Source organism: Bubalus kerabau, chromosome 17 (assembly GCF_029407905.1).
Source record: "Bubalus kerabau isolate K-KA32 ecotype Philippines breed swamp buffalo chromosome 17, PCC_UOA_SB_1v2, whole genome shotgun sequence".
Taxonomy (NCBI): domain Eukaryota; kingdom Metazoa; phylum Chordata; class Mammalia; order Artiodactyla; family Bovidae; genus Bubalus; species Bubalus kerabau.
The window spans coordinates 20,173,617-20,245,705 of NC_073640.1; the positions used below are offsets into that span (position 1 = coordinate 20,173,617).

The 72,089-nt window shown below is 41.9% G+C and overlaps 1 pseudogene; it reads left to right on the forward strand.

Annotated features, from left to right (window-relative positions):
• The first annotated feature begins 913 nt into the window (after positions 1-913).
• LOC129630597 (ubiquitin-conjugating enzyme E2 variant 1-like) lies at positions 914-33,740 on the forward strand (annotated as a pseudogene).
• The last annotated feature ends 38,349 nt before the right edge of the window (positions 33,741-72,089 follow it).

Genomic DNA, 72,089 nt, shown 5'->3' on the forward strand with positions numbered 1-72,089 from the left:
AGGCCCTCCTGCGCCCATGCAGCCATGGCTCCTGAGACGTAGGGTTGGTCTTCCCTGCCGCCACCCCTGGCCTCGGACGTGTTGGGCTCCAAAATCACTGCAGATGGTGACTTCAGCCACGAAATTAAGATGCTTACTCCTTGGAAGGAAAGTTATGACCAACCTAGATAGCATATTCAAAAGCAGAGACATTACTTTGCCAAAAAAGGTTCGTCTAGTCAAGGCTATGGTTTTTCCTGTGGTCATGTATGGATGTGCGAGTTTACCTCCAGGAGAACCACCAGGTTCTTACAGTAAATAATGGACAGAAATTCTTTCATGCTTCCAGCAGGGGATGCCTTAATAAAACCTACCCTCAGGAGAAACAAGTTAGCAGGAGTTGAACCTGCTGGGGTTTAGCAGAGCTCAAGGGACCTGGAGGAAGAGAAACACCCAACTCCAGACCATTTGAGCCATTCTTTCCCAAATAAGGGGTGAGGATGGTGAGGAGAATTCAGAAACATTTGTGAATTCATAGTCCAGGTACATAGTCTCACTAAAACACTGAACATAATTGTAGGACTACAGAATGTTTTCCCTCCTCCTCGCATACCTTACCACCATATTATTAAAGACCTACCACAGCAGTTTTTTATCCAGTACATCATGTCTGGCCATCAAGAAAAGGTTAAGGTATACTTAAAGGTAAAAAACACGATTTGAAGAGGCAATGCAAGTATGATAACCAGACATAACAGGGATGTCAGAATTACAGACTGGAAATTTTAATCAACTATGACTAATATGCTAAGGGCTATAATTGATAAAGTAGACAGCATGCAAGAAAAGATGGTCATGTAAACAAAAAGATGAAAATCCTAAGAAAAAAATTAAAAATGCTAGATATTAAAAACACTAACAGAAACTAACAAAAATGCCTTTGGTGGGCTTACCTATACTGGATCCAGATGAGGTAAGAACCTCTGAGCTTGAGGATACAGCAATAGAAATCCTCAAAACTGAAAAGTAAGGAGAACAAAGACTGAAAAGAACAGAATATCCAGGGTCTGTGGGACAACTACAAAAGTTGAAGCATGACCTGTAATGAGAATACCAGAAGAAGGAGAAAGAGAAAAAAAGAACCAAAGAAATATTTGAAAGAACAGTAATTGAGACTTTCTTAAAATTAGTGTCAGACAGCAAACCATAGATCCAGAGAGCTCTGAGAACACCAAACAGGGTACATGCCCAAAACAAAAACAACAAACAAAAAACTATACATGAGTATATCATTTTCAAACTACAGAAAATCAAAGAAAGAACCTGGGGGTGAGGGGCAATCTTACCTTATGAAGATAATCATTACATCCAACTTCTCCTCCGAAAGCAGGCAACCAAGAAAAGAGTGAAGTGAAATACCAATGTTGACAGAAAAAAAAAAAAATCTAGACCTAGAATTTTGTACACTGCAAAACTATTCTTCAAAAGTGAAGAGAAAATAAAGACTTTCTCAGACAAACAAAAATTAAGAGGATTTGTTGACAGTCGACATGCTTTGCAAGAAATATTAAAAGAAATTCTTTTGAGAAAAGGGAAATACTATATGTCAGAAACTCAAATCTGCATAAAGTAAGAAAGAGCATCAAAGAAGGGATTCAGTTCAGTTCAGTTCAGTCGCTCAGTCGTGTCCGACTCTTTGCGACCCCATGAACTGCAGCACGCCAGGCCTCCCTGTCCATCACCAACTCCCGGAGTTCACGCAGACTCACGTCGGCATCCCTGTCCATCACCAACTCCCACTCGCAAGTGTGGGAGCCCCCTTATGACTGGATCCCCCTGAAGTTTTTAACTCTAGAGTTGTCCTCACCAAGTCTCTAGTAATTAACTAATTATAGCAAAGGTTTTTGTTCCTGTCCCTGCACTTCTTCACACTGGTTCTCACCACAGTTTCCGTTTGTGAGTTTCTGCTGCAGTTCACCTTGATTCTTTTTATCTGCCTATCTCTCTAATTTTTGGGACAGAGTTTAGCTTTGAACCCACCTCTCTTATGGATCCAAAGAGAGATGCTAATTTTTCAATTAGCACTGAAATTAATTGAAGTTTTTCAGTGAACACTGGAAGTCTCCTTTCTCCAATTTTTAGTGGGATATTTTGTGGTTGTTTTTGAGTTGTACTTCTTTATGTGTTCTGGGTTCTAACCTCTTTTAAGGTATATGATTTGCAAATATTTCCTCTTATTCTATGAGTTGCTTTTCCACTCTGTGGGTAGTGCCCTCTGATGCACAAAGTTTTTAATTTTGATGAAGTCCACCATATGTATTTTTTCTTTTGTTGTCAGTGCTTATAGCCAAGAAATCATTGCCAAATGTCATGACACTTTACTCTTATGTAAAAACTCTAATAGGGGTTTTATAGTTTTAGCTCTTATATTAAAGTTTGATTCACGTTGAGTTCATTTTTGTCTATTGTGTAAGGTATGGACGTGTCCATCGTTGTTCTTTTGCATGTGGATATTCGGATTTCCCAGGACCATTTATTGAAGATGCAGTTATTTCCCCATTGTGTAGTCCTGGCTCCCTTTTTGAAATTAATCTGACCCCACATATGAGGGTTTATTTCTGGGATCTCTGTTATATTCCGTTGGTCTGCTTTTACGCCAGTACTACAGTTTTGAATACTATAGTTGTAATACATATTGCAATCAGGAAGTGTGAGGTTTATAACTTTATTCTTTTTTAAAAGATTTTAAAAAAGATTGTTTTGACTACTTGGGGTTCCTCGAGATTTTGGATAGACATTTCCATTTTTGCAAAAAAAATTGTTAGGATTTTGATAGACTTTGCATTGAATTTATAGATTTCTTTGGGTGGTAAGGATATTTAAACAATATTAAGTTTTCCAGACTATGAACGTGCATTTTCATTTGTTTATATATTTAATTTCTTTTTTAAAATATTTTATTTTATTTTTAAACTTTACATAATTGTATTAGTTTTGCCAAATATCAAAATGAATCCGCCACAGGTATACATATATTTAATTTCTTTCAGCAGTGTTTTGTAGTTTTCAGTGTGTAAATCATTCACCTTTTTTGTTAAGTTTATTCCTAGTTATTTTATTCTTTTTGGTGCTATTTTAAATGAGATTGTTTTATTAATTTTCCTTTCATATTGCCCATTGTTAGTGTATACAAATGCAACTGATTTTGTATATTGATTTTGTGTCCTGCAGCTCTGCTGAATCTGTGTATAATAAGTTCAAACAGCGTAATATTAAGTATTACGTATTAGTAATATTTAGTAGTAGTATTAGTGTGTAATATTTAGAATTTTCTAGAAAAAGCAAGAGAGTTCCAGAAAAACATCTATTTCTGCTTTATTGACTATGCCAAAGCCTTTGACTGTGTGGATCACAATAAACTATGGAAAATTCTTCAAGAGATGGGAATACCAGACCACCTGACCTGCCCCTTCAGAAATTTGTATGCAGGTCAAGAAGCAACAGTTAGAACTGGACATGGAACAACAGACTGGTTCCAAATAGGAAAAGGAGTCCGTCAAGGCTGTATACTGTCACCCTGCTTATATAACTTATATGCAGAGTACATCATGAGAAACGCTAGGCTGGAAGAAGCACAAGCTGGAATCAAGATTGCCGGGAGAAATATAAATAACCTCAGATACGCAGATGACACCACCCTTATGGCAGAAAGTGAAGAGGAACTAAAAAGCCTCTTGATGAAAGTGAAAGAGGAGAGTGAAAAAGTTGGCTTAAAGCTCAACATTCAGAAAACGAAGATCATGGGATCTGGTCCCATCACTTCATGGGAAATAGATGGGGAAACAGTGGAAACAGTGTCAGACTTTATTTTTCTGGGCTCCAAAATCACTGCAGATGGTGACTGCAGCCATGAAATTAAAAGACAATTACTCCTTGAAAGGAAAGTTATGACCAACCTAGATAGCATATTCAAAAGCAGAGATATTACTTTGCCAACAAAGGTCCATCTAGTCAAGGCTATGGTTTTTCCAGTGGTCATGTTGAATTGTGAAGAAAGCTGAGCGCTGAAGAATTGATGCTTTTGAATTGTGGTATTGGAGAAGACTCTTGAGCGTCCCTTGGACTGCAAGGAGATCCAACCAGTCCATTCTGAAGGAGATCAGCCTTGGGTGTTCTTTGGAAGGAATGATGCTAAAGCTGAAACTCCAGGACTTTGGCCACCTCATGTGAAGAGTTGTCTCATTGGAAAAGACTCCGATGCTGGGAGGGATTGGGGGCAGGAGGAGAAGGGGACGACAGAGGATGAGATGGCTGGATGGCATCACTGACTCGATGGACGTGAGTCTGAGTGAACTCCGGGAGTTGGTGATGGACAGGGAGGCCTGGCGTGCTGCGATTCATGGGGTCACAAAGAGTCAGACATGACTGAGCGACTGATCTGAACTGAACTGAACTATAAGATTATGTCATCTGTAAACAAAGATGATTGTACTTTTCCCCTACTTCCTTTAGATGCCTTGTATTTCATTTCCTTATGTGATTGCTCTGGTTAATATTTCCAATATTTCTATAGTATTTCCAATACTATGTTGAATAGAAGTTATGAAAGTGGAAATCTTTGCTTTGTTTCTGTGTCTTAGAGGAAAATCTTTTCATCCTTCACCATTGAATATGACATTCAGTTCAGTTCAGTTGCTCAGTTGTGTCCGACTCTCTGCGACCTCATGAATCGCAGCACGCCAGGCCTCCCTGTCCATCACCAACTCCCAGAGTTTACTCAAACTCACGTTCATCAAGTCGGTGATGCCATCCAGCCATCTCATCCTGTCATCCCCTTCTCCTCTTGCCCCCAATCCCTCCCAGCATCGGAGTCTTTTCCAATGAGTCAACTCTTTGCATGAGGTGGCCAAAGTACTGGAGTTTCAGCTTTAGCATCATTCCTTCCAAAGAACACCCAAGGCTGATCTCCTTCACAATGGACTGGTTGGATCTCCTTGCAGTCCAAGGGACTCTCAAGAGTCTTCTCCAATACCACAGTTCAAAAGCATCAATTCTTCGGTGCTCAGTTTTCTTCACAGTCCAACTCGCACATCCATACACGACCACTGGAAAAACCATAGCCTTGACTAAACGGACCTTTGTTGGCAAAGTAATGTCTCTGCTTTTGAATATGCTATCTAGGTTGGTCATAACTTTCCTTCCAAGGAGTAAACGTCTTTTAATTTCATGGCTGCAGTCACCATCTGCAGTGATTCTGGGGCCCAAAAAAATAAAGTCTGACACTGTTTCCACTGTTTCCCCATCTATTTCCCATGAAGTGATGGGACCAGATCCCATGATCTTCGTTTTCTGAATGTTGAGCTTTCAGCCAACTTTTTCACTCTCCTCTTTCACTTTCATCAAGAGGCTTTTTAGTTCCTCTTCACTTTCTGCCATAATAGTAGTATCATCTGCATATCTGAGGTTATTGATATTTCTCTCAGCAATCTTGATTCCAGCTTGTGCTTCTTCCAGCCCAGCGTTTCTCATGATGTACTCTGCATATGACATTAGCTGTATGTATATGACCTTTTGGATACTGAGGTAATTTTCTTCTATTCTGAGTTTGCTGAATTATTTATTTTTCCATACAAGGGTACTGGATTTGCCAAATGTTTTATCTGTCACTATTGAGAGGATTGTTGTGTGATATTTTCCCCACTTCATTCATTGTTTTTCATATGTTAAACCATCTTTGCATTTCAGGAATAAATCCCACTTGGTCATGTTTTATAATTTTTTCTAATCATTTTAACATGTTGATGAATTTGGTTTGCTAGTGTTTTATTGAGGATTTTTCAGTTCAGTTCAGTTCAGTCACTCAGTTGTGTCCAACTCTTTGCGACCCCATGAATCGCAGCACGCCAGGCCTCCCTGTCCATCACCAACTCCCGGAGTTCACTCAGACTCACGTCCATCGAGTCGGTGATGCCATCAGCCATCTCATCCTCTGTCATCCCCTTCTCCTCTTGCCCCCAATCCCTCCCAGCATTGGAGTCTTTTCCAATGAGTCAACTCTTTGCATGAGGTGGCCAAAGTACTGGAGTTTCAGCTTTAGCATCATTCCTTCCAAAGAACACCCAAGGCTGATCTCCTTCACAATGGACAGGATGGATCTCCTTGCAGTCCAAGGGACTCTCAAGAGTCTTCTCCAACACCACACTTCAAAAGCATCAATTCTTCGGCGCTCAGCTTTCTTCACAGTCCAACTCCGCACATCCATACATGACCACTGGAAAAACCATAGCCTTGACTAGATGGACCTTTGTTGGCAAAGTAATGTCTCTGCTTTTGAATATGCTATCTAGGTTGGTCATAACTTTCCTTCCAAGGGGTAATTGTCTTTTAATTTCATAGCTGCAGTCACCATCTGCAGTGATTTTGGAGCCCAGAAAAATAAAGTCTGACACTGTTTCCACTGTTTCCCCATCTATTTCCCATGAAGTGATGGGACCAGATCCCATGATCTTCGTTTTCTGAATGTTGAGTTTTAAGCCAACTTTTTCACTCTCTTCTTTCACTTTCATCAAGAGGCTTTTTAGTTCCTCTTCACTTTCTGCCATAAGGGTGGTGTCATCTGCATATCTGAGGGTATTGATATTTCTCCCAGCAATCTTGATTCCAGCTTGTGCTTCTTCCAGCCCAGCATTTCACATAATGTACTCTGCATATAAGTTAAATAAGCAGGGAGACAATATACAGCCTTGACGGACTCCTTTTCCTATTTGGAACCAGTCTGTTGTTCCATGTCCAGTTCTAACTGTTGCTTCCTGACCTGCATACAAATTTCTCAAGAGGTAGGTCAGGTGGTCTGGTATTCCCATCTCTTTCGGAATTTTTCACAGTTTATTGTGATCCACACAGTCACAAGCTTTGGCATAATCAATAAAGCAGAAATGTTTTTCTTGAACTCTCTTGCTTTTTCGATGATCCAGCTGATGTTGGCAATTTGGTCTCTGGTTCCTCTTCGTTTTCTAAAACCAGCTTGAACAACTGGAAGTTCACGGTTCACGTATTGCGGAGGATTTTTATATCAGTATTTATAAAAGATACTGTTTATTTATTTTTTTCTGGTAGTGTCTTTGGCTTTGGTATCATGGTAATGCTGGCCTCATAGAATGATTGAGGAAGTGTTCCCTTCTGTTAAATTTTTGGGTAGAATTTGAAAACAGTTGTTAGTTCTTTAAATATTTCATAGAACTCACCATTAAAGCCACTTGGCTCAGGGGTTTTATTTGCTGCTTCTGCTGCTGCTAAGTTGCTTCAGTCGTGTCCAATTCTGTGCGACCCCATAGACGGCAGCCCACCAGGCTCCCCTGTCCCTGGGATTCTCCAGGCAGGAACACTGGAGTGGGTTGCCATTTCCTTCTCCAATGCATGAAAATGAAAAAATAAAGTGAAGTCTCTCAGTCGTGTCCGACTCCTAGCCACCCCATGGACTGCAGCCCACCAGGACCCTCCGTCCATGGGATTTTCCAGGCAAGAGTACTGGAGTGGGGTGCCATCGCTTTCAAGTTTTAAATTATACATTCAAGTTCCTTAGTAGGTGTAGATCTGTTTAGATTTTCTTGTTCTTTAATATTCAGCTTTGGTAGGTTGTGTGTTGCTAGGCCTTTGTCCTTTACATTGAGATTATTCATTTCTTTGGTATACAGTTTTTTGCTTTTTCATCATACTGTGTGGTGTGTGGGATCTTAGTTCCCTGATTAGGGATCAAACCCAAGCCCTCTGCAGTAAGAGCATGGAGTCTGAACTACTGGTGTATGAGTGTACTAAGTTGCTTCAGTCGTGTCTGACTCTGTGCAACCCTATGGGTGTAGCCTGCCAGGCTCCCCTAACTACTGGACCACCCAGGGAATTCCCTGGTATACAATTTTTCATGTTACTCTTTTATAGTCCTTTTTGTTTCTGTAGAATTGATAGTAATGACTCCATTTTTACTTATGATTTTAGTAATTTGAGACCTCTCTCTTTGTTTCTGTTTAATCTAGCTAAAGAGTTGTCAATTTTGTTGATATTTTTGAAGAACCAGCTCTTGGTACCATTAATTTTCTTGTTGTTTTCCTGTTCTCTATTTTATTTATCTCGATTTTGTTTATCCTTATTATTTCCTTTCTGCTTCTTTTGGCTTAATTTGCTCTTTTCTTTATTCATTCCTCAAGGTATAACTTGTATTCTTGATTTGAGATCCTCTTGTCTTCTGTGCAGCCATAAAGATTCCCCTTAGCAATGCTTTCATCACATCCTGTGTTTTGGTATGTTGTGTTTTCACTTTCATTTGAATCGAGATATTTTCTAATTTGCCTTTTGATTTCCTCTTTAGGCCATTGGTTGTTTGCTACTGCTAAGTCGTTTCAGTCATGTCCGATTCTGTGTGATCCCATAGAAAGCAGCCCACCAGGCTCCCCCATCCCTGGGATTCTCCAGGCAAGAACACTGGAGTGGGTTGCCGTTTCCTTCTCCAATGCATGAAAGTGAAAAGTGAAAGGGAAGTCGCTCAGTCGTGTCCGACTCTTGGTGACCCCATGGACTGCAGCCTTCCAGGCTCCTCCGTCCATGGGATTTTCCAGGCAAGAGTACTGGAGTGGGGTGCCATCAAGAATGTGTTATTTAATTTCCACATATTTGTGAATTGGTTTTCCTGTTGCTATTGATTTCTAGATTCATTCCTCTGTAATCAGTAAAAATATCTGGTAGTATTTCAATCTTTTAAATTTTAAGACTTTTTGGCCATAATATATTATCTATTGTGGAGAATGTTCCATGTGTACTTGAGAAAAATATATATTCTTCTACTATTGGGTGGAGTATCCTGTATATGTCTATTAGGTTCAGTTGGTTTATAGTGTTGATTAAGTCCTCTATTTCTTTTTTCATTTTCTGTCAGCTGTTATATCCATCATTAAAAGTGGGGGTATTGAAATCTCTTATATTGTAGAATGTCTATTTCTCCTTTCAGTTCTTAATGTTTGCTTCATATATTTTTGAGCTCTCATGTTTGGTAATTGTTATATCTTCTTGGGAAATTGACCCTTTTATCTGTAAATGATGTCCTTCCTTGATTCTTGTAACAATATTTTGACTTAAAGTCTATTTTGTCGGATATTAATGTGGTCATCACTACTCTCCTTTAGTTATTATTTATATGAATTATCTGTTTCTATCTTTTTTACCTTCAGTCTATGTATTAATTATGTATAAAGTGAGTCTCTTGTAGATATCATGTACTTGGATCATTTTTCAATCAGTTATTCATTCTATGACTTTTGGTTGAAGAGTGTAATTCATCTCATTTAAAGTAATTGCTGATAGGAAAGGACTTACTTTTGCCACTTTGTTACGCTTTCTGTATGTCTTATGACTTTCCATCCCTCTTTTTTTCATTATTGTTTTCTTTTGTGTTTAGTTTATTTATTTATTTATTTTTCTATTTTCTGGCCACAGTGCATGGCATGTGGGATCTTAATTCCCTGACAAGGGATCAAACTTGTGCCCCTGTAGTGGAAGCATGTTGTGTTAACCACTGAACCACCAAGGAAGCCCTTAGTTTATTTTTTTTAATAATGAAACATTTGATTTTCTTATTTCCTTTGTGTATATTCTATAGATACATTCTTTGAATTACTGTGGCGATTACAAATAACATCCTAAATTTATAACAATCGATTTTAAATTGGTACAAATTTAATTTCAGTTGCATACAAAGACTGCTCCCTTACAGTTTTTCCTGCTACTTTATATATTATTGATGTCACAGATTATATCTTTGTATATTGTGTACCCATCACATATATTTATAATTTTTAATGCATTTGTCTTTTAAGTCCTGTAGCAAATAAGAAGTGGGGTTCCAAATTCTTAAAGTAGAATCTTAGATCGTTAACTTTAAAACATTTAAAACCGTAAATTTCCTTCTCAGTATTGTCTTAGCTGTACCCTCAACATTTTCATATGTTTTGGTTTTATTTTCATTAGATCCAAATTTTATTACTATTTTTATTTCTTTTTTTACTCATATGTTATTGAGAAATCTGTTCTTTAATTTTAAAACATTCTGGGAATTTTCCACATATTGTTATTGATTTCTGATTTAATTTCATTGTGATTAGAGAACATATTTTGTATAATGTCAATACATTTAAACTTAATGAAATTTGTTTTATGACCTAGTACATGTTGCTTCTGTGCTGTGCTTAGTTGCTCAGTCATGTCCAACTCTTTGTGACCTCATGGGCTGTAACCCACCAGGCTTCTCTGTCCATGGGGATTCTCCAGGCAGAAATACTGGAGTGGGTTGCCATGCCCTCCTTCAGGGGATCTGCCAAACCCAGGAATCAAAACCAGGTCTCCCTCATTGCAGGTGGATTCTTCACTATCTGAGCCAACAGGAAAGCCCAAGAATACTGGAGTGGGTAGCCTATCCCTTCTCCAGAAGATCTTCCCAACCCAGGAATTGAACCAGAGTCTCTTGCACTGCAGATGTATTCTTTACCGGCTGAGCTACCAGGAAAGCCCCTAGTACATGTTATCTTGTTGCAAATTCCATATGCCCTTGAAAAGACTGTATTCCACAGCTGTTGGATGACTGTTGTTCAGTCACTCAGTCCTGACTCTTTATGACCCAATGGATTGCAGCATGCCATGCTTTCCTGTCCTTCACTATCTCTCAGAGTTTGCTCAAATTCATGTCCACGGAGTCACTGATGCTATTTAACCATCTCATCCTCTGCCACTCTCTTCTCCTTTCCCTTCAGTCTTTCCCAGCATTAGTGTCTTTTCCAGTCATTTGGCTCTTCACATCAGGTGGCCAAAGTATTGGCACTTCAGCTTCAACATCAGTCCTTCCAATGAATAATCAGGGTTGATTTCCTTTAGGATTGACTGGTTTGATGTCCTTGCAGTAGAAGGGACTCTCAAGAGTCTTCTCCAACACCACAGTTCAAAAGCATCAATTCTTCAGTGCTCAGCTTTCTTTTTAGTCCAACTCTCACATCCATACCTGACTACTGGAAAAGCCATAGCTTTGACTAGATGGACCTTTGTTGGCAAAGTGATGTCTCTGCTTTTTAATATGCTGTCTAGGTTGGTCATAACTTTTCTTCCAAGGAGCAAGCATCTTTTAATTTCATGGCTACAGCCACCATCTGCAGTGATTTTGGAGCCTCCAAAAATAAAGTTGTCACTCTTTCCAATGTTTCCCCTTCTATTTGCCATAAAGTGATGAGGCCAGATGCCATGATCTTCATTTTCTGAATGTGAAGTTTTTTACAAAATTAATTAATTTATTTTAATTGGGGGATAATTGCTTTACAATATTGTAGTGGTTTTTTTTGCCATACATTGACATGAATCAGCCTTGGGTATACATGTGTTCCCCATCCTGAACCCACCTCCCTCCCCATCCCATCCCTCTGGGTCATCCCAGTGCACCAGCCCTGAGCACCCTGTCTCATGCATTGAACCTGGACTGGTCTATTTCACATACGATAATATACATGTTTCAATGCTATTCCCTCAAATCATCCCACCCTCGCCTTCTCCCAAAGAGTCCAAAAGACTGTTCTTTACTTCTGTGTCTCTTTTGCTGTCTACCATATAGGGTTATCATTACCATCTTTCTAAATTCTATATATATGCATTAATATACTGTATTGGTGTTTTTCTTTCTGACTTACTTCACTCTGTATAATAGGTTCCAGTTTTATCCACCTCATTAGAACTGATTCAAATGCATTCTTTTTTATAGCTGAGTAATATTCCATTCTGTATATGTACCACAGCTTTCCTATCCATTTGTCTGCTGATGGACATCTAGGTTGCTTCCATGTCCTGGCTATTGTAAACAGTGCTGTGATGAACATTGGGGTATATGTGTCTCTTTCAATTCTAGTTTCCTTGGTGTGTATGCCCAGCAGTGGGATTGCTGGGTCATATGGTAGTTCTATTTCCAGTTTTTTAAGGAATCTCCACACTGTTCTCCATAGTGGCCATACTAGTATGCATTCCCACCAACAGTATAAGAGGGTTCCCTTTTCTCCGCACCCTCTCCAGCATTTATTGTTTGTAGACTTTGATAGCAGCCATTCTGACTGGTGTGAAATGGTACCTCATTGTGGTTTTGACTTGCGTTTCTCTGATAATGAGTGATGTCGAGCATCTTTTCATGTGTTTGTTAGCCATCTGTATGTCTTCTATGGAGACATGTCTATTTAGTTCTTTGGACCATTTTTGGATTGGGTCATTTATTTTTTTGGAATTGAGCTGCATGAGCTGCTTGTATATTTTTGAGATTAATTCTTTGTCATTTGCTTCATTTGCTATTACTTTCACCCATTCTGAAGGCTATCTTTTCATCTTGCTTATAGTTTTATTCATTGTGCAAAAGCTTTTAAGTTTAATTAGGTCCCATTTGCTTATTTTTGCTTTTATTTCCATTACTCTGGGAGGTGGGCCATAGAGGATCCTGCTGTGATTTATGTCGGAGAGTGTTTTGCTTATGTTTTCCTCTAGGAGTTTTATAGTTTCTGGTCTTACATTTAGATCTTTAATCCATTTTGAGTTTATTTTTGTATATGGTGTTAGAAAGTGTTCTAATTTCATTCTTTTACAGATGGTTGACCAGTTTTCCCAGCAGCACTTGTTAAAGAGATTGTCTTTTCTCCATTGTATATTCTTGCCTCCTTTGTCAAAGATAATGTGTCCATAGGTGCGTGGATTTATCTCTGGGCTTTCTATTTTGTTCCATTGATCTATATTTCTGTCTTTGTGCCAGTACCATACTGTCTTGATGACTGTAGCTTTGTAGTAGAGCCTGAAGTCAGGCAGGTTGATTCCTCCAGTTCCATTCTTCTTTCTCAAGATTGCTTTGGCTATTTGAGATTTTTTGTATTTCCCTACAAATTGTGAAATTCTTTGTTCTAGTTCAGATAAAAATACTGTTGGTAGCTTGATAGGGATTGCGTTGAATCTATAGATTGCTTTGGATAGTATACTCATTTTTACTGTATTGATTCTTCCATGAACATGGTATATTTCTCCATCTATTTGTGTCCTCTTTGATTTCCTTCATCAGTGTTTTATAGTTTTCTATATATAGGTCTTTTGTTTCTTTAGGTAGATATATTCCTAAGTATTTTCTCTTTTTGTTGCAATGGTGATTGGAATTGTTTCCTTAATTTCTCTTTCTGTTTTCTAATTGTTAGTGTGTAGGAATACAAGGGATTTCTGTGTGTTAATTTTATATCCTGCAACTTTACTATATTCATTGATTAGCTCTAGTAATTTTCTGGTGGAGTCTTTAGGGTTTTCTATGTAGAGGATCATGTCATCTGCAAATAGTGAGAGTTTTATTTTTTCTTTTCCAATCTGAATTCCTTTTATTTCTTTTTCTGCTCTGATTGCTGTGGCAAAAACTTTGAAAACTATGTTGAATAGTAGTGGTGAGAGTGGGCACCCTTGTCTTGTTCCTGACTTTAAGGGAATTGCTTTCAATTTTTCACCATTGAGGATAATGTTTGCTGTGGGTTTGTCATATATAGCTTTTATTATGTTGAGGTATGTTCCTTCTATTCCTGTTTTCTGGAGGGTTTTTATCATAAATGGATGTTGAATTTGTCAAAGGCTTTCTTTGCATCTATTGAGATAATCATATGGTTTTTCTCTTTTAATTTGTTAGTGGTGTATCACTTTTGATATGCAAATATTGAAGAAATCTTGCATCCCTGGGATGAAGCCCACTTAGTCATGATGTATAATCTTTTTAATACATTGTTGGATTCTGTTTGCTAGAATTTTGTTGAGGATTTTTGCATCTATGTTCATCAGTGATATTGGCCCATAGTTTTTTTTTGTGTGTGTGTGGCATCTTTGTCTGGTTTTGGTATTAGGGTGATGGTGGCCTCATAGAACAAGTTTGGAAATTTACCTTCCTCTGTGATTTTCTGGAAGAGTTTGAGTAGGATAGGTGTTAGCTCTTCTCTAAATTTTTGGTAGAATTCAGCTGTGAAGTCATCTGGTCCTGGGCTTTTGTTTTTTGGAAGATTTCTGATTACAGTTTTGATTTCCATGGTTGTGATAGGTCTATTAAGATTTTCTATTTCTTCCTGGTTCAGTTTTGGAAATTTATACTTTTCTAAGAATTCATCCATTTCTTCCAAGTTGTCCGTTTTATTGGCATATAGTTGCTGATAGTAGTCTCTTATGATCCTTTGTATTTCTGTGTTGTCTGTTGTGATTTCTCCATTTTCATTTCTACTTTTGTTGATTTGATTCTTCTCCCTTTTTTTCTTGATGAGTATGGCTAATGGTTTGTCTATTTTATTTATCTTCTCAAAGAACCAGCTTTTAGTTTTGTTGATTTTTGCTATAGTCTCCTTTGTTTCTTTTTCATTTATTTTGCCCTAATTTTTATGATTTCTTTCCTTCTACTATCCCTGGGGTTCTTCATTTCTTCTTTTTCTAGTTGCTTTAGGTGTAGGGTTAGGTTATTTATTTGATTTTTCTCTTGTTTCTTGAGGTAAGCTTGTATTGCTATGAACCTTCCCCTTAGCATTGTTTTTACTGAATCCCATAGGTTTGGGGTTGTTGTGTTTTCATTTTCATTCATTTCTATGCATATTTTGATTTATTCTTTGATTTCTTCTGTGATTTGTTGGATATTCATAAGCGTGTTGTTTAGCCTGCATATGTTTGTGTTTTTAATAGTTTTTTTCCCTGTAGTTGACATTTAATCTTACTGCATTGTGATCAGAAAAGAGGCTTGAAATGACTTCAATTTTTTTGAATTTACCAAGGCTAAATTTATGGCCCAGGATGTGATCTATCCTGTAGAATGTTTTGTGTGCACTTGGAAAAAGGTGAAATTCATTGTTTTGGGGTGAAATGTCCTATAGATACCAATTAGGTCTAACTTGTCCATTGTATCATTTAAAGTTTGTGTTTCCTTGCTAATTTTCTGTTTAGTTGATCTATCCATAGGTGTGAGTGGGGTCTCCCGCTATTATTGTGTTACTGTTAATTTCCTCTTTCATACTTGTTAGCATTTGCCTTACATATTATGATGCCTCTATGTAGGGTGCATATATATTTATAATCATTATATCTTCTTCTTGGACTGATCCTTTGATCATTATGTAGTGTCCTCCTTTGTCTCTTTTCACACCCTTTATTTCAAAGTCTATTTTATCTGATATGAGTATTGCTACTCCTGCTTTATTTTGGTCTCCATTTGCATGAAGTATCTTTTTCCAGACCTTCACTTTCAGTCTGTATGTTTGTATGTCCCTTGGTTTGAGGTGGGACCCTTGTTGACAGCATATATAGGGATCTTGTTTTTGTATCCTTTCAGTCAGTCTTTGTCTTTTGGTTGGGGCATTCAACCCATTTACATTTAAGGTAATTATTGATAAGTATGATCCTGTTGCCATTTACTTTGTTGTTTTTGGTTTGAGTTTATGAACCTTTTCCATGTTTCCTGTCTAGAGATCCTTTAGCATCTGTTGAAGAGCTGGTTTGGTGGTGTTGAATTATCTCAGCTTTTGCTTGTCTGTAAAGCTTTTGATTTCTCCTTCATATTTGAATGAGATCCTTTCTGGGTACAGTAATCTAGGTTGTAGGTTTTTCTCTTTCACCACTTTAAGTATGTTCTGCCATTCCCTTCTGGACTGAAGAGTTTCTATTGAAAGATCAGCTGTTATCCTTATGGGAATCTCCTTGTGTGTTATTTGTTGCTTTTCCCTTGCTGCTTTTAATATTTGCTCTTTGTGTTTAATTTTCATTAATTTGATTAATATGTGTCTTAGGGTGTTTTGCCTTGTGTTTATCCTGTTTGGGACTCTCTGGGTTTCTTGGACTTGGGTGGCTCTTTCCTTCCCCATTTTAGGGAAGTTTTCAACTATTATCTCCTCAAGTATTTTCTCATGGTCTTTCTTTTTGTCTTCTTCTTCTGGGACTCCTATGATTTGAATGTTGGGGTGTTTAACCTTGTCTCAGAGGTCTCTGAGGTTGTCCTCATTTAATTATTTTTTCTTTTTTCCTCTCTGATCCATTTATTTCCACCATTCTATCTTCCACCTCACTTATCCTATCTTCTGCCTCAGTTATTCTACTGTTGATTCCCTCCAGAATGCTTTTGATCTGTTATTGCATTATTCATTTTTGATTGACTCTTCTTTATTTCTTCTAGGTCCTTGTTAAACATTTCTTGCATCTTCTCAATCCTTGTCTCCAGACTATTTATCTGTAACTCCATTTTGTTTTTAAGATTTTGGATCATCTTTACTATCATTATTCTGTATTCTTTTTCAGGTAGACTCCCTATCTCGTCCTCTTTTGTTAGATTTGGTGGGCATTTATCATGTTCCTTTACGGGATGAATATTTCTCTGCCTTTTCATCTTGTTTAGATTGCTGTGTTTGGGGTGGCATTTCTGTATGCTGGAAGTTTGTGGTTCCTCTTTATTGTGGAGGTTCCTCCCTGTGGGTGGTGTTGAATGAGTGACTTGTCAAGATTTCCTGGTTAGGGAAGCTTGCATCAGTGTTCTGGTGGGTGGAGCTGAATCTCTTCTCTCTGGAGTGCAATGAAGTGTCCAGTAGTGAGTTTTGGGATGTCTATGTGTGTGTGACTTTTGGCCGCCTGTACTTTAATACTCAGGGTTATGTTCCTGCGTTGTTGGAGAATTATCTTGGTATGTCTTGCTCTGAAACTTGGTTCTTGGAGCTTGGTTTCAGTGTAGGTATGGAGGCTTTTGGATGAGCTCTTTTCGATTAGTATTCTGTGGAATCAGGAGTTCTCTGCTGTTCTCAAGTTTTGGAGTTAAGCTTCTTGCCTTTGGCTTTCAGTCTTATTCTTACAGTAGCCTCAAGACGTCTCCATTCATACAGCACCGATGATAAAACATTTAGGTTAATGGTGAAAAGATTCTCCACAGAGAGGGACACCCAGAGTTACATGGAGAAGAGAAGAGGGAGGAGGGAGATAGAGGTGACCAGGAGGAGAAGAGGTGGGATCAAAAGGGTAGAGAGAGATCTAGCCAGTAATCAATTCCCTGTGTGCTCTCCACAGTCTGGAACACTGAGAGAGGTTCACAGAGTTACACAGAGAAGAGAAGAGGGATGAAGGAGATAGAGGTGACCGGGAGGAGAAGTTCAGTTCAGTTCAGTTGCTCAGTTGTGTCTGACTCTTTGCGACCCCATGAATTGCAGCATGCCAGGCCTTCCTGTACATCACCATCTCCTGGAGTTCACTCAAACTCACGTCCATCGAGTCGGTGATGCCATCCAGCCATCTCTTCCTCTGTCATCCCCTTCTCCTCCTGCCCCCAATCCCGCCCAGCATCAGAGTCTTTTCCAATGAGTCAACTCATCGCATGAGGTGGCCAAAGTACTGGAGTTTCAGCTTTAGCATCATTCCTTCCAAAGAACACCCAGGGCTGATCTCCTTTAGAATGGACTGGTTGGATCTCCTTGCAGTCTAAGGGACTTTCAAAAGTCTTCTCCAACACCATAGTTCAAAAGCATCAATTCTTTGGCGCTCAGCTTTCTTCACAGTCCAACTCTCGCATCCATACATGACCACTGGAAAAACCATAGGAGGAGAAGAGGGGGAGTCAAAAGGAGACAGATCTAGCCAGCAGTCAGTTCCCTAAGTGTTCTTCACAGCCGGGAACACCCAAAGAGATTCACAGAGTTAGGTAGAGAAGAGATAGGGGAGGAAGGAGATAGAGGTGACCTGGGGGAGAAAAAGGAGAGTCAAAAGAGGAGAGAGCAATCAAGCCAGTAATCACACTCCTAAGTAAAAATGGGTACTGAAGATTAGATTTTAAAGGTACAAAATTCCAACAAATACCACAAAGCAAAGATTAAAAATCTAGAGTATAGGTTAGACTCTTGAAAATACAATATTAAAAAAAAAAGCAAAATCACAAAAATGATAGAAAATATATATATGAAATTTGCTTTAAAAATAGGGTCTTTTTTTGGCAAGGTAATAGTAGGTTATAAAAATGAAAATTAAAGAAGTAATAAAGAACTTAAAAATAAAAAAAATTTTTAATGACAATAGCAAAATATATCTAGGAATTTCTCTGGAGCTGTTGCAGACAGTGTGAGGTCAGTTCAGCTTCAGATAGTTCCTTGTTCCAGCTTATACTTCTTCTCAAGCTCTATAGGCTCCTTCCAATGTAGTCAGTGCTAACTACAGGGTTTTCATCTGTTGCACCTGTCACTTCTAAAGCGGTTCTCTCTTCTTTGTTTATTTTGGCTTCTTCTGTTTGCAAGTCTCTTCAGTGTCTAATATCCACCCTGACACAAGGGGTCAAAAGTGGTCACTTATTTAGGGTTACTTGTTCAGTTGTGCTGTGGGGGTGGGGTGGGGAGAGGAACACTGCAAACAAATATCACTGGCGTGTTTGGGGAGTGCTCGCAGTGTCTGGGTCACACTGGGTTTGCCCCCACACATGGCGTGTGTGCTTTTCCCGTCTACACTGCTCAGGCTTCCAGGTTGCTCTGTAGGGGAACTGTCCAAAGCAGACCCTGTGTTTCATGCACTTCCCAGGTCTAAACTGCTCAGGTTCAGGTTCTTGGGTACTCCACAAAGGCACAGACTCGGTTGGGTCTATGTTTTGTGCCCTTCCCAGGTCCGAGCAGCTCAGCCGACCAGGTGGTTGTTGAGCGCACTCTCTCAGGTGTGCAGTGCCTCTTATCACCTCCTGGGTCCCGGCCGCTTGGTTTCCTGGGTGCGCAGCAAGAGCGCCATCTCAGGTGTGCCGTGTGTCTCTTCTGGGGAGCTGATCTCGGACTGTGACCCTCCTGGCAGATGTCAACCGTCCAGGGTCCCAAGAAGACGGTTAGCAACTGGGAGCTTGCTTGCAGTTTGGTAAAGGATGCCATCTCTGGGGCAGAGAGTACCCCTTGCCTTCTGGCTCTGGTGCTGCCAGCCTGCCTCTCTGCCTCCTGCGGGGGGAGGGCCCGGTCCAAAGTCGGCTAGCTCTCCTCTGGTATTTGCTCAGTCCTTTGTTCTGTGAGCAGGCCCTGCAGTGCCTTAGGTTAGAACTTTTCACAGGAAAATTCTCTCTCTCCTTTTTTTTCCTCCTCTCTCTCTGGCTATCCCACAGTTTGGGTTGCTATCTCATATTAGCTCCCTCAGATTGTCCTCAGGGTATTCAGGCCCAGTCCTTACCCTAAGCATGCAGCCCGTGCTTCCCTGTTCAGCCCCCACTCGCTGCTGGCAGACGTGAGCGTCTGGGCTACTTCTCCACTGGGAGTTGCAGTTAGGCGCGTATTCTGTGGGATTTTTTTTTTCCCTCCCAGTTATATTGCCTTCTGAGATTCTGAAACTCCTCACAGACCTGCTGGTGAGAGCGTTTCCCGGTGTTTGGAAACTTCTCCTCCTTCACGACTCCCTCCCCGGGACAGGCTTCCATCCCTAACTCTTTATTTATTTATTTTTTTAAATTTAAATTTATTTATTTAGAGGCTAATTACTTCACAATATTGTATTGGTTTTTCCATACATCAGCATGAATCTGCCACGGGTGTACACGTGTTCCCAATCCTGAACCTCCCTCCCCCTACCATCCCTCTGGGTCATCCCAGTGTACCAGCCCCAAGCATCCTGTATCCTGCATCAAACTGATTCGTTTGTTATATGATATTATACATGTTTCAATGCCATTCTCCCAAATCATCTCCCCTGCCTCCCTCTCCCACAGAGTCCAAAAGACTGTTCTATACATCTGTGTCTCTTTTGCTGTCTCGCATACAGGGTTACCATCTTTCTAAATTCCATATATATGCGTTAGTATACTGTATTGGTGTTTTTCTTTCTGTCTTATTTCACTCTGTATAATCGGCTCCAGTTTCATCCACCTCATTAGAACTGATTCAAATGTATTCTTTTTAATGGCTGAGTAATACTCTATTGTGTATATGTACCACAGCTTTCTTATCCATTCATCTGCTGATGGACATCTAGGTTGCTTCCATGTCCTGGCTATTATAAACAGTGCTGCGATGAACATTGGGGTACACGTGTCTCTTTCAATTCTACTTTCCTTGGTGTGTATGCCCAGCAGAGGGATTGCTGGGTCGTATGGCAGTTCTATTTCCAGTTTTTTAAGGAATCTCCACACTGTTCTCCATAGTGGCTGTACTAGTTTGCATTCCCACCAACAGTGTAAGAGGGTTCCCTTTTCTCCACATCCTCTCCAGCACTTATTGCTTGTAGACTTTTGGATCGCAGCCATTCTGACTGGCATGAAATGGTACCTCATAGTGGTTTTGATTTGCATTTATCTGATAATGAGTGATGTTGAGCATCTTTTCATGTGTTTGTTAGCCATCTGTATGTCTTCTTTGGAGAAATGTCTATTTAGTTCTTTGGCCCATTTACTGATTGGGTCGTTTATTTTTTTGGAATTGAGCTGAAGGAGTTGCTTGTATATTTTTGAGATTAGTTGTTTGTCAGTTGCTTCATTTGCTATTATTTTCTCCCATTCTGAAGGCTGTCTTTTCACCTTGCTTATAGTTTCTTTTGTTGTGCAGAAGCTTTTAATTTTAATTAAGTCACATTTGTTTATTTTTGCTTTTATTTCCAATATTCTAGGAGGTGGGTCATAGAGGATCCTGCTGTGATGTATGTCAGAGAGTGTTTTGCCTATGTTCTCCTCTAAGGGTTTTTATAGTTTCTGGTCTTACATTTAGATCTTTAATCCATTTTGAGTTTATTTTTGTGTATGGTGTTAGAAAGTGTTCTAGTTTCATTCTTTTACAAGTAGTTGACCAGTTTTCCCAGCAGCACTTGTTAAAGAGATCGTCTTTTCTCCATTGTATATTCTTGCCTCCTTTGTCAAAGATAATGTGTCCATAGGTGTGTGGGTTTATCTCTGGGCTTTCTATTTTGTTCCATTGATCTATATTTCTGTCTTTGTGTCAGTACCATACTGTCTTGATGACTGTGGCTTTGTAGTAGAGCCTGAAGTCAGGCAGGTTGATTCCTCCAGTTCCATTCTTCTTTCTCAAGATTGCTTTGGCTATTCAAGATTTTTTATATTTCCCTACAAATTGTGAAATTCTTTGTTCTAGTTCGGATAAAAATACTGTTGGTAGCTTGATAGGGATTGCGTTGAATCTATAGATTGCTTTGGGTAGTATACTCATTTTCACTATATTGATTCTTCCGATCCATGAACATAGTATATTTCTCCATCTGTTAGTGTCCTATTTGATTTCTTTCACCAGTGTTTTATAGTTTTCTATATATAGGTCTTTAGTTTCTTTCAGTAGATATATTCTTAAGTATTTTATTCCTTTAGTTGCAATGGTGAATGGGATTATTTCCTTAATTCCTCTTTCTATTTTCTCATTATTAGTGTATAGGAATGCAAGTGATTTCTGTGTGTTGATTTTATATCCTGCAACTTTACTATAGTCATTGATTAGCTCTAGTAATTTTCTGGTGGAGTCTTTAGGGTTTTCTATGTAGAGGATCATGTCATCTGCAAACAGTGAGAGTTTTACTTTTTCTTTTCCAATTTGGATTCCTTTTATTTTTTTTCTGCTCTGATTGCTGTGGCCAAAACTTCCAAAACTATGTTGAATAGTAGTGGTGAAAGTGGGTACCCTTGTCTTGTTCCTGACTTTAGGAAAATGCTTTCAATTTTTCACCATTGAGGATAATGTTTGCTGTGGGTTTGTCATATATAGCTTTTATTATGTTGAGGTATGTTCCTTCTATTCCTGCTTTCTGGAGAGTTTTTATCATGAAAGGATGTTGAATTTTGTCAAAGGCTTTCTCTGCATTATTGAGATAATCATATGGCTTTTATTTTTCAATTTGTTGATGTGGTATATTACATTGATTGATTTGAGGATATTGAAGAATCCTTGTATCCCTGGGATACAGCCCACTTGGTCATGGTGTATGATCTTTTTAATGTGTTGTTGGATTCTGATTGCTAGAATTTTGTTAAGGATTTTTGCAACTATTTTCATCAGTGATATTGGCCTGTAGTTTTCTTTTTTTGTGGCATCTTTGTCTGGTTTTGGTATTAGGGTGATGGTGGCCTCATAGAATGAGTTTGGAAGTTTACCTTCCTCTGCAATTTTCTGGAAGAGTTTGAGTAGGATATGTGTTGGCTCTTCTCTAAATTTTTGGTAGAATTCAGCTGTGAAGCCGTCTGGACCTGGGCTTTTGTTTGCTGGAAGATTTCTGATTACAGTTTCAATTTCTGTGCTTGTGATGGGTCTGTTAAGATTTTCTATTTCTTCATGGTTCAGTTTTGGAAAGTTGTACTTTTCTAAGAATTTGTCCATTTCTTCCATGTTGTCCATTTTATTGGCATATAATTGCTGATAGTAGTCTCTTATAATCCTTTGTATTTGTGTGTTGTCTTTTGTGATCTCTCCATTTTCATTTCTAATTTTATTGATTTGATTTTTCTCCCTTTGTTTCTTGATGAGTCTGGCTAACGGTTTGTCAATTTTATTTATCCTTTCAAAGAACCAGCTTTTGGCTTTGTTTATTTTTGCTATGGTCTCCTTTGTTTCTTTTGCATTTATTTCTGCCCTAATTTTTAAGATTTCTTTCCTTATACTAACCCTGGGATTCTTCATTTCTTCTTTTTCTAGTTGCTTTAGGTGTAGAGTTAGGTTATTTATTTGACTTTTTTCTTGTTTCTTGAGGTATGCCTGTATTGCTACCTAACTCTTTAGTCTCTCTTTTTATCATTTATATTTTGTCCTACCTCCTTTCGAAGAGAATGGGTTGCCTTTCTGGGTGCCTGGTGTCTTCCATCAGCATTCAGAGATGTTTTGTGGAATTTTCTCAGTGTTCACTTGATCGTTTGATGAATTTGTGGTGGAGAAAGTGATCTCCTCGTCCTATTCCTCTGCCATCTTAGGGCCTCCCTGCATTTCTTTTTCTTTGGGATGGTCTTGATCCCTGTCTCCTGTACAATGTCATGAACCTCCGTCCATAGTTCTTCAGGCACTCTGTCTATCAGATCTAATCCCTTGAATATATTTGTCATTTTTGCTGTATAATCGTAAGGGATTTGATTTTAGTCATACCTGAATGATCTAGTGATTTCCCCCACCTTCTTCAACTTAAGTCTGAATTTGACAATAAGAAGTTCATGATCTGAGCCAGAGTCAGCTCCTGGTCTTGTTTTTCCTGACTGTATAGAGCTTCTCCATCTTTGGCTGCAAAGAATATAATCAATCTGATTTTGGTATTGACCATCTGGTGATGTCCATGTGTAGAGTCTTTCCTTGTGTTGTTGGAAGAGGGTGTTTGCCATGACCAGTGTGTTCTGTTGGCAAAACTCTATTAGCTTTTGCCCTGCTTAATTCTGTACTCCAAGGCCAAATTTTCCTGTTACTCCAGGTATCTCTTGACTTTCTACTTTTGCATTCCAGTCCCCTATAATGAAAAGGACATCCCTTTTGGGTGTTAGTTCTAGAAGGTCTTGTAGGTCTTCATAGAACCATTCAACTTCAGCTTCAGTATTACTGGTTGGGGTATAGACCTGGATTATTGTGATACTGAATGGCTTGCCTGGAAAGGAACAGAGATCATTCTGTCATTTTTGAGATTGCCTCCAAGTACTGCATTTCAGACTCTTTTGTTGATTATGATGGCTACTTCATTTCTTCTAAGAGACTCCTGGCTATAGTAGTAGATATAATGGTCATCTGAGTTAAATTCACCCATTCCAGTCTATTTTAGTTCGCTGATTCCTAAAATATCAACATTCACTCTTGACATCTCCTTTTTGACTGCTTCCAATTTGCCTTGAGTAATGGACCTAACAATCCAGGTTCCTATGCAATATTGCTCTTTAAAGCATCGGACTTTACTTCCACCACCAGTCATATCCACAGCTGGGTGTTGTTTCCGCTTTGGCTTTGTCTCTTCAGTCTTTCTGGAGTTATTTCTCCTCTGATCTCCAGTAGCATACTGAGCACCTACTGACCTGGGGTGTTCATCTTTCAGGGTCCTATCTTTTTGCCTTTTCATTCTGTTCATGGGGTTCTCAAGGCAAGAATACTGAAGTGATTTGCCATTCCCTTCTCCAGTGGACCACGTTTTGTCAGAACTCTCCACCATGACCCGTCCATCTTGGATGGCACTACACGGCATGGCTTATAGTTTCATTGAGTTAGACAAGGCTGTGGTCCATGTGATCAGATTGGTTAGTTTTCAGTGATTGTGGTTTTCAGTCTGTCTGCCTTCTGATGGAGAAGGATAAGAGGCTTATGGAAGCTTTCTTATGGGAGAGACTAACTGAGGAGGAAACTAGTTCTTGTTCTGATGTTCAGTAAATCTTTAATCGAATTTTCTGTTGATGGGTGAGGCTGTGTTCCCTTCCTGTTATTTACCTGGGGCCAAACTATGGTGGAGGTAATGAAGATAATGGCGACCTTCAAAAGGTCCTAAGCACGCACTGCTCCACTCAATGCCCCCAATGGTGCAGCAGGCCCCCGCTGACCTATGCCTCCACCAGAGACTCCTGGACACTCATGGGCAAGTCTGGGTCAGTCTTTTGTGGGGTCACTGCTCCTTTCTTCTGGGTCCTGGTTCTGTTTGTGCCCCTCCAAGAGTCTATTTCCCAGTTCTGTGTAAGTTCTGGCAGCTCTATGGTGGGGTTAATGGCGACCTCCTCCAAGAAGGCTTATGCCATACCCAGGTCTGCTGCACCCAGAGCCCCCGCCCTGTGGTAGTCCACTGCTGACCCCTACCTCCACAGGAGATGCTCAAACACAGTTCTGTCTTAGTCTCTGTGTGGTCTCTGGGTGCTGGTGTGCTCAAGGTTTGTTTGAGACCTCTGAGTGTCTCTGGCAGGTATGGGGTTTGATTCTAAAAACGATTTTGCCCCTCCTACTGTCCTGCTGGGGCTTCTCCTTTGCCCTTGGATGTGGGGTATCTCCTCACAGCCACTCCAGCACAGCACAGCCACCGCTCCAGATTCTCAAAGATTCTCTTGATGAGGGTGAAAAAGGGGAGTGAAAAGCTGGCTTAAAACTTAACATTCAAAAAACTGGCATCCAGTTCCACCACTTCACAGCAAATAGAAAGGGAAAACATGGATGCAGTGGTAGATTTTATTTTATATGGCTCCCAAATCTCTGAGGACAGTGACTACAGCCTTGAAGTTAAAAGATGCTTGCTTCTTGGAAGGAAAACTATGACAAATCTATACAGAATATTAAAAAGGAGAGACATCATTTTGCCCACAAAAGTCAAACCAGTTAATCTTAAAGGAAATCAACCTTAAACATTCATTGGAAGGACTGATGCTGAAGCTAAAGCTCCTATACTTTGACCACCTGATGCAAAGAGCTGATTCATTAGAAAAGATCCTGATGCTGGGAAAGATTGAAGGCAGGAGGAGAAAGGGGAGACAGAGGATGAGATGGTTGGATGGCATCACTGACTCAGAGGATGTGAGTTTGAACAAACTCTGGGAGATAGTGAAAGACTGGGAAGCCTGGCATGCTGCAGTCCATGGGGTCGCACAGAGTTGGACGTGACTGAGTGACTGACCAAGTCTGCATAGAAATTAAATAAACAGGGTGACAATATACAGTCTTGTCATACTCCTTTCCAAATTTTGAACCATTCAGTTGTTCCATGTAAGATTCTGTTGCTTCTTGACCTGTATACAGGTTTCTCAGGAGACAGGTAAGGTGGTCTGGTATTCCCATCTCTTTAAGAATTTCCCACAGGTTGTTGTCATCCACACAGTCAAAGGCTTCGGTGTTGTCAAAGAAGCAGAAGTAGATATTTTTATGGAATTCCCTTGCTTTCTCTATGATCCAGTACATGTTGGCAATTTGATCTCTGGTTCTTCTGCTTTTTCTAAACCCAGCTTGTACATCTGGAAGTTCTGTTTCACGAATCTGAAGCCTAGCTAGCTTGAAGGATTTTAAACATTACTAGCATGAGAAATGAACACAATTGTGGGGGTAGTTTGAACATTCTTTGCCATTGCCTTTCTTTGAGACTGAAATGAAAACTTACCTTTTCCAGTCTTGTGTCCACTGCTGAATTTTCCAAGTTTTCTGGCATATTGAGTCCAACGCTTTAATAGCATCATTTTTTAGGGTTTAAATAGCTAAGCTTGAATTCCATCACCTCCACTCCCTTTGTTTGTAGTAATGTTTCCTAAGACCCACTTGAATTCAGACTCCAGGATGTCTGTCTCTACCTGAGTGACCACACCATTGTGTTTATCTGGGTCATGAAGATCTTTTTTGTATAGTTCTTCTGTGTATTCTTGCCATCTCTTTTTTAATCTCTTCTCTTCTGTTAGGTCCTTGTCATTTCTATCCTTTATTGTGACCATCTTTGCATGAAATATTCCCTTGATCTCTCCAGTTTTCTTGAAGAGATCTCTAGTCTTCCCCGTTCTATTGTTTTCCCCTGTAAATGTCAACTGTGTCAAGCTGATTGAAAGTGTTAAGTGTTCTGTGGCCCTATTGATTTACTGTCCAGTTCTATTAATTACTGAGAAAAGCTGTGTTGAAATACCCAGTTGTAATCATGGATTATTCTGTTTTTAATTCTGTTAGTTATTGCTACATATATTTTGAAGCTCTATTATCAATTTGTACTTAAATTGAGTATTGTTACATATTCTCGATAGATTGATTCTTTTTCATTATGAAATATTCCTTTTAATCCCTGGTAAGGTCCCATAATTTCATGGGAAATAGATGGGGAAACAGTGGAAACAGTGTCAGACTTTATTTTTTTGGGCTCCAAAATCACTGCACAGATGGTGACTGCAGCCATGAAATTAAAAGATTCTTACTCCTTGGAAGAAAAGTTATGACCAACCTAGATAGCATATTCAAAAGCAGAGACATTACTTTGCCAACAAAGGTCCGTCTAGTCAAGGCTTTGGTTTTTCCTGTGGTCATGTATGGATGTGAGAGTTGGACTGTGAAGAAAGCTGAGTGCCGAAGAATTGATGCTTTTGAAGTGTGGTGCTGGAGAAGACTCTTGAGAGTCCCTTGGACTGCAAGGAGATCCAACCAGTCCATTCTGAAGGAGATCAGCCCTGGGATTTCTTTGGAAGGAATGATGCTAAAGCTGAAACTCCAGTACTTTGGCCACCTCATGTGAAGAGTTGACTCATTGGAAAAGACTCTGATGCTGGGAGGGATTGGGGGCAGGAGGAGAAGGGGACGACAGAGGATGAGATGGCTGGATGGCATCACTGACTCGATGGATGTGAGTCTGAGTGAACTCTGGGAGTTGGTGATGTACAGGGAGCCTGGCGTGCTGCGATTCATGGGGTCTCAAAGAGTCGGACACGACTGAGCGACTGAACTGAACTGAATAGTCTTTGATCTGATGTTTACTTTGTTTGATATTAACAAAGCCATTCTAACTTTATTATTATTATTGCTTACACTATATATATTTTACTATACTTTTTACACTTACACTTTGTATTTTAGTATTTAAAGTGAGTTTCTTGAATTCATCATATAGTTGGATTATGTTTTGCTTTGTTTTTTAAATCCAATTTGGCAAACTGCCTTTAATTGAAATGCTTATACTGTTTCAATTTAATGTAGTAATTTAAAAAACTGGATTTCAGTCTATTAGCTTGATATTTATTTTCTATTTCCCTCATCTACTCTTTATTCCTTCTCCCCTCCTTTCTTGACTTCTTTTGAATTGTCTTCTAACATTCCATTTTATTCTCAGATCAGATCAGATCAGTCACTCAGTCATGTCCGACTCTTTGCGACCCCATGAGTCACAGCACGCCAGGCCTCCCTGTCCATCACCAACTCCCGGAGTTCACTCAGACTCACTTCCATCAAGTCAGTGATGCCATCCAGCCATCTCATCCTCTGTCGTCCCCTTCTCCTCTTGCCCCCAATCCCTCCCAGCATCAGAGTCTTTTCCAATGAATCAACTCTTCACATGAGGTGGCCAAAGTACTGGAGTTTCAGCTTTAGCATCATTCCTTCCAAAGAACACCCAAGGCTGATCTCCTTCAGAATGGACTGGTTGGATCTCCTTGCAGGCCAAGGGACTCTCAAGAGTCTTCTCCAACACCACAGTCCAAAAGCATCAATTCTCCGGCGCTCAGCCTTCTTCACAGTCCAACTCTCACATCCATACATGACCACAGGAAAAACCATAGCCTGGACTAGACGAACCTTTGTTGGCAAAGTAATGTCTCTGCTTTTGAATATGCTATCTAGGTTGGTCATAACTTTTCTTCCAAGGAGTAAGCGTCTTTTAATTTCATGGCTGCAGTCACCATCTGTGCAGTGATTTTGGAGCCCAAAAAAATAAAGTCTGACACTGTTTCCACTCTTTCCCCATCTATTTCCCATGAAGTGATGGGACCGGATGCCATGATCTTCGTTTTCTGAATGTTGAGCTTTCAGCCAACTTTTTCACTCTCCACTTTCACCTTCATCAAGAGGCTTTTTAGTTCCTCTTCATTTTCTGCCATAAGGGTGGTGTCATCTGCATATCTGAGGTTATTGATATTTCTCCTGGCAATCTTGATTCCAGCTTGTGTTTCTTCCAGTCCAGCGTTTCTCATGATGTACTCTGCATAGAAGTTAAATAAACAGGGTGACAATATACAGCCTCGACGTACTCCTTTTCCTATTTGGAACCAGTCTGTTGTTCCATGTCCAGTTCTAACTGTTGCTTCCTGACCTGCATACAAATTTCTCAACAGGCAGATCAGGTGGTCTGGTATTCCCATTTCTTTCGGAATTTTCCACAGTTTATTGTGATCCACACAGTCAAAGGCTTTGGCATAGTCAATCAAGCAGAAATAGATGTTTTTCTGGAACTCTCTTGCTTTTTCCATGATCCAGCAAATGTTGGCAATTTGATCTCTGGTTCCTCTGCCTTTTCTAAAACCAGCTTGAACATCAGGAAGTTCACGGTTCACATATTGCTGAAGCCTGGCTTGGAGAATTTTGAGCATTGCTTTCCTAGCGTGTGAGAAGAGTGCAATTGTGCGGTAGTTTGAGCATTCTTTGGCATTGCTTTTCTTCGGGATTGGAATGAAAACTGACCTTTTCCAGTCCTGTGGCCACTGCTGAGTTTTCCAAATTTGCTGGCATATAGAGTGCAGCACTTTCACAGCATCATCTTTCAGGATTTGGAATAGCTCAACTGGAATTCCATCACCTCCACTAGCTTTGTTTGTAGTGATGCTTTCTAAGGCCCACTTGACTTCACATTCCAGGATGTCTGGCTCTAGGTCAGTGATCACACCATCGTGATTATCTGGGTCGTGAAGATCTTTTTTGTACAGTTCTTCTGTGTATTCTTGCCATCTCTTCTTAATATCTTCTGCTTCTGTTAGGACCATACCATTTCTGTCCTTTATCGAGCCCATCTTTGCATGAAATGTTCCTTTGGTATCTTTGATTTTCTTGAAGAGATCTCTAGTCTTTCCCCTTCTGTTGTTTTCCTCTATTTTTTTGCATTGATCCCTGAAGAAGGCTTTCTTATCTCTTCTTGCTATTCTTTGGCACTCTGCATTCAGATGTTTATATCTTCCTTTTCTCCTTTGCTTTTTGCTTCTCTTCTTTTCAGAGCTATTTGTAAGGCCTCCCCAGACAGCCATTTTGCTTTTTTGCATTTCTTTTCCACGGGGATGGTCTTGATCCCTGTCTCCTGTACAATGTCACGAACCTCATTCCATAGCTCATCAGGTACTCTATCTATCAGATCTAGGCCCTTAAATCTATTTCTCACTTCTACTGTATTGGCTAATTAGCTAAACATCTTTTATTTATTTATTTTTTTTCAGTTATTCTTTTTTTTTATTTTATTTTTAAACTTTACATAATTGTATTAGTTTTGCCAAATATCAAAATGAATCCACCACAGGTATACATGTGTCATAAACATCTTTTAAATATTAAGAAAAACTATTTATTTATTCGTTTGGCTTTCCTGGATCTTTGTTGCAGCATGTGGGATCTTTGGGGCTTCTCTGGTAGCTCAGATGGTAAATAATCTGCTTGCAGTGCAGGAGACCTGGGATCAATCACTGGGTCAGGAAGATCTGCTGGAGAGGGAAATGGCAAACCACTCCAATATTCTTGCCTGGAGAATCCCATGGGCAGAGGAGCCTGGTGGGCTACCTCCATAGGTTGCAAAGAGTTGCAAAGACATGACTAAAGTGACTTAGCATGCACACACGCACACATGGGATCTTTTTAAACTTGTGGCATGTGGGATCTTTAGTTATGGCATGCAAACTCTTAGTTGTGCATGTGGAATCTTGTTCCTTAACAAGGGATTGAACCTGGGCTTCCTGAACTGGCAGTGTGCAGCCTTAGCCACTGGACCACCAGGGATGTCCCTTAGATATTTTTTATGTGGTTGCTTTAGTATTTAAAATTAAATTAACAAAAGTAACATTGCAGACTTATGTACAATATAAGAATCTTACAACGCTATACTTCCCTCTCCTCCTCCCATTCTTTTCACAGATATTTTACCTCTATATATGTTATAAATCCCCAAATATATTGTTATTTTTGGTTCAAACAATTACCTTTAAAGAAATTTTAAAAATGAGAAAAAAGCCTTTAATATTTACCATTTCTGTTTCTATTGTTATGATTTCAACTTCATAGTTCTTTTTTTCTGTAGTGTCTAGTATGCACTTATTTCCATCCAGTGAAGTTTTTTCTTCTTGTGATTTGTAGTTTTCATGTTTGGTAGGTCCGTTTGATTCTTTTTTTATAATTTCCACTCAGTTCTCACAATGTTAATGTTTTTCTTTAACTACTTAAGCACTCTGAATGTATTTTCAAGAATTGTTTTAGGAACTTGTTAAATATGTAATTTTTGTCATTTATACATATGTTTTTATTGATTGTTTTTCTTTCTTTATGGATCACATTTCTACAGATGTCTAGTAATTTTTTATTGAATGCTAGATGTTGCATATTATGCATTGAGTGGTGCATTTTCTGTAATCTCTTAAAGAATTTTGGACTTTTTTCTGGAAGGCAGTTAAGTTACTCCAGGTTAGCTTGATTGTTTTGATGCTTGTTTTTAAACTATTTAAGGGTGACTTAACACTGACCTTTCCTCCAGGGTTAGTTTAGCTCCACTACTAAGACACCTTTTTTTTTTTTTGCCTTCTACTAAAGATTCTGTGATTCAGTAAGGTCTGTCCACTATTGCTGGTGAGAACTTGAATGATTCCAGGTCCAAAGTGAGCTCTGCAAATTATTTAGCCTATAGCTCTTTAATGATTATTCTTTCCCCAGAGTTTATCCTTTGCCCAGCTTTATCGAGTTTCACCATATATAGGTTGTTATTTGAACAAAAGAATCAAGGGAATCTCTGTGCAGATATTTAGAACTCATTTTGTGATAGTTTCCTCTTTTTTGACATTCTGCCCTACAAATTTTAGATAACTCAGCTCCCTCAAATGCTGATCTCTGACTCCTCAATTCAATAATACCCTCTGTTCTCTCTATTTAGGTTCCCCTTCCCTTCACCACAATCCAGAAATTGACTCCAGACAGGAAGTTAGGGTGATCATGGAATTTACCTTGTTTATTTCCCTTCTCTCAGAGATCACAGTGTTTTGTTGCCTGTTGTCCAATATCTGAAAATATATTTTGTATCGTTTCCCAATTGTTTGTGATGAGGGGTTAGTCTACACTGTTATTCCCTCACAACTGGAAGTAGAAATGGGGCTGGCATTTTTTATTGTGTACTACCATCCCTCTGGTTGGGCTTCCCTGGTGGCTCAGAGGTTAAAGCGTCTGCCTCCAATGTGGGAGACCTGGGCTCGATCCCTGGGTCGGGAAGATCCCCTGGAGGAGGAAATGGCAACCCACTCCAGGACTCTTGCTGGGAGAATCCCATGGAGGGAGGAGCCTGGTAGGCTACAGTCCATGGGGTCGCAAAGAGTCGGACACGACTGAGCGACTTCACTTCACTTCACTTCACTTTCACATCCCTCTGGCTAAGCCTTTCATTACTCTCTTCCTGATTATTCTAAAAGCTTCCTTCTTTTTACCCACCAACCCATCTGTTCAGGGCATTCATGTTTATTTTTATTTATTTATTTCTTATTTCATTTTGTTACTCCCTTGCTCAAAAATATTTAGTGACTCCTGGAGTGAATATATGATGTTTTTCCTGCTCTTATGTTCTTTCTTTTGGAAACCATCTCCCCCCCACTACATTCTAATGGAAATATACCTCTCTATCCTTTACTCCATTCCTACTCACCCACCCTGGCTGGCCTGTCTTGGTACCTCATTTCACAGCAATAGCGATTGTTCCAGAGGTAGATAATGTCAATCATGGTCTTCTTTGGGACTGATATGTAGATACTGAGACAAAGGGATGCTCTTTTGTCTAAGTGTGTTAGGCTGGGAGAATGTAAATTTGGGACTGTTAAGGACCATCTTCCTTTGCCTAATGGTGAAAGGTTTACTGCTGTAGGAGCAAATGAAATCAGCCCGATAGGTGAAGGACAAAGAGACAGAGATAAAGATAGAGAAGATGCAAGTCAGAGCATTAAGTCCCTTGATTCACATGTGCACGAAGGTGGCAAATCCCGACACTAACCAGTTCATTGGAGTAATTAATTAGTTTCCTTTTGCTTAATAGAGTTTGAATTGAAATTCTCTTATATCTGAAAGAATTTCATTTAGGACAGTTTTCCCTTTGTTTTTATAATAGATTATAGCTTTACAAAAGCTACTCACTCACCCCAGGAGATTTCCCTGCTTTTGGTACTTTGTGCTGACCTCAGGTGTGCTGTTCTTTGCTTATCAAAATGCTAGGCAGAGCAGCTCTGTGGTACTGTGGAAAGAGCTTAGGCTCAGAGTCAGAGAGATCTGGGTTTATGCTGTTTTGCTTCCTATTAACTGTGTGATATGAAAGGTCAGTTCATATATTTCACTTCCTTCTTCAATAAAGAGTGGGGAAGGTAGGAAGCCCCATGGTACTCATAAAAATTAGACTTATCCACGAATAACTGAAAACCGAAGATAAGAATACTTTGAAGAGATATTATAGAAGTTTCTTTCTCATGTATCAGTAAATTAAATCTGGTGGTAAACATGCAGGCTTCACAAAGTCAGGAGGGAGTCACTTCTTACTCTCTTTTCCTCCACCATTATAACATGTGGCTTCAATTCTAAAAGTATTCCTGTCTTTATTGAAGTCAGCTGGACCTATGATTCAGACTCCATATATTATTCCCACTCAGGTACCAGGAGAAATGGTTTGAGGGAAAAGATAGGCATTTCTCTATGTTGGAAATTTTTTTTCCTCTCATAAGGGAGCTTTCCCTTGCTACTATTATTCACCTCTGTTAGCAGAATCTGTCAAAATAGAAAGTTGAAAGCTCTCAGAATCTCCAGTAAAGAGGAGGAGAGAGAAACAGCAATGCAAGATGGCAGCCACCATGAGCTCGGACTCTTTATGAAAAGTGAATATACAGCCTTAAAATAGAATGTGGACATAAATACCCAAAGCACTATCCCTTTTGTAAGATTTATAGCAAAAATATGAATGGAGTTAATATTTCTAATGGAGTGGTGGACCCAAGAGTCATATCCCTGCTAGCAAAATGGCAGAATTCATAGAGCATCAAAGTTGTCCTGCAAGAGCCTCAGCGTCTAATGATGTCTAAATAAAATGTGAAACTCCCTCAGCCCCTTGAAGGACAGTGTTACAGCAATTAATCAAAAAGAAAAACCACAGGCCTTCCCCTATAACCCCTATTTGATATAAGCAGTCTTCATTTTCCACAAGTGGTGCTAGTGGAAAAGAATCCACCTGCCAATGCAGGAGATGCAAGAGATGCGGGTTTGATCCCTGGTTTGGGAAGATTCCCCTGGAGGAGGAAATGGCAACCCATTCCAGTATTCTTGCCTGGAAAATTCCATGGATGGAAGAGCCTGGTGGGCTACAGTTCATAGGGTTGCAAAAAGTCAGACATGACTGAGAGACTGAGCACACACATTTTCCATAGGAGTAAATTTTCTAGATAAGTCTTACAGACCTCAAAGTACTGGAAAGAATTCCTCTGTCCATGGAATTCTCCAGGCAAGAATACTGGAGTGGGCTGCCATTTTCTTCTCCAGGGATCTTCCCAACCCAGGGATTGAACCTGGGTCTCCTGCACTGCAGGCAGATTCTCTACCATCTGAGCCACCAGGGAAGTCCACTGGAAAGGAAACCCCCATTCAAAGGCAGTTTATCTTAAGTTACTGCAAATGATGCTAATTTTTTGTTGATTTGAAATACCTAAACTGGCATGCTGCAATTCATGGGGTCACAAAGAGTGGGACACAACTGAGTGACTGAACTGAACTGAACTGAACTGAAGTTGTGCTATAAAGTATCATCCTGTTAAGTGTAACCACTTTCCACATAGTTGAACTTCTGGGATCAAGAAGGTATATTTACATTGATTCTCATTATAACTGGTGAGGCACATCTGACTCAACCGTGAAAAGACACATCACATAATCCCCTTGCTGTTGATTACCTGGCCTAGGGTCTCTGCCTTCTCTCCCTTCCCTTCCCCTACTTCCTTCTCTCCCTGCAACAGCCCTCCAGCTTGGGGTGGCTTGTTAGAGTAGATGTGAAGATTTCAGGTCATAGCCTGTGTGACTTCTGCTGGGTGTGTGTGGGTGCTTCTTCTGCATCCCTGGTTTCTTTCTTTGTCTTAAATGATGCTCCTCCTTCTGAGCCATCATCCTTTTCCCCACTCTGTACTATCACCCTTGGGCAAAGCATAGATTGTTACCCCCTCTGCTCCCTTCAGGAATTCCTGCTGCTGCTGCTGCTAAGTCGCTTCAGTCGTGTCCGACTCTGTGCGACCCCATAGATGGCAGCCCACCAGGCTCCCCCGTCCCTGGGATTCTCCAGGCAAGAACACTGGAGTGGGTTGCCATTTCCTTCTCCAATGCAGGAAAGTGAAAAGTGAAAGGGAAGTCGCTCAGTCGTGCTAGCTTTCTCCATATCTCCTCCCCCAACTTTTATGAGGGGTGATGACTTTTCCTTCCTCCTCCTCAAGTTCCCTTTGGGCAATGTCGCCACCCAACACTTTCCATGACACCTCCTTGCTTTGGATGGACACCATCAGGTAAGGTTGGAAAGAGTCTCTGACCTCCCTCATTTAGTTTTGGAACCACACTTATTTACACTCCACCAGCCTGGGAAATGAATGTTAGGTTCTCAGCCCTGCCACCCTCTGCTGTCATCATCAGCTGATGCAGGTTTTTCTAGCTCAGGTTTTGATGAAGTGAGAAGAATAGTCACCAGGGTTACTCAGACCTGCCAGCTCTCAAAGTCCTTGGTGGTTAAACTTGAAGAAAGGCCACAGAAGACACTCGTAAGCACACATGATCCCTCTGAATGCATTGTTTTCTCTTCCAGTAATGGCTTTTGCTTTTAAAAATTGAAGATGTTTTAAACAGTGCTCTTGTATGGTCATACTTGCCATCCATTTGGGTCTAGTTTGGAATCTGACAACTAGAACAAAAAGCCTTGAATTCAGTGCATACTTTCGTTTTGGTGCTGCTGCTTCTCACGGTCCTCAGCATAGATGAAAAAAGAACTCAGCGTGTATGGTAGATCCCTGAAATTCCTGGTAAATTGCTGTTTTTCAGTTTTCTGTTTAGGACCGTGAAATGCTAAAATGTGGATGTGTATCGAAATAAAAGCAATTCGTTGTGTTCTAAGGGTTTTTTTTTTTTTTTTAATTTAGTATTTGTTTAAAATTACCTTTTGAAGCAGCAACTGTCAAGTCTGAAAAACAATTGATGTTTCCATGAATCTTTTTCTGGGAAAAAACCTTAGTTCTAAGGGTTTAACATCCTATAAGTAAAGATGAACATAACAGTATTCCATAAGCAATCTTTTTATTGTCAGACCATTACCTGATTTTAATGTAATAAAAAAGTGTGCACTAATATATATTTTTTAATAAAAGAAGAGGAGATAGGATCCAAGACTATGTGGATCTATGATGAGTTACAAGTTTTGTTTTTTTTTTATCAGCTGAGGAAGGTGGTGCTTTGCTTAAAATGGTTAGGCTTGCTTACATTTGTGGGGATGGCAAGGAAAGCGAAGATACAGAGAAGCTAAGTAATTTGGGGACACTAGGACTATGGGCAAAGGGAAGGTCAAAGTTCACACGGCTGCCTGGAGTCTCCAGGGCCCCCTTCCCATCATCTTCCACGATTCTCATAGTGCCACCATTTTATGGCCTCTTCCCCCTGTATCTTTCTTATTCCTAGCCTTATTTGTTCTCCGCCCCTCAAGTCACTACCTCCTCCAATATATCTTCATGTTACAACAAAAATGTCTTCCAAGAATACAATTTTTATTATGTTGCTTCTCTTTTTTTGGTGATATCCACTTTTTCCCCCCTCTCCTGGCTGCTATATTTTGATTGCTAGGACCTATCTCTTCAGCAGTCATGATCCCTAGGATCCTAGAACAATGTAATTTAAGAAATTAAGACAGCCTTGGGACTTCCCTGGTGGCCTGGTGGCTAAGAACCCACCTTCCAATGCAGAGTTTGATCACTGGTCAGGGAACCAGGATCCCCACGTGCCACTGAGAAAGTAAGCCTGCTTGCTTTAACTACTGAGGCCACGCGCTCTGGAGCCTGTGCCCCACAACTAGAGAGAGACCCCCGAGCACCACAATGAAAGATCCCTCATGCCCCAACTAAGACCCAACATAGCCAAATAAATACATATATTTATACGTAAAGAAGTTAAAACAAACTAGACAGTTTGACTCTCAGGAGACTGATATTGATTATTGATACTCAACATGCAGCATGTCTTTGAAATTAAGCCATGCTGCTTTCACACCTGAACCACAAAGTCTGGATGGTCTGAGCTATGCTGTGTTAATAACCAACCCTGGGCCATGTGGGCTGGAAGGGGCTCCTCCACACAGACACTCAGGGAGCCAGAGTCACCACTTTCTTGTAGCTGCATCACCTGGACCCTGTGGTCCTCTCAGTCTCTAAGTGAGAAGAGAGCACTGGAGAGCGCCTGGTGTGCCCCCGAAGTCAGAGGATACGCTACCTGAGGCTGGCACTGTGATAAATGTATAAATATTCGTCTGTTTATTCATTCTGTCATATAGCCTAATGAGAGATAGTGTGAAGGTGAAGTTTGGTCAAGAAGACAAGAAAACCCAAATTCCACTTGTTCTCCCCTCCCCCCCAGAAAAGTGAAGTGGAAGTGAAGTCACTCAGTTGTGTCTGACTCTGTGACCTTATGGACTGTAGCCCACCAGGCTCATCCATGGAATTTTCCAGGCAAGAATACTGGAGCAGGTTGTCATTTTCTTCTCCAGGGGATCTTCCCGACCCAGGGATTGAACTCAGGTCACCCGCATTGCAGGCAGACTCCTTACTGTCAGAGCCACCAGGAACCCTGAGGAAATGAACAATGAGATGGGAACTGGCACTACCTCCCAATGCAGAGGACTCTGGCAAGCTGAGCTGGACAACACAGGCCAGCCCTTTCGCACAGACACCGTGGAAATGGAGTGCAGTGTGGGTCTTGCTTTGCCCCTGTGGTCCCTCAGTATGAAGACTGAAGGCTTAATTCTTTTTTTTTTAAATTATTTATTTATTTTTGGCTGCACTGGGTCTTCATTGATTTGCGCAGGCTTTCTCTAGTTGCAGTAAGCAGGGACTACTCTCTAGCTGTGATGCATGGGCTACTCATTCTGGTGGCTTCTTTTGTGGAGCATGGACCCTGGGTGCATGGGCTTCAGGAGCTGTTGCATGTGGGCTCACTGGCGTAGTCACCACGAGGCATGTAGGATCTTCCCAGAACAGGGATCGAACCCATGTCCCCTGCATTGGCAGGCAGATTCTCAGCCACTGTACTACCAGGGAAGCCTGATCAGTTCTTAATATCAAGAAGAAAGGCTGACCCATCCCCTCCATCCAGAGCCAGAAGACTTACAAGAGGGACTGGCAGTGTAAAAAGAAAACACTAGTCTCCAGTGCCTGGCACCAGGCTGACCTAGTCCTGTGTCAGGGCTGGTGCCATGTGGGCTGGTGAGGAGGAGGTGAGGTGGCAGGAGGTGAGGAGGGGGCTGGGTATCAGAGCTGGCCTCCTTAACCCTCTCACCGCCTAATACGGAGTGTCTCCACTCTTTAGTCCAATAATGTTCACAGATCTATTCAGTCCTTGGAGATCCTTCCTTCCTGGACAAGTGAAGAAGAGGATGCAAAGAGGAAATGGATCTTGAATATTAATTAATTCAAGACAACATACTAGTCAATTAAATTAAAAATTGTGTTGAACAGCACCCATGGGTCAAACATTCCTCCTAGTTGTCATATCAGAACTAGGGTCAAATAGGAAATATCTAATTATATAATAGGCCACACTATTAATTTTCCTAATAAAATATGCATATTTTCAAAATTAAATTTGCTTTGCTGCCACTCATTGACGTTCAGAGGTAATGACAACAATGATGCTAGGTAGCAGTCAGTTCAGTTCAGTCACTCAGTCGCTCAGTTTCCACTCTTTGTGACCCCATGGACTGCAGCACGCCAGGTTTCCCTGTCCATCACCAACTCCTGGAGCTTACTCAAACTCATGTCCATCGAGTTAGTGATGCCATCCAACCATCTCATCCTCTGTCATCCCCTTCTCCTCCTGCCTTCAATCTTTCCCAGCATCAGGGTCTTTTCCAATAAATTGGTTCTTCACATCAGGTGGCTAAAGTATTGGAGCTTCAGCTTCAGCATCAGTCCTTCCAATGAGTATTCAGGACTGATTGCCTTTAGGATTGACTGGTTTGATCTCCTTGCTGTCTAAGGGACTCTCAAGAGTCTTCTCCAACACCACAGTTCAAAAGCATGAATTCTTTGGAGCTCAGCTTTCTTTATGGTGCAGTTCTCACATCCGTACGTGATTATTGCAAAACCCAATTTTGATTAGATGGACCTTTGTTGGCAAAGTACTGCCTCTGTTTTTTAATATTGCTGTCTAGGTTTTCCATAGCTTTTCTTCCAAGAAACAAGCATCTTTTATTTTCATGGATACAGTCACAATCTGCAGTGATTTGGGAGCCCAAGAAAATAAAGTCTGTCACTGTTTCCATTGTTTCCTCATCTATTTGCCATGAAGTGATGAGACCAGATACCATGATATTAGTTTTTTGAATGTTCAGTTTTGAGCCAACTTTTTCACTTTCCTCTTTCACCTTCACCAAGGGGCTCTTTAGTTCCTCTTAATTTTCTGTCATAAGGGTGGTGTCATCTGCATATCTGAGGTTATTGATATTTCTCTCAGCAATCTTGACTCCAGCTTGTGCGTCTTCCAGCCCTGCATTTTGCGTGATGTACTCTGCATATAAATTAATTAAGCAGGGTAACAATATACAGCCTGACGTACTCCTTTCCTAATTTGGAACCAGTCTGTTGTTCCATGTCTGGTTCTAACTGTTGCTTCTTGACCTGCATACAGATTTCTCAGGAGGCAGGTAAGGTGGTCTGGTATTCCCATCTCTTTCAGAATTTCCCACAGGTTATTGTGATCCACACAGTCAAAGGTTTCAGTGTCGTCAAAGAAGCAGATGTTTTTCTGGAATTCCATTGCTTTTTCTATGATCCAGTGGATGCTGGCAATCTGATCTCTGGTTCCTCTGCCTTTTCTAAATCCAGCTTGAACATCTGGAAGTTTTCAGTTCACGTACATTGAAGTCTAGTTTGGAGAATTTTGAGCATTACTCTACTAGCGTGTGAGACGAGTACAGTTGTACGTATAGCAGTGGGTGCTGCTTATTCAGTGTTGACTATGTGCCAGTCACAGTGCTAAGTGCAACACACCAGTGAATTCTCACAACAGACCAAAAGTCATGGATGTTACTGCACTCCATTTTGTAGGTAGGTGGACTGGAGTTTACAGAGGTGAAGCGGCTCACCTAAAGACACACAGCCAGTGATAGACAGGGCCTGACTTAAATTAGGGTTTACAGTTCTAGTTCCTTCCCTTGCCCCCTTGAGGAAAACACAATTTTAACTTTCAATAGTAAGAATTTTAATAATCATACTCACAATCCTACTAATTCTACTAACATTGCACAAATTTATATGCCAGATACCATTCTAAATACTTTACAGGGACTTCCCTGCTGGTCCAGTGGCTAAGACGCTGCACTCCCAATGCAGGGTGCCTGTGTTTGATCCCTGGTCTGGGAACTAGATCCCATATGCCGCAACTAAAGATCCCACATGCCAAAAGGAGAACCGAAGGTCCTGCATGCTGCAATTAGACCCAGCGCAGCCAAAAAGATAATAAAAATACCCTACATATTTATACTAGTTGAATCTTCATAACCAACTGTGAGGCAGGTGCTATTGTTATCCCCACTCTTCGGATGAGGCAGCTGGGCTGGAAGTTTTGAATCTAGTAAGTGGATCCTGGCTTGAATTGCCCAAACTGTCTGGATAATAATGATGGAATCTTGCAATTATAGCAATTACAGGTATAAACAAATATGTCTCTCTCTCTCTCTATGTGTGTGTGTATTTATTTAAAAATATTTATTTATTGTCTTTTTGGCTGCATCGGGCTTTAGTTTCAGCATGTGGGCTCCAAAGCACGTGGGCTCTGTAGTTACCTGGAGCAGGCTTAGTTGCCCCCTGGCATGTGGGATCTTAGCTCCCCAGCTAGGGAATGACCCCATGTCCCCTGAATTAGAAGGAGATTCTTAACCACTGGACCACCAGGGAAGTCCCTGAGTGTACTTAACAGTTATATACAAGGCCTGAAGTGCTGAAGTTGCAGGAAAACGAGGCAGATTGCATGGTGGGCTTCTGGAATTCACCTTCCATCTACAGTGTGCGTCACATGGCTACACACATGAACGGAAGCTCAGTGAGGCAGAAATCTTTTTTGTTGTTGTTTCCTCGTGTTTCCAGCCCTGCTAGCACAGTGCTTGTCATATGGAGGGTACTCAGTGGCTTGGTGTCTCTTCTGCTATTCCTTTACGTACGTAGCACTGGGCTGGCAGGTAGAATAGGATTTGAGCTCTGCCCTGACTTACCTTATTAGGTGGGTGCACTCGATCAGTTCTTTCAGCCTCTGTGAGCCTCAGTCTCCACATCTGGGGGATGGAGTGGTCGCTCTTCTGCCTCCCACTCTGAGCTGCTGTGAGGATTTGGTGCTAGTGGGCTGGAGAGAGCTGTGTAAACCCTCAGACGCACTGTTTGATTAAAAGCCCTGGCTCATTAGGATGCTTTGGTATAGTGATGTGGACCTTACAAAGATGGCTGCAGAATGAGATTTTACCAAGAGGATACATGTGGCAAAAAAGAGATAAGACTTGGATGTATCCTGAGAGCTGCCAGAGAGTCAGAGTGAGGCATAGTTCACAAACTGGAAGGTTCTGAGGCCTTTGTACCAGCGAGGTTCTATTTGGCTCCTTCATTGGAATTTGCAGATATGCCACCTTAAGGTAATGTAACATCTCATAATATTTGCTTTTACCATTCCTGCCATTACCGACATCATTCTTTTTGGTCCCCTGAGTCACTGTCCCTCCCCTCCCAACGCCCCTGCAGATATTTTTATCCTCTGGATGACTTTTGCTTTTGCATAAATTCAGAAGCCCCTGCTACTTCAGGTCATCCCTTCATTGTGTACCTTTAGGAACTAGGCTCTGATCACCAAATAGTCCTGATCGAATTCCTGAGGGATAGGATTTGACAGGCTCCACTGTCTCCATTTTCTCTCTCTTAGCAGAGCTTTTCCCTCCAGGACACTGCATGAGTCAGGGTCTAACCCTGGTTCAATCCCCTGTGGCTGGGGGATGGGGCCATGTCTTCTGTGTACTGTTGTGGGTCACTCACTTTTGGGAGACCCAGCCACCATCTTGTGAGGACACTCAAGCAGCCCTGTGAAGAGGTCCATTTATCGAGGAGCTGAGCCTCCTGCTGACAGCCAGCACCAGCTGTTCACCAGATGCAGTCAAGCCTTCCCTCAGCTTACCCCCGACTGAAATCTTGAGGGCAACTTCCTAAGAGACCTTGAGCCATAATTGCCCAGCTAAGCTGCTCCTTGAATTTCTTGCTCACAGAAACTGTGAGAGGTAATAAAAGTTGACTGTTGCTTTAGGCCGCTAAGTTTTGTACGAATTTGTTAACTAATATTGAGTGAGTCTTAAGGAAAACAGGCGTGTCCAAGCAAGACAGCAGGTTAAGCTATTACAAGGCCTTTGAGTCTCCAAAAATAGGAGGAACTGCTGCTCCTTTCAGTGAAAAAGAGGCTCAGAAAGATCTCAGGTTTTAAGATCTTGAACTTCATCTGGATCCACCCAGATATCCCTGTATTAAGTCCAGGGTCCCACTCATTTCCAATCAATGCCTAAACTTTTACATATGAGACTTGGTGAACCTGAGAATTAAACTAAGTTGTAATTCTACAACTCATACAATTAAGTTTGGGTTTGCTTTTTGTTGAGGTGAGACCTGCAGCTGCAAAAAATAAGAATTTCTTTTAGGGATACCATCAAAGCTTTCTAGTTCTCTGGCCACAACTTAAGCTGAGCATTTAAAGCCCCGAGTTTGTCATTTTCTTTCTAATCTCTCCAGTGTAGTTAGAAGCAATTATCCTGCTGTAGGGTCTTTGGAGTGATTATCACTCCTCTAACAGTCAAGGGCAGGAGCCCTTTTGTCACCAAGGCAACTGCTTCAGTGGGTTCTCCATCACGGTCAATTATAGGTGATAATGTGATTAATCATGGTGTCACTGCTCACTAGAGGTAACTATTACTAATATCTGACTTCTCAAGGACCACAGCACTGTTTTCAAGACCAAGGACATGATGACCAAGCCAATCCCAGAATCCCATCTCTGAGAATCAACTTTATAGGACCACTTTTGGTATCAAATATTGGATTAGTCAAAATGGAAAAAAAAAAACCTCACTAGCTTTCTCTGTTTTATTTAATTTAATTAATTTATTAAAAAAGTATTATTGACCTTGCTGTGAGGCATCTGGGATCTTAGTTCCCTGACCAGGGATCGAACATTCTCCTCCTGCATTGGAAGGGGGAGTCTTAACCATTGAGCCACTAGGGAAGTCCAGTTTCCTCTATTTTAAATTCTCTCTTTTAAAGGGATGGAGGGGTTGGGGGCAGGAGGAGAAGGGGAAGACAGAGGATGAGATGGCTGGATGGCATCACTGACTCGATGGACGTGAGTTTGAGTGAACTCCGGGAGTTGGTGATGGACAGGGAGGCCTGGCGTGCTGCGATTCATGGGGTCGAAAAGAGTCGGACACGACTGAGCGGCTGAACTGAACTGAAAGGGCAAAAAGGGAATCAAAAGAGATATCAAACGATAGTAATTATTCTTAAGGCTTTAGAAACAAACTTAACGTGGGGCTATTGGAACCCTAGGTTCCTGGAGGAGGGACACTATGGAACTGGGACTCAGAGCTCTGAGAAGGAAGCGCTACCAGCTGGTGTGGGAGGAGAGGATGTGGTGAGTTTGTATCTGGGAGGGCTGGAAGAAGCTGGGAAATGGGGCCAACTGTTGTTGCTGAGGGGAAAGGCCTTCTCTTGTTGATGCCAACAGGAAACAGCAAAACAGGAAAGAGCAAGTCCTTTCGTCGTCCTCCAGCTTTCCAGTCTCCCTTTAGTGCCCTCCATCAGTGGCACTTAACAGGAACCCAGCTGGGAAAGGAGAAATGAGTTTGTAGCACTGAAGCCTCACACCAGGGCTTCCCCAGTGGGGGAAGCTCAGTGGTAAAAATCCGCCTGTACTGCAGGAGACTTAGGTTCAGTCCCTGGCATGGGAAGACCCCCTGGAGTAGGAAATAGCAACCAACGCCAGTATGCTTGCCTGGAAAATTCCACAGACAGAAGAGCCTGGAGGGCTAGGGTCCAGGAAGTCGGACACTGAATGACTAAAACAGCAACAAAGCCCCACACCACGGAGGGCAGTGTAGATGCGTGGGTTTGTTGCTGAGAACAATAGTGTAATAACCTGAACTGGCTCCTGCAGGCCATGGCATCTCTAAGCCCTGATTGAGATGCTGAAGGATAACTCACAACTAAGGGAATTTTACTTAAGACCAGTACTTCCTTAAAACATTGCCTAGAACCCAAGGAGGAGATTGTAGGAGAGACTCCACACTTTCATTTCCTCCTCCTCCCCTCAGTGGCGTTCTTCACCTTCCTCCTGCTCCCAACACCGTTGAGAACTCAGCTAAAGGAAAGACCGCTGGGGTGTGGTTACTTTCTGCACAAACTGGACCACCGTGAATCCCAATTAGAGCTCTGAAGAGTGCGCTGCATGGGAACATTTTTGTGCCTTTAAGTAGCATTAGCAAGCTTGCTTTCTTTTTTTAGCACTTAAACTTCCTTTTCTCATTAGCACAGTCTTCTGGAGGGAGAGGAAGGGGCAGAAGAGCTAATTAGTGAACTTGGGTGACTGCCTCCTACCTCTAACCTTTCCCAAACATCTGCCCCCCTGCTAGAGGAGGCCAGCACCTGCTGGTAGCCCACTTTCTCTTTTGAGAAACTATCAGAAAACATTTGCAAATAACTGATTGCCTTAAAATGGAGGAAAGAAGCACATTTTCCAATTACAGCCTGGTGATTGCTGCCGCTTGTTTAATTAATGGAGTGGGCATCTGTTTGCTCAGGCCCTTTTGAATGTGTTTTCTGAAGTTCCTTAATTAGTTACAAAAAACTGCAGGTGTACTGGCAGGCGAGAGCCGTGGAGCTGGGATGTCTTCCAGAAGAGAGAATCTTTTTTAATGTAAATATTTAGCCGTATGATGATGAGGTCCCTTTTAAAGTTCTCTTCCTATTTGGTCTGGGTGCGGTGGTGTTGGAAGATATATTCGGGTTCCATTTGGATTGTTGACAAAATAAATTGAAATGGAAGAGACCAATTTTCATTATGACAGACACTTACATGCAGTTAGGCCATTACCAGGATGACAAGTTATTCTTATGCTGTCATGGTGAGACTGCCGCCCCGTTTTTCAGGCAAAAATGCTGTTGCCTGAGAGAGAGGGGCTGTTGCACGTTAATTCTGTGCATCGAATTGTGATGTTACACATGGTATATGGAGAGACCCACCGGGGGCAACGAGAGGGGCTTTTGGCCTCCTGGAAAGCGAAGATCCTTTTGGCAACAGGGGTATGCCCGAAAGGCCTACCTTCTTCTGACACTGTTCTCTGCCTTCTATTGTTTGCGAGAATCCAAAGATGTTCCCTCTTACGGCAGTAATTACCACCTCTGGGTCTGAGAGATGATGTTACCCTCTGAAAATGCTGGCGGTTGCATTCGAGTGTGTGATGAGGAAATGTGTGGGTATCAGAGGGCACACTCTGATCCGCTGTAACAAAGCAAGACCATGGCCAGATCTGGGTCACTATTTCCTTAAATAAATCTCCACTGGACCTGCCCACTTCTATTAGTTATGTTTACATTAGGTTATGTTTACCACAGTCAGCGTTGAATACTTTTGTTTTGTTTTGTTTTTTTACAAGTTGAGTTGCATTGACTGTATAGCCTGCACGGCCTAAAATATTTGCCATCTGGCTCTTTACCGAGAAGTTTGCTGACCTCTGAACTGTAGGGACTTTGTGATCTTGCAGTGGTCCCCAACTTGTTTGGCACCAGGGACCAGTTTCATGGAAGACAGTCTGTCCACAGACTAGGGGTGAGGGTTGGTGGGGAAGGCTCAGGCGGTAATGTGAGTGATGGGGAGCCACAGATGAAGCTTCCCCACTCACTTTCTGCTCACCTCCTGCTGTGCAGCCTGGTTCCTAACAGGCCCTGGACTGGCGCTGGCCTGGGCACTGGGGACCCCTGGTCTATTGGATGAAGCTCTGGGAGAGGGACTGTGACTTCTATGGTCTGTCCAGGCCTCTGTTTCTAGAGCTCTGTAATGGGGCTAAACCTTCCTATTCTTTGTGTCTTAGAATGCTGTATGAGGTATAACAGTTGAAACATTGCCCGATGACTTTTTAAAGAATATTTACTATTTATTTATTTAGGCTGCACTGGGTTTTAGTTGCAGCATGTGGGATTTTTTGTTGCGGCATGTGAACTAAAATTTCGGCATGTAGGATCTAATTCCCTGACCAGGGCTCAAACCCGGGTCCCCTGCATTGGGAGCTTGGAGTCTTAGCCCCTGGACCACCAGGGAGATCCCTGGTGGAGGAATTTTTGTATTTTCTCACTAACAAGCACACACTCAGTAACTGAGAAAATGCGATTTGCTTTGTCTTTTCCTTGAGGTCCTGCATTCTGTGAACCAAGCAGAGGACTAATGAGGCGCTTGAAACCAAACCTTTCTTGGACCAGCCCCTCTGTTCTCCAGTGCTGCTCCTCCCCCACACCTTTTGCAGCACGTGTGGGACAAAGGTTCTTTCTGTTCTGGAGAGAAGGTGCACACCTGACTGAATGGCGGCTCGCTGCCTCTCTCATGCACACATCTCCCACTCTCCCTCTAGGTCCTCGTTGTTTCTTCTGAGAATCACATGTGGAGGCAGCTCCATATTGTAAATCTTAATTTTTTAATGTTCAAAATGTCTCACAACATTGTCCTTCAGCTTTCTGGTCCAGGACTAAAAGTTTGAAGGCAGACTGATTTCAGCAACGTCTCTTGTGAGCGTTTGGGCCCAGCTTGGTGAGTGGAAGGACTGCTCGTCTTAGACTTAACTCCAGCCACATCCTGCTGCCCACAGAAATAATACAGTTGAGCAGCCAAGATAAGAGAGGCTTGTAGAAGCTGCTCTTAACTAGCTAGGTGACCTTCCACAACTCACCTGCCTTCTCTGGATTTCATCTGCCAAATGAAGGGTTTGGGAAAGATGTTCTCTAACATCGCTGTCTGTTTAAAAAACTACAGTGGCTAAAACTCTGAACTCTCAAAACAGGGGGCCTGGGTTCAATTCCTGGTCAGGGAACCAGACCCCACGTGCTGCAACTAAGATTGCTGCAGTTAAAGATTCTACGTGCTGCAGCTGGGACTCGGTACAGCCAAATAAATAAATGCATGCATGCATGCTCAGTCGCTACAGTTGCCTCCGACTCTTTGCAACCCAAAGGACCATAGCTTACCAGCTCTTTTGTCCATGAGATTCTCCAGGCAAGAATACTGGAGTGGGTTGCCATTCCCTCCTCCAGAAATAAACATTAAAAAATTCAGTATATGGAATTTCTATTATCTGAGTAACAGAGTGATACTCCCATCCAACATGTTATTTCTTTTCTGATTTCACGCACCTGATTAAGTCTGGCCTTTGCCAGGCGCTTGTATGTGACAAAACATGTTAAATTGGTAAGAAAGGGTGTGTGGTCAGGGTTCTGCTAGACTGACACCAGATGTGCAAACAACAGAGACTGACTCCTACAACCTTAGGGAGAAAAATGAAACTCTGGGAAGGTAATGAGGAGCTTGGAGGATCCGCAGGAAGACTGGAGACCAGAGACAGGGGAAGCTGGGTAACTCAGAACACAGCCAGAGTTATGCCCTGGAATAAACTGCTTATTCCTCTGGCTTCCCTGATAGCTCAGTTGGTAAAGAATCTGCCTGCAATGCAGGAGACCCTGGTTCAATTCCTGGGTCGGGAAGATCCCTTGGAGAAGGGATAGGCTACCCATTCTAGTATTCTTGGGCTTCCCTTGTGGCTCAGCTGGTAAAGAATCCACCTGCAATGAGGGAGACCCGGGTTCAATCCCTGGGTTGGGAAGATCCCCTGGAGAAGGGAATGGCTACCCACTCCATTATTCTGGCCTGGAGAATTCCATGGACTGTATAGGCCATGGGGTCACAAAGAGTCAGACACGACTGAGTGATTTTCACTTTTTCCCTGAACCTGTCAGGACCTCTGCTCTTCACCTGTGTGGGTTAGAAAGGAGCCTGCTTTGTCACCGCCCTCTCGAGGACCAGCCTGGTGAGCAGAGTGTGGACTGGATTCAGCCCCTGTGGTTGTTGTTATTGTTCAGTCCCTAAGTCTTGTCCAACTCTTTGTGACCCCATGAACTATAGCCTGCCAGGATCCTCTGTCCTTCACTATTTCCCAGAGTTTGCTCAAATTCATGTCCATTGAGTCAGTGATGCTACCTAACCTTCTCATCCTCTGCTGCTCCTTTCTCCTGCCCTTACTCTTTTCCAGCATCAGTGTGTGCGTGTGAAGTCGCTCCAGTAGCGTCCAACTCTGTGCGACCCTATGGACTATAGCCTGCCAGGCCCCTCTGTCCATGGAATTCTCCAGGCAAGAATACTGGAGTGGGTTGCCATGCCCTTTCTCCGGGGATCTTCCTGATTCCGGGATCAAACTTGTGACTCTTATGTCTCCTGCATTGGCAGGCAGGTTCTTTACCATTGGCATCTTTTCCAATGAGTTGGCTCTTCTCATCAGGTGGCCAAAGTATTGGAGCTTCAGTATCAGGCATTCCAATGAGTATTCAGAATTGATTTCCTTTAGGATTGACTGGTTTGATCTCCTTGCAGTCCAGTGGACTCTCAAGAATTTTCTCCAATATCACTTCTTCAGCGCTCAACTTTCTTTATGGACAAACCCCCACTTCCATATATGACTACTGGAAAAACTCTAGCTTTGACTATACTAATCTTTGTTGACAAAGTGATGACCCTGCTTTTTAATATGCTGTCTAGGTTGGTCATAGCTTTCCTTCCAAGGAGCGGTGTCTTTTAGTTTAGTGGCTGCAGTCATTGTTCATAGTGATTTTGAAGCCCGAGAAAGTAAAGTCTGTCACTGCTTCTACTTTTCCGCCTTATATTAATATCTGCCATGGAAGTGATGGGACCGGATGCCATGATCCTGGTTTTTCAAATATTGAATTTCGAACCAGCTTTTTCACTCTCCTTTCACTTTCATCAAGAGGCTCTTTAGTTCTTCTCTGCTTTCTGCCACTAGAGTAGTATCATCTGCATATCTAATGTTGTTGATATTTCTCCTGGGAATTCTGATTCCAGTTTGTGATTCATCCAGCCCAGCATTTTGTATGATGTACTCTGCATATAAGTTAAATAAACAGGATGACAGTATACAGCTTTGTTGTACTCCTTTCCCAATTTGGAACTAGTCAGTTGTTCGATGTCCAGTTCTAGCTCTTGTTTCTTGACTTGCATACAGGTTTCTCAGGAGACAGGTAGGTGGTCTGGTATTCCCATCTCTTTCAGAATTTTCCAGTTTGTTGTGATCTACACAGCCAAAGGTCTTAATATAGTCAATAAAGCAAAAGTAGGTGTTTTTCTGGGATTCCCTTGCTTCCTATGATGCAATGAATGCTGGCAATTTGATCTCTTGTTCCTTTGCCTTTTCTAAACCTTTTTCTTTTGTACATCTGGAAGATGTCTGTTCACATACTGCTGAAGCGTAACTTGAAGGATTTTGAGCATAAACTTATAAACATGTGAAGTGAGTGCAATTGTATAGTGGTTTGAACATTCTTTGGCATTGCCCTTCATTGGGATTGGAATGCAAACTGACCTTTTCCAGTCCGGTGGCCACTGCTGAGTTTTCCAAATTTGCTGGCATATTGAATGCAGCACTTAAAAGCATCATCTTTTAGGATTTTAAGTAGCTCAGGTGGAGTCCTATCATCTCTGCTAGCTTTGTTTGTAGTAATGTTTCCTAAGGCCTATTTGACTTCACTCCAGCATGTCTGGCTCTAGGTGAGTGACCACACCATCATGATTATCTAGGTCATTAAGACTTTCTCGTATAGTTCTTCTGTGTATTCTTGCCACCTCTTTTTAATCTCTTCTGCTTCTGTTAGGTTCTTAACATTTCTGTCCTTTATCTTGCTAATCCTTACATGAAATGTTCCCTTGGTATCTCTAATTTTCTTGAAGAGATCTCTAGTCTTTCTCATTCTATTGCTTTCCTCTATTTCTTTGCTTTGGATTGGACTCAGCCTAGCTACGTGTCCTTATTATGCAGGCAGGGGCCACCCTAGAGCAGGGGGTCTGTGCCAACCCACCCGACCCATTAATATTGGCTTCTCAACTCCACTGCTAATGTCTTTGATGATTTCCACTTAGCCTGCATTTTTTGTATGACCACTTTTATTTATTTAAATTGATAATGTTTTTATAAATTAATACTTAAAAATAATGTATTGCTGATATATAATATTATAAGTTTCAGGTATACAGAATGGTGATTCATAATTTTAAAGGTTATATTCCATTTGTTGTTTAGTTGTTAAGTCATGTCTGACTCTTTTGTGACCCTGTGGACTATTGCACACAAGGCTGCTCTGTCCATGGGATTTCCCAGGCAAGAACACTGGTGTGGGTTGCCATTTCCTTCTTCAGGGGATCTTCCCGACCTGGGGATCGAACCTGCATCTCCTACTTTGGCAAGTGGATTCTTTCCCCCTGAGGCAGCAGGGAAGTCCATTCCATTTATAATTATTGTAAAATATTGGATATATTCCCTGTACTGTACAATATATCCTATAGCTTATTTATTTTATACATAGTAGTTCATACCTCTTAATCTCCTACCCCTATTTGCATCTCCACTCTTCCCTCTTCCCACTGGTAGCCTCCAATTTGTTCGCCATATCAGTGAGTCTCTTTTTTGTTATATTCATTAGCTTTTTTTCTATATTACACATGTGAGTGATGTCATACAGTATTTGTCTTTCTCTGTCTGCTATTTCACTATGCATAATGCCCTCTAAGTCCATCCATGTTGTTGCAAATGGAAAAATTTTCATTCTTTTTTATGGCTGAGTAGTATTCCATTGTCAGAGAAGGCAATGGCACCCCACTCCAGTACTCTTGCCTGGAAAATCCCATGTATGGGGGAGCCTGGTAGGCTGCAGTCCATGGGGTCGCTAAGAGTCGGGCACGACTGAGCGACTTCACTTTCACTTTTCACTTTTCACTTTCATGCATTGGAGAAGGAAATGGCAACCCACTCCAGTGTTCTTGCTTGGAGAATCCCAGGGACGGGGGAGCCTGGTGGGCTGCCGTCTATGGGGTTGCACAGAGTCGGACACGACTGAAGCGACTTAACAGCAGCAGCAGTAGAAGTATTCCATTGTATATGTATACCATATCTTCTTCATCCATTCATCGTTGACAGACACTTAGGGTGCTTCCATAACTTGGCTATTGTAAATAGTGCTACTATAAATACTGGGGTGCGTATTTATTTTCAAATTAATGTTTTTGCTTTCTTCTCGTATTACTGCTTTTGGATTTAGAGTTCTGGGCAAGAGCTCTGGTTTATTTTGGCTTACTTTGACTGAGCCTGGTCCAGAGCCAAGCTGTGGGGAAGGGGAACTGTGGTTACCCTCTGGCTCCCATAATGGGATTTGGGGTCCTGTGGTTTGGGTGCCTCTCAATTTAAGGGGACATTTTCATGCCAGGTAGCCTAACTACAACCTGTGCCAAGGGTTGTTCTCTGAAGAAGCTAGGGGGAGCCATCTGCATTGTGGTCTGAATGAACGGTATCTCCAGGTTCTGTATACACAGCCAATTCCACTCTGCTGTAACCAAATCCAGTGCACACACTCACCTTCTCTTCTCAGCATACTGTGAAGACTAATCCAGCAGCCCCCAGTTCTCTTTGTCTTCAAAGAACATCATGTCAAATTCAGAATTACATGAACATTCTGAATACATCGAACAGGAGCGAGGATTTAATTCCTGCCTCCTTGATGTGATGTGACTTGGTTTGAAAGTATGCCAATTGTCATTCAAATGTTTTCACAAATACAAAATGACAAACGGATCATTTGCCCGTTTTCAGAGAGTTTGCTTCACTTAGGTGATCTCTTTTCAACCTTTACAAAATTCAGTTTCCTCTGTTCAAAGGAATTTACTCTGGAAACACCACAGGGATATTATGAAAGAAGTTAATATTTAAACTTGCTGTAGACATGTTTGTATTTAATGTTCACTTTTGAATGCCAAAAGAGGGAGAGAGATTTCTAGTGATTTTGCTCAGCAAATGTGCCTTCAGTAGTTGTTAAGGGTTTGAAAACAGAATCTAAAGGAGGTTGTTTTCTAAATTCCACATCATGTATAAAATATATAACTAATGAGAACCCTATAGCATAGGGAACTCTACTCAGTGCTATGTGGTGACCTAGGTGGGAGGGAAATCCAAAACAGATGGGACATATGTATACATGTAGCTGATTCACTTTGCTGCAAAGCAGAAACTAACACAACATTGTAAAGCAACTATACTCCAATAAAAATTAAAAAAAGGAGAGATTGTTTTCCTGTAACCAACCTACAGAAACCCCATACATGCTTTGCTCTCCTTGGATGATCTGTTTATCTTCATTTTCCTGACTTTAGTAACAGAGAATTCTCTTTCCATTATTTTATCTATAAACCTGTATTTTGACATAAAACCAAGAAGCATTTCCAATCCTTATATTTTAGTTTCTTCACTTCTCAAAGCAAAGAGTTGTTCAATTAAATATCATCAAAGGGCTCCTTTGCGGCAGAGACCTTTGGAAATTGCTCTAACCCTTTAACATTTAGAAAAGCATATTTATAGAAGCAGGATGTCTTTGCAGTATGTGCTTGCTGTTCAGAGAGCGAGAAACTCCCCACATGCTCCTCTGAAGAATGAAGTAATTCTGTTTCAAGTCTGGTCATTAGGAGTAATGGAGGGGTTGCCCAGATGGAGCCTGGAGTGTCATGGGCCCATCAGATCAGATTCATATTAAGTTTTAAATGAGCTACAAGGAGAGTGTCCTCTTCCACTGGAACATCAGGTTGGAGATTTGGGGAGGAATCTTTGAAATCAGAAGAAGAAATTTCCTCCAAGCTAAGGGGTGGAGCGTAATATGCCCATCCTCTCGTCTATCTATTGAATGATCCATCCATCCAATGATCCTAGTATGTATTCAGTATATATTTAATGAGAACTTGCTGGGTACCAGATGACAGATGTGAATGGCACAGGGAATGGAGAAACATAGAATGCCAGAGAAACAGATTCAGGAACAGAAAGGGATATGGTGGACAAGGGAAGGTGGGAGGGCAGAGTGGTGCTAGGGAAGCAGGTCACTAACAAGAGGAAGTAAGCCAATGCTCTCTAAAATGTGATCTCATTCAGCTCACTCTCTAATTATTATTTGCAAAATATTTATTTATGTGGCTGCTTTGGGTCTTTGTCGCATCATGAGGGATCTTTGTTGTGGCATGCAGACTCCAGAGCACGTGGGCTCAGTAGCTACCCCATGGTATGTGGGATCTTAGTTCCCTGACCAGGGATCCATCTAGAGTCCCCTGCACTGGAAGGCAAATTCTTAACCCCTGAACCACCAGGGAAGTCCCTCTGATTATTTTATGTGGATTTTCTGCTATATAGAATTTCCATGGCCAAATGCATTCTTGGATGAATTCATTTATTCATTTAACAAATATATGTTGATACAGGGACTGTGCCAGGCTTTGGTATACAGCAGTAGATAAAGACGGAGAAGGCAATGGCACCCCACTCCAGTACTCTTGCCTGGAAAATCCCATGGACGGAGGAGCCTGGTAGGCTGCAGTCCATGGGGTTGTTAAGAGTCAGACACGACTGAGTGACTTCACTTTCACTTTTCATTTTCATGCACTGGAGAAGGAAATGGCAACCCACTCCGGTGTTCTTGCCTGGAGAATCCCAGGGACGGGGGAGCCTGGTGGGCTGCCGTCTATGGGGTCGCACAAAGTTGGACACGACTGAAGTGACTTAGCAGCAGCAGCAGCAGTAGATAAAGAAAAGACACACTCTCTGGCCTTATGGAGTTTACAGTCTAGTGGGAAACAAATATGCCTAAATAAATATCTATTTATAATTGTCATATGGATTATAAAGGAAAAGTAAAAGATACTGAAATAGAAAGCAGTAAGTCAATAATGTGGCATCTGGTATGCAGGACATGCACATTAAATATATACTGAAAAAATGCTAGAATCATTGGGTGGATGGACCAATGGATGGATCATTCAATTAGATAAATGAGAGGATGGACATGGAACTCCCCCATCCCCACCCTTTAGCATGGGGGAAATTTCTTCTTATGATTTCAAAGATCCCCCCAAATCTCCCTCCTGATGCTCCCCTAATCCAGTGGGAGTGGACAATCTCCTTGTAGTTCATTTAAAACCTAAACGTAAAGCTAGTCTAATGGACCACTGAGATTCCAGGCTCCATCTGGGAGACTTTATTGTGATTGGGAGTGAGAGAAGGGATTCTGAACAATTAGATGTACCAACAGGGGCTATCTGGAGAAAATAGGGCAAGAGTGTTCCAGGCAGAGGTAACAGATAGCTTGTGTGAAGGTCCTCGGGCCAGAATGGAGGGCCTTGTCAGCTGGGCAGGGAGGAGACTGGCTTTTGTTATAAGAAGAATGAAATGACGATGAGGAGTTTAAGATGGGGCTTCCCTGAGGGCACAGCTCCTGGTGGGAACCCTGACATGGAAACATCAAGGATCTTGAATATTTCTGTCCATCTGTGGACAGAACTCTGATGCACTCTGTGCTATCCATGCTAGATACAGGGTGACAACTTCAACAATTCACGTGTTTTGTGTTCTGCAAATGAAAGTTTTATCACTTTTGAAATAAAATGATGTTGAAAAAGCTGCATTGGATGGAAAAAAACACATTTGTATTATTACAAGACATTTCAACATTCAAAAGTCATTTGGTTTGAGAAGTATAATTTCGACCATTTGGAATTGTAAAGATAATTTAAAATGTTACCTGTTTTTTCATCATTACCTGTTTACTTGTTACACAAGTTTTCTCATGGTGAATAACAAGACTTTGAAGAGATGATCACCAGCTAGTCTTTATCAGGAATTGTGTGTGGCCATTTCAAGCATAAAATATAATGCAGAAAAGTTATATTCACCAAATCAAGCCCAAGTTTCTTTATTAAAATATTTAAAAAGATTTAAAAGGGGAGATTTGTCAAATTTAATAATAAACATGTTCCCTAAATCTTCTCATATTATAATTATATAACATTATGAAAATAAAATCGCCCATTGTACAGTGAAGTAAATCGGAAAAACAAATATCACATATTAATGCATATATATAGAATCTAGAAAAATAGTGCAGATGAACCTATTTGCAGGGCAGCAATAGAGACACAGCCATAGAGCATGCACTCATGGACACATTGGGGGAAGGAGAGAGTGGGACAAATGGAGGGAGTAGCATTGAAACATATACAACTACCATGAATAAAAATAAATAGCTATTCCTGGGTTGGGAAGTTACCCTGGAGAAGGGATAGGCTACCCACTCTAGTATTCTTGGGCTTCCCTGGTGGCTTAGAGTGTAAAGAATCTGCCTGCAGTGCGGGAGACCTGGGTTCAATCCCTGGGTCAGGAAGATCCCCTGGAGGAGGCCATGGCAACCCATTCCAGTATTCTTGCCTGGAGAATTCCCATGGACAGAGGAGCCTGGCAGGCTGCAATCCATAGGGTTGCAAAGAGTCAGACACAACTGAGCTGCTAAGCACAGCACAGCACAGTAGGAAGCTGCTATGTAACACGGGGAGCTCAGCTCTGTGCTCTGGGTTGACCTAGAGGGTAGGAAGCTGCTACGTAACACGGGGAGCTCAGCTCTGTGCTCTGGGTTGACCTAGAGGGTAGGAAGCTGCTACGTAACATGGGGAGCTTGGCTCGGTGCTCTGGGATGACCTAGAGGGTGGGATTGGGGGAAGGGAGGCTCAAGAGGAAGGGGCATGTTTATACTTACAGCTAATTCATGTTGTCCAGTGGAAACCAACATTATAAAGCAGTTATCTTCCAATTAAATAATAAATTAAAAAATAAATTGGCAGATTAAAAAAAAGAAAAAAAAAAACAAAATGAAGTTTTTACCAAATCTTATATAGATATTCCCAGTTTTCCTTTAGTTTACCTTCAGATGCCATATGCATATTAACATTTTCCACATGTGACAAGATGTGCAAAAGGCAGGGACATCTCCCACCAAACCAACAGCAGCATCCGTCTAACTTTTGTTCTAAACAATTTAAGAAGCAGCTAAGCTATGGCTTGTCAGATATGATCTCACAATTCCTCTTTGAATGTCAACATTCTACTAAGTAGAAAGTTCTCAACCTGTGAGCTTAGGTGATGAGTCAGTCATAATGGACTAGGTTATTCTTCAAAACAAACAACTGCCAAATCTCCGGTTTTATTTTTCTACTATGGCACATGGCACTTGCAGGTTGAGGGCTGAGGGAACTCCACTCATTGTGGACGGAAGATCTCTGGTCATAAGGAGGCCAGAAAGCATGCTCTTAGTGTGTGCCAGGACAGAGGAGAGCCAGGACCCAGTGTGTGCACAGCCGTGTGGACTCCTATGGGTAGTTTCTCTGAGCGGGCCTGGTGGTCAGCTTTGCCTACTCTGCCTGTTCTATCTGCTCGCCACAGTTGTTCAGAGTCTGGTACAGCAGACTATGGATTTTACCGTCTCTTGTTCATTGTTCAGTTGCTAAGTCGTGTCCAACTCTTCGTGACTTCCTGGACTTCAGCACATCAGGATTTCTTTTCTTTCACTATCTCCTGGGGTTTGCTCAAACTCATGTGCATTGAGTCGGTGATGCCATTCAACCATCTCATCTTCTGTCGTCTCCTTCTCCTCCTGCTCTCAGTCTTTCCCAGCATCAGGGTCTTTTCCAATGAGTCAACTCTTCACATTGGATGGCCAAAGTATTGGAACTTCAGCTTCCAATTCAGGATTAATTTCCTTTAAGATTAACTGGTTTGATCTCCTTGCTGTCCAAGGGACTCTCAAGTCTTCTCCAGCACCACAGTTCAAAAGCATCAATTCTTCAGCACTCAACCTTCTTTATGGTCCAACTCTCACATCCAAACATGACTACTAGAAAAACCATAGCTTTGACTAAATGGATCTTTGTTGGCAAAGTGATATCTCTGCTTTTTAATACGTTGTCTAGGTTTGTCATAGCCTTTCTTCCAAGGAGCAAGCATCTTTTAATTTCATGGCTGCAATGACCATCTGCAGTGATTTTGGAGTCCAAGAAAATAAAATTTACCACTATTTCCATTCCCCCCCCCCCATCTGTTTTCCATGAAATGATGGGACCGAATGCCATGATCTTAGTGTTTTGAATGTTTAGTTTTAAGTCAGCTTTTCCACTCGCCTCTTTCACTGTCATCTTTAGTTCCTCTTTGCTTTCTACCATAAGGGTGGTGTTTTCTGCATATATGAGGTTGTTGATATTTCTCCTGGCAATCTTAATTCCAGCTTGTGATTCATCCAGACTGGGATTTCACATGATGTACTCTGCATATAAGTTAAATAAACAGGGTAACAATATACAGCCTTAATGTGCTCCTTTCCCAGTCTGGAACCAGTTTGTTGTTCCATGTCCGGTTCTAACTGTTGCTTCTTTACTTGCATATAGGTTTCTTAGGAGGCAGATAAGGTGGTCTGATATTTCCAACTTTTTAAGAATTTCCCATAGTTTGTTGTGATCCACACAGTCAAAGGCTTTAACATAGTCAATGAAGCAGATGTTTTAGAAGCATTGCTTCCAAATGCTACCTTTGCTTTTCCTATGATCCAACAGATGTTGGCAATTTGATATCTGGTTCCTTGGCTTTTCTAAACCCAGCTTGTAAATCTTGAAGTTCTTGGTTCACATACTGTTGAAGCCTACCTTGAAGGATTTTGAGCATTACCTTGCTAGCATGTGAAATCAGGTCAATTGTACAGTAGTTTTGAACTTTCTTTGGCATTGTCCTTTCTTATCAAACAAAGATCAGATTCCAAAGATTGAAATGAAAACTGACCTTTTCCAGTCCCGTGGCCACTATTTAGTTTTCCAAATTTGCTGGTGTATTGAGTGCAGCACTTTAATAGCATCATCTTTTAGGATTTGAAATAGCTTCGCTGGAATTCCATCACCTCCACTAGTCTAGTTCATAGTAATGCTTCCAAAGGCCCACTTAACTTCGTACTCCAGGATGTCTGGCTCTAGGTGAATGACCACAGCATCGTGGTTACCTGGGTCATTAAGACTTTTGTATAGTTCTTCTGTGTATCTTGCCACCTCTTTTTAATATCTTCTGCTTCTGTTAGGTCCTTGCTGTTTCTGTCCTTTATTGTGCCCATCTTTACGTGAAATGTTCTCTTGATATCTCCAATTTTCTTGAGGAGATCTCTAGTCCTTTCTCTAGGGTACTTTAAGGAATGATGTGTCCCTCTCAATTGCCCATGAAAAGACTCCTCATAATGGGGTCTGTAACTGGGGCCTCGAGTCTTTAAGCTGGAAAGTGAGCTCTAGGATTTGAGATCAGGGAAGGGGCTGGCGAGGGGCGGCGCTGTCGTCTTCTCAGCCTTGGCAGACAGGGTAGAATTGGAGGCGGGAGTGTCCATCTTTGTCCATCGGAACCTGCCTTGGGGCTTCACACCCTGGGTCGAAACACTCCCTCTCATTCGATCTCCCTTTTGCACGTACAAAAGCAGCTCCAGCCTACAGGAAATCTTAATCCTTTGCTTCTCACAGATTCTCCTGCTCAGCTTGGGCCTCAGTCTGAAACGAGCTTTCAGCTCCAGGCAGGCTGGCTGTTCTACTTCCTACCAGTAGGGGTCACCATTTCCCTTTTGTATTTCTTTGGAGACTAAAGCTGGTACCTTCACAGACCTAACTATATTTTTTCTTTTTTATTTATGGCATTAATCCTGAGGTTAGGGTCGACCTGTGGTGAGCAATAATATGTTTAACCTTTGCCTTCGTGCACTAAGATGTAATTGATCATTTGTGGTCTCATTTCCAGGAGCTGGGAGTCTCGGGTCAGTTTAAGATGAATGAAGATGGGGGACCCTCGTTTTTAGTGATGTGTTGAAGAGAACAAAGCATAGATATGACTTATTTTATGAACTCCACTATCTCTTTCATCTTTTATTTAAAAGAAAAACAAAGTATTTTTCACTAAGTGATTTGTTGCTTATCATTTTACAACCATAGTTGGATCCTGGTAAGAATAATTTCCCTAGAATGCACGTTAGCATTGGTAAATAACTGGTAATTAAATTGGTAAATAAACTTGAAGCAAGTTTACATTGGACGTAAAATAAGTATGAAAACGTTGAATTCTAAACCAACGGGTAGCACAGAATTGCAGGTTCTGCACAGCGCACACCATTGTTTCTCTGATTATAATCTTTTTGCCATATGTCTGGATTGTAAAACAATATCTAACGTGTTTTAAGGCAAGCCTGTAGAACCATTTCTGGTGAATTCACAATAACTGTGACTGTTTATTGAAGGCCCACCGTGTGTCAGGCACACTAGCTACTGAGATCCTGTTTTCTATGCTCACAGTGTGGAGGAATAGAGGAGTAGGTACCACAAGATTTGATCCAGCTGCCTGGAGAGTAGGTATTCCTAGACTTGACAGACAAAGAAAGTGAGACAAGGAGATAGGAAGCAGGAAATGAGAAGATGACAGAACTAATAAGAGGGTAGAATCAGGATTAAAACCCAAGTCTCGGGCTCACAAGGCCCCTGATCTTACCATGATACCACTTTGGGCTCTGAATACTTGCATGAATGTCTTGCCTTTCTGTCCTTTTAAAATTTTGGTTTGTTTTTTCTTATTTTCCAGTTTGAGGCTCTAGACATATGAATTTTTCAATTCCCTGATGTGTGTCTGGACTTTGATTTGGCTGAGACTTAAGGAACATCCCGGGAGTAGTCCAGTTAGTAGCTTTCTCCTCATAAGAAGGAAACAATATGTGTTGGTATATTTTTAATCTAAGTGGATGAAGCAGCCAGATGAATTCTGCAGGGATTTGATTTCTTCTGTCCATGGGGAATTCTCCCTCATCTTTGAACAATAAAACTGCTTGTTGAAAAAGAACCTGAGTCCAGCAGGTAAGTAGAGATTCCCAAGTAAGGAAGTTTATCCCCTGGATGGCCAGCCTGCATAGGCTAGTGATGGGTCCTCAGTTAGTGTCCTTGATTGGACTGACCACCCAGATTCTGAAGCCTCTGTGGGCAGGTTCTATAGATTTAATGACTGCATGGGGCTTCCCTGGTGGCTCAGACAGTAAAGACTCTGCCTGCGAGCACTGTTTACAAGAGCTAGGATATAGAAGTAACCTAATGTCCATCAGCAGATGAATGGATAAGAAAGCTGTGGTACGTATACACAATGGAATATTACTCAGCTATTAAAAAGAACACATTTGAATCAGTTCTAATGAGGTGGGTGAAACTGGAGCCTATTATACAGAGTGAAGTAAGCCAGAAAGAAAAACACCAATACAGTATATTAACGCTTATATATGGAATTTAGAAAGATGGTAATGATGACCCTATATGCAAGACAGCAGAAAAGACTCAGATATAAAGAACAGACTTTTGGACTCTGTGGGAGAAGGTGAGGGTAGGATGATTTGAGAGAATAGCATTGAAACATGTATATTACCATATGTGAAATAGATGACCAATCCAAGTTTGATGCATGAGACAGGGCACTCAAAGCTGGTGCACTGGGACAAACCCAGAGGGATGGGATGGGGAGGGAGGTGAGCGGGGAGTTTGGGATGGGGGACACATGTACACCCATGGCTGACTCATGTCAATGTATGGCAAAACCCATCACAATATTGTAAAATAATTAGCCTCCAACTAAAATAAATAAATAAATTAAAAAAGAAAAAAAGAATCTGCCTATGATGCAAGAGACCCAGGTTCAGTCCCTGGGTTGGGAAGATCCCATGGAGAAGGGAATGGCTACCTACTCCAGTACTCTTGCTGGGAGAATTCCATGGACAGAGGAGCCTGGTGGGCTGCAGTCCATAGCACTGCAATGAGTTGGACATGACTGAACAACTTACACTTTCAGGGGGCTTTCTGCAAGGTCATCCCTGGTGTCTGAGGATGACCCTGGTCTCTGGTCAGGTAGATGTGTCACCATTAAATCCTGCTTTTCTGTCTAGTGGGGAGAGTGGGTCAAAGGACTCCATCCTTCTATGGTCAATGCTTTCCTATCTCAGAGAGTAGCTCTCCCACCTGTCTGCCCTCTGAGGCCAATCTCAAGTCCAAACATCTAGGTTTTGTATCCAACTATGCCCTCAGAGGGACACAGACGCCATTTTCCACCTTTCTGCCCCTTGCACACTGATGTTCCAGGAGCTTCTCTCTTTTTAATGAAACTCCAGAGTATAAGATTCCACAGTCTTCTATAACATCATCTGATTTTCAAATTTATTAAATATTTATCTTTTCTTACAATTAACTTAAATAGTACATGCTGTAATGTCAACCCACTTCCTGTGACTTCCTTAGGCAGAAATCTGAAGAAACTCACTGATACTCCTTAAAGCATGGATTGACCTGATACTTTAAGGCATGAATACTCAAGGCATGAATCTACCTGATACTTTAATAACAATCAAAAAATCTGAAGTCCTTAAGTATACAAGGTGCCTTCCGGACCCCATGAAATAGACTTTTATTTTTTAAAGACTTTTTTGGATGTAGATTATTTTTAAAGTTTTTATTGAATTTGTTACAATATTGCTTCTGTTTTATGTTTTGGTGTTTTTAGCCAGGAGGTATGTGGGATCCCAGTTCCCCAACCAGGGATTGAACTCGCACTCCCTGCATTGGAAGGTGAAGTTTTAACCGTGGGACCATCAAGGAAGTCACTGAAATAGGCTTTTAGCTAGAAGTAAACTAAGGCTCTTCACTTCCACTTTTCACTTTCATGCATTGGAGAGGGAAATGGCAGCCCACTCCAGTATTCTTGCCTGGAAAATCCCATAGACGGGAGCCTGGTGGGCTGCTGTCTATGGGGTTGCACAGAGTCGGACACGACTGAAGCGACTTAGCAGCAGCAAACTGAGGGTCAGAGAAGTTAGAGGATTTGCCTTGATCACACAGCTGGGCACTCAAACTAAACAATAGGTTGGAAAGGTCTGGGAAAGAGGATAGAGAAGATCAGATCAAAATCCATACAACTACTGAGGTAACGGAGGGAGTGAGCAGGAGCCTGTGGAGTGAAGATTAGGAGAGCTTTTCTTGTCTCTTAACAGAAAATTAGTCTCTAGGGCCCTATTCCAATATTCAAGGCCTTTATTCACATCCCTCCAGATAGAGCAATTGCTGCTGTATGCACGGGGTTCATAAGGACTATTCTAAGGGTGTCTGACTCATTACTGTGCTGTTGTCGCATATATTAATCAGAGTTATCCATATATATATATTTTGGGGTGGGGTGGGTGGGGTCGGGCTTCCCTGGTGGCCCAGCGGTAAAGAATCTGCCTGCCAAGCAGAAGACACAGGTTTGATCCCTGGTTTGAGAAGATCCCCTGGAGAAGGGAAAGGCAACCCAACTCCAGTATTCTTGCCTGGGAAATCCCATGGACAGAGGAGCCTGGAGGGCTACAGTCCAGGGGGTCACAAAAGGGTCAGTGACTGGACAGCAATATATTTCTCTATTTATTTTAAGGAATTGGTTCACACGATCATGGAGGCTTGTCAAGTCCAAAATCTGACCAGGTATGTGGAATGCTGGAGACTTAGGGAGAAGTTGCAGTTCAAGTTCAAAGGCCTCTGCTGGCAGAATTCCTCTGTCCTTGGGGGAGGTCAGTCATTGTTCTATTCAGGCCTTTAAGTGATTGGATGCCCACTCACGTTATGGAGGGCAATCTGCTTTACTCAAAGTCCATCAATTTAAATGTTAATCTCACCCCAAAAGCACCATTATAGAAACACCTGGAATAATGTTTGACCAACTACATGGGCACCATGACCCTACAAAGCTGACACATAAAATTAGCAATCACATCCCCTTTCCAGGGTCTGTCTCAACTGCTGAACTTTGTGTGGGTCCTCCGGGTCAGGCACGGTCTTTTATCTTTCTTTAGAGTACTCGCTCAGTGATGAATATGCAGCAGGCACTCAATAAATGCATATTTTATTTGATAAAACAAAAAAAGTGAACAAAAACCCAAAAGTGCTTTCAAAAATGGTATTCAATTTTATTCCTACTGCACTTCTCTAGGGTGGGCACACTTCTCCCTACTTTCCATAGTAAGAGACAGAGACTTACAAGAACATGCCCAGAATCACAAACATGCTAAGTGGCAGAATCTCGTCCCCAGCTGTGGTCCTTATGCTTTTTGCTTTTGTACTATACTACAACATGCTCTTACGTGATCTGAATGTCAGAGGAGGTGTTCTGGGGTATAAGAATCAGTATCTTACAGAAACAGTTATTCAAAGTTTAGTCCAGCTACCACCGGCAACAGTATTTTATTGAGATCTACTGTTTTCTTCCCGGGTGGCACCAGTGGTAAAGAACCCGCCTGCCAATCCAGGAGACATAAGAGACACAGGTTCAATCCTCACATTGGAAAGATCCCCTGGGAGAGAGCATGGCAAACCACTCCAGTATTCTTGCCTGGAGAATCCCATGGAAAGAGGAGCTGGGCAGCCTCCTCTACAGTCCATGGGGTCGCAAAAGAGTCAGACATGATTGAGGTGACTTAGCACCACAATGATCATTTTATGCACATCAATCAGCTACTTACTGAATAGCTATGAAGTGCTTAGTGCTGACTGAAGGTGGGCAGTTGATTTATTCTCTACTCATCCATTCCTTCATCTTTTCCCTCTCTCCCTTCAGCTGATACTTACTGAGCATGTACGATGCACCAGATGCCAGGAGAGGTGCTGGGAACATAACTATGGTTAGGATCTGGTTCTGCCTGCAAGATGCTCACAGTTGAGGGAGACACAGACAGGGGGTCCACCAGCCACAAGGGCTCAACGGCAGCATGCCTCTCTAGCCAGGGGAAGCCTGTGAGCATCATGGCGCCTGACCCCAGCGGGACTTGGCATCAGCAAGAATGCCTTCACACGTGAGGGATCGGCCAGCTGTGGCAGTGGGATTGGTCCCTGGGCTTCTCAGGTGTGACTCAGGCAGGAGGTAGGATGAAGAACACTACTGTCTCTTTTGTCCTTTATTTGAGGCTGAAAAAGGCCACATACACATTGCTGGGGGCAGCATTGCCCCCTGACCGCCTGATATCTTGGTCTCCTTAATCATGATTATCAATAATTGCATCAACATTTATCACCAAATATTCAGAGTCATCAGGTCATCTGGAGCTTTCGTTTCCTTCCATCTTCCCTTCTCAGGTCTTATCACCAAAGCCACACAAGAGACAGCTGGCTGATCGCTCCCCATCAGCCCTCTTGTCAGTGTTTCTTGTGGGCAGCCCCACCTGCAAAGCCTGCTGGGGGGAGGATGTTTTTCATCATCCACATGGGCCTCGGGGAACCTCAGAGCCTTCTCACACACTCTTCCATATGCTCGGGCACTCTTTACATGGTTGCTCCCCATCCTTTTACATCCTAACTCACATGCTACATCTTTTTTTTTGGCTGTGTTGGGTCTTTGTTGCTGTCTATGGGCTTTCTCTAGTTGCAGCCACCCAGGGCTACTTTCTGTTGAGGTGCGTGGACTTTTCACTGGGGTGGCTTCTCTTGTCTTTCCTTCTCTTCCCATCCTCCTAGAGCATGGGCCCTAGGAGGCACAGGCTCAGTACTTTTGGTACATGGGCTTAGTTGCCCCGCAGCATGTGGAATCTTCCCAGACCACGGATCAAACCCACGTCCCCTACATTGGCAGGCAGACTCTGAACAACTGAAACACCAGGGAGGCCCCACATGCTACATCTTTGGAAAGATTGTCCCTTACCTCTTCCTCCCATGTGAAGTAGCTCCTTTCCCACTGCTTCTCACTGTCTCCAATTCTCTGGTTTATTAAATTGTTGGCTGTCTTCCCCTCTAGAATGCCAACTCCCCAAAGGCTTGCCTGCTTTGTTCAGCCTAGCATAGTGTCTTGCAGGTTGTAAATGTTTAACCAAGATTTAGTGAATGGATGCGAGTCTTTGGAGCCATATAGCCTGTGTCTGAACTGCATAGCACCTCTGACGCCTGTCCCTGCTGGAACAGCTCCAGTGACAGAGAGCTCACACCTCCCACTCCTCTCACAGGTGTTCTGATCCAGGGCTGACAGCACACCCCTGGTGGAAAACAGAACACTTATTTGAGGTTGCTCTGCTGAACCGTTTATTCTGAACCCTTCCAGCACTTTCCTTATGGGCTGTCTGGTGAAGTCTTCTTGCTGCTTCCTGGCCATGTTCCCAAGTGGACTGTGAGCTTCCCAAGGACTTGATATGCTCTTTCCTATCCCTGACAGCACTACGTTCTCAGGAAATACTTATGGGGTGTCCAGTCATGATTGTTTTAAAGCTCAGAACCTTCTAGATTCGGATAGAGCTCTGCAACTCTCTCTGTCACCATCCCAGCTAAGGTGACAGGCTCGCAGTAGTGTAGTGCAGTGGATAGGGATTCAATCTTGGGAATCAGCCAGTCTAAGTTTGAGTTCTGGCTCCGCTACTGTGACTTCAGGTAAGTCACTTAACCTATCTGAGACTTCATTCTTCAGTCTATAAAATGGGCATAACTACAGTACCCACCACCCAGAGTTCACAGATGGAGGAGAGTATCCAGGCACATCTGGAGGGTCAGAGGATAAGGAAGAACTGCTGTCAAGCTGTTGCCCCATTACATGTGCTTGCTGAACATGGTTTGTTAGAAGCAGGCAGAATCGTGCTGTTCATAAGTGGCAGAGGATAGTGAAAGCGAAAATAATGATACAACAAAAACCACACTCAGGGCTGCAGAGGGCTGCTCTGAATCACAGGGCTATACAGTACCTGGGGCTCTCAATCACAGCCTGAGAGTTCCAGGCAGAATGTGGCCTGTGAGATACTGTCATCTTTAAGACTCTTAGCAAGGTTTCCACCAGGAATAATTAAAGCAAAAACACATGTATACACTTGTAGTCACACAAATTGTCATGTAAACAGTGAAACCTCTACAGCTACTAGTGATAGCTTGTGGTGAACGATGTCTGATTCATGATCTCTGAAGAAGATTTAGCTTTGGGACCAGGGACCAGGCTTGATCACTCAAGAGCTTTTGTGTAGCAGAGTTTTATTAAAGTATGAGAAGGGACAGAGAAGCCTTCTGACATAGACATCAGAAGGGGGATGGAGGGTGCCCCCACTATCTAGTCTTATCAAGGCCTTATATAATTTTACCAGACCCACTCCCACAACATACATCTTAAATTAACTAACAAGATTAGAACTAACAATGGAAAGGTCTTATCAGATCCACTCCCACAACAAATGTCTTAAGACAACAAGATTAGCCAGAAAACCTTCTTGTTAAGGAGAAACACATCCTTGAGCTAGGTACATTGTTATATTGACTAAGACAAAGCAATATAGAGAAAAACGTTTGTCCTTTTCTCCTCCTTGAGAACTCCAGACCCCTATCTCCTCCTCTAGAGCCCCAGACCCATCTCTCCTCCTTATCAACCTACCTAGGAATTGACTCTCTTACCAGGTTATGAAATCTTTGAGGACAATGTTAAGAGGTAACATCCTGGAAACCGTGATGCCTGCAATGCATCAGGTACGGCACAGGAACTTAGAAGATGCCACTTGGTGGAATGACTGAACCTAGAATTGGGTATTTGAGGGACACGTCATTCCTATTCCCTCCATGCTCACAGCAGCAACTAACCAGAGTCGGGAGGGTGGGGTTCAACTTTGTAAAAGGATCAGCTGAATCAGGGGCCAGATAGGAGATGGGCTAGATATTTAATCAGGCTGGATAACTAGAAGTGTGGTCCTGACAGTGCACAGAACCTGGGGTCAGGGGAGACAGAGCAACTGGAGGGATGCTGCTTGGAATCTGAGAATTGGGAAGGACCTACAGAGATCAGTGGTACCAGCCTTTCCTTCAGCACATAGACATCTGACCAGCACATGGAAATATGACATACCCGATTCTTCTGGGGGGGCGGGTCTCCAGTGATGGGGAGCTGCTGTTTTCCTCCCTTTCCTTTTAAAGCTACATTTCCCTGGTGACTCTTTCTTACGGCTGACCACAGTCCCTTGCTTTATTGGGAGCCCATATCTCATTCTTTGGGCCCCAGGAAAGAAGAGCTCAGCATCTTCAAGTGCTTCATTGACCTCATTTACTGCGATGTCTTTTAAAACAATTTTGTTTGTTTATTTATGACTATGCTGGCTGGGTCTTTTTCTGTGCTCGAGGGGTTTCTTTAGCTGCAGCAAGAGGGGGCTGCTCTCTCATTGCAGAGCACAGGCTTCTCACTGTGGTGGCTTTTCTTGTTGCTGGGTGTGGGTTCTAGGGTGCATCAGCTTCAGAAGTTGTGGCACATGGGCCTACTTGCCCCGCAGCATGTGAGATCTTCTTGGACCAGGGATCGAACCTGTGTCCCCTGCATTGGCAGGATTCTTAGACCACCAGCAGGCTTCTTAGACCACCAGAGAAGTCCTGCAGTGTCTTTTAAAATACTCTAATCAGAGCTGGGTATGATGCCCAATGTAAGCCTTACTAATGAAAAACTTTCAAATGGACAGGAAAATCATAGTATTCTGGAAGCTCAGCCACCAGTCTTTAATATTCTGACCCAGCTGAAGCTGTCAGCTCTAGATGGCCACAATGAAATAGTCAAATTCTCCAAAAATGAGTAGGACGTAGCCATGAGGCTCCCAACAGAGCCAGCCATACTGGTTTTAGGAGGTGAGCTGGTACCTCGATATCTGGGGAGCTCCAGGGCAGCTAGGGCTAGGAAAAGGGTTCCAGTTCTGGGGGATGCAGTGTGAACAGTAACGTTTTCTGGGAAAACTCTGTGGGTGATCGGACTGAACTCAGAATAGTGACTCAAGGAGGGCTCTAATACAAATAGTGACAGTTGCAACCAACTATGAAGCTTTAATGAAAAAATTTGAAATGAAGTTTGAAATAATAAAATTTGAAATGACTCATTTGAAAAGACCTTGATGCTTGGAAAGATTGAACGCAAGAGGAGAAGGGGACGACAGAGGATGAGATGGTTGGATGGCATCACCGACTCGATGGACATGAGTTTGAGTAAACTCCGGGAGTTGGTGATGGACAGGGAGGCCTGGCATACTGCAGTCCCTGGGCTCGCAAAGAGTCTGACATGACTGAGCCACTGAACTGAACTGAAATAATAAAGTTAGTTTTTTATTTTATTTTTTTTATGAAAGTAGCATGTTTTTATTTCTTTTACTTTCCCAGATTTATTGAACTATGATGGACAAATGAAATTGTACATATTTAGGTTGCACAATGTTATTTTTTCAATGGTATACTATGTGACAATTTAATATATGTTGTGAAATGATTATTACAATCAAGTTAACTAACACATCCATCATCTCACAAGGTAGCTTTTTGTTTTAAAAGCACTTGCATGTATGAAGTGTTCTGCTAAACACTTTATACATATTATTTCATTTACTTCTCACACTAATCTGTGAATTAGGCATCATTATTATGCCTGTTTTACAGGTAAGGAAACAGAAGAACATAGTGTAGTAACATGCTTAACAGGTATTCTGTTAAAGACCATACGAGTGCCTATCAACTGGCAGTGATTTTACCCCCAGGGGGTATTTGACAAGCCCATCCCCAAGAAAAAGAAATGCAAAATGGTTGTCTGAGGAGGCCCTACAAATAGCTGAGTAAAGAAGAGAAGTGAAAGGCAAAGGAGAAAAGGAAACACGTACCCATCTGAATGCAGAGTTCCAAAGAAGAGCAAGAAGAGTTAAGAAAGTCTTCCAAGTGATCAATGCAAAGAAATAGAGGAAAACAATAAAATGGGAAAGATTAGAGATCTCTTCAAGAAAATTAGCAATACCAAGGGGACATTTCATGCAAAGATGGGCACAGTAAAGGACAGAAATGATATGGACCTAACAGAAGCAGAAGAGATTTAGAAGAGGTGGCAGGAATACATAAAAGAACTATACAAAAAAGATGTTAATGACCCAGATAACCATGATGGTGTGATTACTTACCTACAGCCAGACATCTTGGAGTATGAAGTCAAGTGGGCCTTAGGAAGCAACACTGTGAACCAAGTTAGTAGAAGTGATGAAATTCCAGCTGAGCTATTTCAAATTCTGAAAGATGATGCTCTTAAAATGCTGCACTCAATATGCCAGCAAATTGGAAAACTCAGCAGTGGCCACAAGCCTGAAAAGGTCAGTTTTCATTCCAATCCCAAAGAAAGGCAATGCCAAAGAATGTTCAAACTACCACACAGTTGCACTCATCTCACATGCTAGCAAAGTAATGCTCAAGATTCTCCAAGCCAGGTTTCAACAGTACGTGAACTGTAAACTTCCAGATGTTCAAGCTGGTTTTAGAAAAGGCAGAGGAACCAGAGATCAAATTGCCAACATCCACTGGATCATTGAAAAAGTAAGAGTTTCAGAAAAACATATACTTCTGCTTTATTGACTATGCTAAAGCCTTTGACTGTGTTGATTACAACAAACTGTGGAAAATTCTTCAAGAGATGGGACTACCAGACCACCTTACCCACCTCCTAGGAAATCTGTATGCAGGTCAAGAAGCAATAGTTAAAATTAGGCATATAACAATGGACTGGCTCCAAATAGGGAAAGGAGTACGTCAAGGCTGTATATTGTCACCCTGCTTATTAAACCATATGCAGAGTACATCATGCAAAATGCCAGGCTGGAGGAAGCACAAGCTGGAATCAAGATTTCCGGGAGAAATATCAATACCCTCAGATATGTAGATGACACCACCCTTATGGTAGAAAGTGAAGAGGAACTAAAGAACCTCTTGATGAAGGTGAAGGAGGAGAGTGAAAAAGCTGGCTTAAAACTCAACATTCAGAAAACTAAGATCATCACATCTGGTCCCATCACATCATAGAAATAGATGGGAAAACAATGGAAACAGTGACAGATTATTTTCTTTAGCTCCAAAATCACTGCAGATGGTGACTACAGCCATGAAATGAAAAGATGCTTGCTCCTTGAAAGAAATGCTATAACAAGCCTAGACAGCATATTACAAAGCAGAAACATTACTTTGCCGATAAAGGTCCATCTAGTCAAAACCATGGTTTTTCCAGTAGTCATGTATGGATGTGAGAGTTGGACCATAAAGAAAGCTGAGCACCGAAGAATTGATGCTTTTGAACTGTGGTGTTGGAGAAGACTCCTGAGGGTCTCTTGGACTGCAAGGAAATCAAACCAGTCAATCCTAAAGGAAATCAGTTCTGAATATTTCATTGGAAGGACTGAGGCTAAAGCTGAAACTCCAATACTTTGGCCACCTGATGCGAAGAACTGACTCATTTGAAAAGACCCTGATGCTGGACAAGATTGAAGGTGGGAGGAGAAGGGGACGACAGAGTATGAATGGTTGGATGGCATCACCAACTCGATGGACATGAGTTTGAGCAAGCGCCGGGACTTGGTGATGGACAGGGAAGCCTGGCCTGCTGAAGTCCATGGGGTCACAAAGAGTTGGATATGACTGAGCGACTGCACTGAACTCAACTGGAGATATTCTTGGTTGTCACATGGAGCTGAGGGGCTTTGCCACTGGCATTTAATGGGTAGAGATTGGGGGTGTTAATATACACCCCTCGATATATAGGACTGGATCCCCACTCTTAACTAGCTTAAAGGGTCAATAGTGCCTCAGCTGAGAAACTTGGCTCTATAAAAGTGACCTACATTAATCCTTACAGTAACCTTGATGAGAAATTGAGGCTCACAGAGATGGAGGCAAATGCCCCAGGTCTCTCAATGAGTGAGTGGCAGAGCTGAGGATTGAAGCTATGTGTGTTGAATTTCAAACCAGACTCTTAATCATGTAGGTAGATGGCTCCAAAGGGGTTGGTATACAGCATTTCTGGGATGGATAAGAGGCTTGGAAAATATGAAACTGGAGCACTGTTATCAAGATGTGGATAAGCTACAATTTAGGGTCTATGGTGGGAATTCAGTCGTGAGCATGGGGGCAGCTGTGTTCATTTTCAAACCCAAGAGGAGGGCACTTTACCCCTTCTGATACTGAGAGGACATCCCCAAAGGGAGCTGGAGTGGATTTTGATTGCAAATTCATTTACCCATTCTGTGTTTATTGAGTGTCAACTCTGTGCTTGGTGCTGGTGATGTAATGGCAAAAGTCAGTTTCCTGCTCCAGTGGAATATGTGTTCAAGTGGAGAGATAGACAGCATGCTACCCAACAAACACACAGAATAAGTAGATTGCAATTATCCCCCTGAAGAAAACGCCTGATGCTGTGACAGTGAATATTGGGGTGGTGGATATTTTACATATGGAGTCTGGGGGGCCTCCCTGGGGTGGGACCGTGAAAACTATAAGAAAGCTGGGACGGAACAGGAGAAAATAATCTCAGGCAGTGGGAACTGCAAGGATAGAGCATGTGGTGGGACTATGCTCAGGGTGTCCCAGCAGCAGGTAGAAGGTGTTCGGGGCACCGGTATCTCACACTGCCAGGCTATGCCATGTAAAGAAGCTTTCACCAGAGTGTACAGTAACGCGCTGCTTCCTTCATCGAGAGAGTCTTGTTACGGAGCAAGTGTCAGTGGAGCCCAGCAGTGTGCTTGGTGATGTAGTAGACCAACGTCCTGGCCCAAGTTCCTCCTCTTATCACAGACAGGTTGCATTTTGAGGACGGTTAGCTGGTCCTGGGACCACACACTGAGTAGTCCTGCAGAAGCAGATGCTGATGGCTTTCCAACTAGATCCGTCACTCTATCCATGCAGGCACGGTCCTGTGTTCTCTTACTTCAGAGTGTTCCCAGCCCTGGAGGGACACTCTGCCAAAGCACTGGGAATTAATGTCCCCAGAGTGACGCTCAACAGTGAGGGATGGGACAGAGAGGATAAACTCCCCAGCTTCTCACTCTGTGTTGGGACCACTCTGAGATATGTCTGCACAGAGGGTCCCCAGGAGACCTGAGCCCCTGTTGTCCATAGAGGTGATCCACTTATTAATGTATCCTGTTACACTTTTCCCACCCCCTCACAATGCTTCTGGGATCATCTAGAGATGATCCCCTTGAACCCGACTCC